The sequence below is a fragment of the Chamaea fasciata genome, unplaced genomic scaffold, assembly GCF_029207755.1.
Source record: "Chamaea fasciata isolate MVZ Bird 193981 ecotype frontalis unplaced genomic scaffold, bChaFas1.0.hap1 SCAF_1, whole genome shotgun sequence".
Taxonomy (NCBI): Eukaryota; Metazoa; Chordata; class Aves; order Passeriformes; family Sylviidae; genus Chamaea; species Chamaea fasciata.
Genome location: NW_027094086.1, coordinates 106,595,178 through 106,662,398, shown reverse-complemented (window position 1 = coordinate 106,662,398; position 67,221 = coordinate 106,595,178). Strand labels below are relative to the sequence as shown.

Sequence of the window (67,221 nt, the reverse complement as noted above, 5' to 3'; positions counted from 1 at the left end):
CCAAGGTTTCTTCCTCCTCAGGATTTCCACAACTAAGTCCCTAAGGTCTTGTGAAGAGCCCGTTTCTGGTCCTCCCTCCTCACTGGCACTACTACCTGGATTAGAATCATAGAATGATAGAAAATGCTGTGTTGGAAGGGCCCTATCAGGACCATTGAGTCCAGCTCCTGGCCCTGTACAGAACACCCTGAGAATCACACCATGTGCCCAAAGAGCATTGTCCAAACACTTCTTGAAATCAGACAAGGCTTGGTGCTGTGACCAATTCCCTGGGGAGCCTGTTCCAGTGCTCAACCCCCCTCTGGATGAACAGCCTTTTCCTGATAACCAACCTAAATCTCCCCTGGCTCAGCTTCATGATGTTTCCTCAAGTCCTGTCACTGATTATGAGAATTAGGAGATCAGTGTCTACCCCTCCTCTTCCCCTCATGGAGAAGCTGAGACTGCAGTGAGGTCTCCCCTCAGTCTCCTCCAGGCTCAACAGAACAAGTGACCTCAGCTGCTTCCCATACAGCTTTCCCTCAAGGCCCTTCACCATCCTCATTACTCTCCTTTGGATGCTCTCTAACAGCTTCATGTCTTTTCTATATTATGGTGCCCAAAACAGCACACAGGACTCAAGGTGAGTCCTTTGCTTGGCTGGGGATGCTGTCCCTGATGCCCCCCAGGTTGGCCCTCCTGGCTGCCGGGCCACTGCTGGCTCATGTTCAGCTTACTGTCAGCCAGGACCCCCAGAGCCCTTTCCGCAGCACTGCTTGCCAGCCTCTCATTCTCTGTGCACACAACTAGAGTTGCCCTGTCCCAGGTGCAGAATTTGGCACTTGCCCTTGTTAAATTTCATAGAGGAATAACTGAACCCCTTGTGCAAGAAGCAAAGGAAGCCAAAGAAGGCGAAGAAGTTTGCACCCACCCTGCAAAAGAAAGATTGCAATTGCACCTTTAAGTTTTTCTTACACTTCTCCTGTTGTAAGGTCCTTAATAAACACTGTCAATTTTCTGTCGTATCTCTGCTCTACTCTGTGGAATTGCCCTATCCTTGTCTTAAAGTCTCTGTAATTTTGGTACTAGTGGAATTGGATTCTTTTTTCCCTTGGGTTTAGCCCTTCTGTTTCTAAAAAGCTCTTCAAATATGGCTTGGCAGAAGGAGGAATTGAAACTCAAGACCAGGCATATGTCTTTACTCCTCAGAGATGGCAAGGCTATGGCAAACACATGCTTTGGACTTCAGCATTTCCATTAAAAGAGAATTATTCCCATTTCACTAGGGAGTTCAGCTGAGACAACCTGATCCTTTTGCAGATACTGTATTCATCCTTTTCAGTGTGTGATTCCATTTCTTTAATTGTGTCCACTTGAATACAAAATCCAAACCCATGAATATTAAAGAGGAAAATAAGTCCTTATGCTCATGATTTTTACTCAGTTTTCTACCAAAAAAGACGTTTGGATATGCAGATATGAATTTGTCTAATTATACAAAATGATTTTTTACTACATAGCCAGTTTCAACTTAATTCAACATTACGCTTTAAAATGGTAGAGTGGCTTTGTAATTTGATAGCTTCTGTATTAATGACAGTTTGTATCAGCACAATCCGAGGAAGGAAAAGGGGACAGAATGCTGAGACCTGAAGTGAAAGGCTGCAAATGTATGAAAATGATTGCCACAAAAGAAAATACATGCATCTTTATGCAAACATGCAATCTACATAGTTTTGCCCTGAGTAAGGTGTTAGGTGTGGCATGCCTGCCCGGTTCAGCAGCAGCAAGTCCTGAATAACTATTCAGTTACACAACTCTGGTGTGGAAAGAAAGCTCTAAGTGGGTGCAGACATCTGCTTTAATCCTTGCAAGGCTTCCTGAGCTTTATAAATTGGCTTTTGTGTAAATGAAAATCAGGCTGTGTATTTTCTGCCTGGTATGGTGTTGAGTGCATGTTCCAAAAGTATTTAAAGATTACTTCTTTGTTAAGATACAGAGCAAAATACTTGTTTTGTCTACCTGGAAGAAATTAGAAGTAGTACATGTAGATGCAAGCTAATTCTTTTCTTTTGTTCAGGCTCATTTATTGCAGACAACAGTAGTATTTGCTGAAAATAAAAGAGTAGAAAAAAAAAATTATCTTACCATTCATAATCCTAAAAGACATTTATGACTTGTCTGGATGCCATCCAACCAGTAAGTAGAAAACAAACAAACAAAACTACAGAGATAAAAACAAACCGGGGAAAAGCCTAATCAACTTAAGAACCATCTATAGATATCCGATGCAGGCCAGCACGCTTTCACTCCCCATGTGGATTTTCCACCTGAGGACCTGGTAGAAAATCTGGGAAAACATACCCGAGGCAGACTGTGTTGCATATTGTGAATGGGGAAAAAGAAAAGGCTATCGCTGCCTGAAAACGTCCGAGACATTCCAGTGAAATGGTGCAGCAGTGGTAGAAGAGGTTGCTGGGCAGAGAACGGAGTCACCACTGTTTGTTACAGGGGCTCGGGGTCAGAGGAGGAGGGCGGGCAGCGGGAGTTTAGGCAATACCAGAGGTGGCATGTGGAGCGCATGGAAAATACTACGTACACAAATCCCTCTTTTTCTCAGTTCTGGTTTTTCCCCCTCGCCGTTTGCTCTCCCGTCTGCCTCCTCCCGAAGGTGCAGCCGGCAGAGGGCACAGGGCGCCCGCGAGACGCGCGGCTGCGCTCCCCGCCGCAGACAGGGACGTGCTGCTTCTCCAGGTGTCCCTTGTCTCACAGGTGTGACCCAAAGACCATTGGTTTTCGGCTAGGAGCAAACAAACAGGAAATTTCCTGTGTCTGTGTACCTTCAGAGTAGGCAGAGTGTTAGGGCACGGGTGCCTGACAAGAAATGAAGGTGACTGCCCTCTTTTTTTTTTTTTTTTTCTTTTTTTTTTCTTATTTTTGGGTCATCTATCAACAAAAGCTATGATGTAGTTGCAGTGTATAATACAGTAAAGATTAGATAGTCATGTGAAGAAGTGTGTTAGGACCCCGCATGGCCAAGAAGTTCAGTGATAAGTGCATTTGTCAAAAGAAAGATCTGGTTCCTGGAAGCGGAAATGAGTTTCTAATTCAGACCAAATGATTTTCAGCTGGAAATAAAAAGAGGAAAGTATATCAGAAGTTGAAAATAAAAAGTTACTTGATAGGTAATAAAGCGTTTTAGTATTTCAGTTGAAACTGATGTAAATTAGTAAGTTGAGTCGTGATTAGCTTGAGTACACAGACAAATATTTTCAGTGAATACGACATTGTGCATTTACCCAAAATGCGTGGGTCTTTTTGTTTTTCATTTAAATCAGCCCTTTATACTCCTCCAAAATTGATTTTTACATTTTCACCTAATTCTGAATTCCTTTTCCCCTATTTTTCCAGTCCATCAGCCAACCAAAACCATCCACAAGCCCTTTTTTTTTAGAGTCCTAAAGGCTGTGTAAAGAGTAAAAAGTCACTTTGCCATTACTGTTTATTTTGGTTATGTAACTGGAATAAATTATATTAGAAATAAAATTATTTGCTGACATAACAACAACAGCAAAAGTTACTCTGTTTTCAGCCTCAAATATTAAAAAAGAAAAGAAAAAGTGTCCAAACAAGAATTATAAGGCAGTTTGTTTATAAGTATCCTGAATTTTGAAACATTTATTCCACCTTTGTTTCGTCCCACCTTTTTTATTTTTAATGGAAGGTGGGGTTCTCATGAAATTCTGTTTCATGTCCGTACTTTTAATAACAACACAAGTAAAAGTGCAAAAGAAAAATCAGAGAATGTCTTGGACAGGAAAAGATTGGTTTCCCTAATGCTGATCTGAAATGTTTTAGTCTTAAAATTAGATTATAGGGAATAGCCATCCCATATTAAAATTTAAAAACAGTCATACCTTATAGCTCTACGTGTGGATATCTGATACATGTGCGTCTGGGTGCAGCAAAAAGAACAACTAGTTTACAATGTCTTGTATATCTAAATATAGAAATCCAGTTAAAACAGCTGAAACCACACTTGTGTTAAATGTACGAGCTCCTTGCTGTGGTCCTTTCCATCACAGAGATGCACAGTACCTATAGGATCAAGTTTATGCCTGAACTTTTTCATGTTTAGGAATCATTGTTCTCTCTACTAGCAAAAGTGCAGACCATCACGTAACATTTTTGCAAAGGCTTCTTTTTTTTCTTTTTTTTTTAACTTGTCATTTCCTCACTAGCTTGAAATGTTTCATTCAAAAGCTAATTTTCAAAGTGACTTCACAGGGAGAAATCTATTTTAAGGCATTGGTTTAATTCAACATCAGTGAAGTGTGGAGAGAAACAAAAATGAAGTCATTGTTCCTTTTAAAATTATTTATGTCATATTCAATGGTGGGGGAAATTTTGCAGACCTCTCTTTCTTTTCTCAATTTTATTCCAACAGATTGGTGCACTTATTAATTCTTATGGCTTTCATTAGTTAAATGAAGATGATACACAGTTCTGTTTCCTTTTCTGGGGTCTTTTTCGTCTTCTCTAAATAATTTCTCCATCTGGATGCATGTTCAGCACTTGCCATGAATCCCAGATAAAGCAGAAATTCATTATTGCCATCCCATTTGTTGTCTTTCTGTGTTTGGATAACTGGTTTAAGCCACAGTCGAGCAACTTATTTTATGTGGACATAGTCCAGAACCAAAGCAGTAAACAGGAAATTAGCAGTGTATTCTAACACAAAAATTAGAATAAGCATTCATGTCTCCTGTGTTTAGGCATGCTTACACTGGTGCTTTTTAAAACTTTTTTCAGTTAGAATCTGGTACAGCTGAAATTTGGATGTATGATCTGGTTTTCCTTCAGGTTACGTGTTATGGAAACCTTCTTTCTAAGCTAGAGTTGTCTTTAACCATCCTGGAGTTTTGTTTACGGTCACATTGCATGTGTGACTTTTAGTATTCTTTTTTGTGGTTTGCAATTTCTCATGTGATTTTAGGTTTTAAAATGTCTGCCCTATTCTCATGTTATCATGCACTGCGTAGTCAGTGCAAAGTTCTGTGCTTGGCACATAGGGCAATTCATCTCAAAATTACATGTTATTTGCTTAATTTGGTATTTCTATTTACACTAACTCTAAATACCCACTTGGATCTTATGATCAGCTTCCAATTTATTTCTACTGTTGCATCCGGACTGTTGCTATTTACGTCTTTCTGGATTTTCCAGTGTGTCCATTCTGGTGAAAATATCCATCTCATTGCAGCTGCGCTGCGGATTCACATTTCCAGAATAATACAAGTGTTAAAAATATTCTAAGCCATAAGTTTTTGCGTGTGTGAAAGAGAGACTTGTGCATTGCAGGTCTCAGGTTCCAGGCTCTCTCTTAGGTCACTTGGGGAATCCACAGCCTTGGGCGGCTCTAGGCACAAGCTGACAGTGTGCTTCCTCAGCATCAAATACTCTGCGTGTTTGTATGCTTGTGGGCAAGGTGGGGATAAACCTGTCCCAAACCTGGTGCCTGCTTTGCTGCCTATAGCAATGTCCTGAAGAGGAAAACATTTTGCTCTTGCTGTTGGGGAAATTTTGCATGCAGAATGGCAGCAGCTGCTCAGGAGCAGGGTGGGAAATCCTGGCAGTGGTAAAAGCAGATCTGATGCTTCTCCATGTCATTTTACATTCTGATTTCTGAGCCCATCCCTCAAATTTTGGACAGCAAAATTCAGTTTTGCATATACTGTCATGATGGCGGCTCTGCCTTTGAGACAAATATATAGACTATACTTCTATAAGCAAGGCTAAAAAGAACTAAGCTCCAAAGGATAGGATCCACAAAAAAACCCCCACATCCAAAACTCCACAAAATAAGAAAAAAAGTAAATTAACCTCTTCAGCTCACATGAGTTCTCTTATTATTGAGTTAGTAAATGAAAAGGAAGTATCCACGTGCTCTCTAACAGTTTGGCCAAGGTTGAAAGAACAGAAGAACAAAGGCATGATATTATGGCATGGAGCAAAAGAGGCTTTAAAATAATTCAGGAACAAATGTTAAAATGTTTAGGCTGGTCTCTGAAAAAAAAAATAAACCTTTTAAAATTACAAACACTTTCTGAGAGCAAAGACTTTTAAAATTGCAAAGACTTTCTGCACAGGACTCAGAAATACAAGTCTTGCTAAAATTACTGTGAACTGAGCATCTACCTTTGTAATGGCTTTGAAATCTCAGCCTACAATATTCCTTGTTAGTCCTTTCCCTCATCAGGGATATAGGAAGGAAAACATTTTCTGTGACTGAAAACACAAGTAGTTGTCCGTCCAGAACTACTGGAAATCATGCCAAGTTTTCTTAAGTGCTAGATAGACTCTACAACACATACTAATTCATTTAAGAACAACTCAGAAGTGTTTAAAGCCTTGTAAAGGAAATTATGGAGGCACAAGTGTTAGGCTTTTCTATGTTCAGTCAAAAATGCACAAGATTCCTAGAGCTTTGTAAAACGAAGGAGCAAGGAAGGCCAAAGTCTTTAACCATCTGAAACAATCTAATCATCCTCTGGAAATGCACTGTTTGAGGTGACTATGTTAACTGAAAATGGAGAGATTAAATAAAGTCAGGCTGATAAATCCCCTGAGTACTACTAACTTATTTGTAATATCATTGGAGATGAGTAGTATGACTGGTGTCTCAAGTCTGAAAGCTATGACATTCAGAGGGAAGGTAATTGAAGCCTGCCACTCCAAACCCCTTGGTACATGTTCAGATATTATCCATGCAAATCTTACAGCCAACAATTTACATCAAGATAAAAAATAATTCCTCCTTCGGCTGCCTTGGGATTAATCCATGAGAGAGCACAGGAGGAAATAATAATTGATTTGTGATGATGTATCAACCACGTCTTTAAGATAAACAGAAATTGCTCTCTCCCACACTCATCTTTTACACCAGAGTGACCAGTGAGAACCACAGAGTTCTTGTTTCAGAAAATCATGTGGAATTTGCAATAGAAAAACCCCTGTTTGAAAGCAGTCCAATTTCAGTGACCCCCTATTAAGCACAGACTACCAGTTTAAGCATCACAATTTACTCCACCTCTGTGAGAACTCAAAGAGAGAGTGGTTTCTGATGACACAAAATATCTAAATGATTTAGTATTTATGCTTATAATTATCTATGCATTATCCATAGAAGCTGACTGGAAGACAGTGCAGACTAGAAGTAAAGACATCGTGAACTTCACCAATTCCATACAATTCCTTTCACATCATTTAAGATGCCTTGAGACAGACACCCAGGTTAAAAGCACAAAAATCATTCTAGTTTGACATGACAAAGCCATGTGAAAGCATTGCCTTTGAAAGAGACTTCTGACGCAGGTGACAGACACAGGTTTTTTGGCATGTACTTTGTTTCTTCTATGACTCTCTCAGAACAGCTGAGCAAACTTAAGCATCTAAATAGAGAAAACCCATAGCTGTTCAAGGAATTGTTATCACCTCCACCTTTTGGGGGTTTATTTATTCTAAATATCATCAATAACAGATTCAGTTGCAAGCATATTCCCTTTCTTAATTCATCTTACTCCTTCAGCTATTCTACAACTGTTGGTAATTTAAACAGACAAAGAGCTAGCTGGGTGCCCCTTGCATATCTGAAGGACGACCATTCAGCTCACAACCATTTCTGCAACCACCCTTCTCCAAACAAAGAACACAGACCTTTGAAGGGGGTACTCATGGAGTTTGTGAAAACATGACTCAAACCCAGGAAGTTCTCTAGGACAAAACACCCTAAAACCACTCAAAATTACTGCATGTATTCCTGCTAGGCTTCACAATGGGAATAAAACAATTCAAAGTCAACCAAGAGACAAAAAATTGTTGCTTGAGAAAGGTTGCTTTTAATTTATCAAATTAGTTATCAAATTTATCAAATGCAGTTCATGCAATGGACCTGTTTTCCATCTTAAAAAGTCTTAAAAATACTGGATTTTGATATGTGTGCCTGTCAAATTATGTTTTATATTAATAGAGCTAAAAATGCTACAATGGTAGTATTTATACTAATATGTAGTATTAGTGTATTAGTATATTAGTATATTAATATTAATTTAGTATTAATGTAGTATTAGTATGTTAATATATTAGTATATTAATAGAGCTAAAAATGCTACAATGATAGTATTTATATCTAATACTCTGTGCATTGGGAGAATTTATTATCCTACTCTTCAAAAAAACCTCTCTGTCTGCCTTTTCTGGTAGGCATCCCCATGGGTTTTTCTTGGTCCCTCTGGTTATTACTTTGGAGAATGAGGACCAACTTCTGTACTGCCTGCAAAGGTCCCTAAAGCCTCACTGACCAACCTTGATATCAATGACTAACTTTCATAAAGATCTTGAACATTAGACCACTGGCAGTTTAATTTTTAGTGTTATTTTTAGTGATTATTGTTAGTTTTTATATATTGAACTGTATGTGTATAATCTAAATATTTTATGTGTATTTGAAATGGTCTTGATTCAAAATATTTATGTTTATTGCTCTGTGTTTCAAGCATACCATTAAATCTTGCATTCATTGTGCTCCTACACAGGAAGTTTAGAAAATAACATTCTCTAATAATTTGTTTTCTTCACTGCTTATCTCCAAGATAGATAATTTGGATATAAATCTGGTTTCTAAATGCGATACACAAGGCAGCCTACAGTCATCATGACTACTCATCAGTCTCTTCAAAGTAACCCTACCAGGAGACAGTTCAGAATCTTCATTTTGTTTAATCCCCATTTCTCTTTGGAAAACAGCATATAAAGGCTCCAATTATAGAGGTGTTTACTGCACAGACAACTTGTTCCCAAAGGTCTTGATTCTCCAAAGCACGAGGAGTTTTGCTATTGCAGGGGCACGGTAAGGCTTAAGCACTGATTTAACTTTACACAAGCAAGGCTGCTGGTTTCAATGGGACCATTGGCATAACTGTGTCTTGAACCAGTGTACAGCCAATAGTTCTGATTCAGGAAAGTGCCAATGCACGTGCTTGGTGTTACTTGTAATCAAGAAAGCCCCCTTAGCCTGAGGTTAAGCAAAAGACTTTCACAGCACTGAATATCCATGAGAGAATGCAGGTGTTTTGCTACCAAGATGCCATAAAAATTTAATACAGAGACAAAAGACATCATATGAGTTACCAACTCAGCAATCTAACCTAATTTTCATACATTCCAAACATTAATGAGATACAGTAATGCATGGTTGCAATTTAGCATAGTTAGAGGTAGATTTGAATTACCTGAAGCAGTTCTCTCCTTGCTTACATTTGCAAAGCAAGACGATACTACTGCTGCTACTGTTCCTTGGAACCTCACAGCTCTTCCATCCCACTGAGCTTCTTTGCTAACCAGGGATCTTGTGACCCAGTTGCAAAAGACCCAGCAGCTGATCTCAATTTGGGGATGAGATAAACTGTGGGTGCATAACAAAAACTTTCAGAGCAACAGAGAATTTTGTCAGAAGCTGCTTTAAGGAATGGCTCAGGGAAGCTTGGAAGCACCTCAAGAGAGCATTTGATTGTTGTAAGGCAAGATTAGCTTTAATCACATCATTCTTGAGTAGTGCATGTTTAACCTGTTCTAACAGACCTTGAATGATAGGTACTGCTCCTTATGCTCTCTAAGTAATCCTGTATTGTGTGTCACACTATCTTTCCTCTTTGAATACCTTAGAGAGAGTCTCAGATAACTCTCTCTTGCTTTAATATATGCCATTATAATTGAAATAAAATCCTTTTAAATAAAAAGCCTGCAGCATTTATGGAGAGGAACTTACACCTGACTTTACATTCTTCACTTCTCCTGACTTAAGAGACCTAATGCTAGTCTCTTCTTATACTGTGTTTCCTCGGTCTGTACTTACTGTCTTGGGGATCCTGAGAACTGCATATTTCAGCCATTTATTTGGGTTCTGCTGGCAAACCCAGGTATTTTTTGAATATGATTGCAAAGCATTTTGAACAAGAAATAATTTGTGTCATTCCATGCAAACTACAGTTGTACTTAACTACAGTACAACTGTCCCTCCATATGAATCAAAGGTTTAGACCACCTTTTGTAGATGAGTAGCCCTAACAAATTTTGTGTACTCTCAGAAACATCTGTGACTGGTTCCACTGCCCTCAGCAACTTGGTTAGAGGAAAAAAAAAAACAGAAGCAGAAAGATTTGGCTAAATAAGAATGATATATCAAAACACCCAATATTTTAATGAAAGAAACTGAATATCCACACATTTGCACTTCTGTACAGTTTTTGTGATATATATATAATTTTAAGCTGTTTACAAATAACATTTAATGCTTCAAATATTACATAATGTTGATATTATATTTCTAGCAGAAATAAATATATTGCACTTAAAAAGAAACTTTTCATTAGATGTTGCTTCATAGTTTATGTTCACAACTTTTTTCTTCCATAAAAAGATTTCCCTCTACCCCCACCCCATACAAACAAACACACACTTCGGTACATGGTGAATGTGCTCAGGCAATGCATTATAAACAACAAAGTCAACACAGCAAACAGAAGAACTGTGGTACATTCTGGTAAAGAGGCTACATCCAGTTTTTTTACCTTCCTTATTTTTAAACCAAATCTTTCCTCATGTTTCTGAAGGTACAATTAAAAGAAAAAAAGAAGATTGTTTAAATGTGCTAAAGGTAAAATACAGCAAACTGTATTTTTTGTCCTTAAATTATCATAAAAAGTTACTTCAGAGCTTTTTTAATCCACTGCCTAGTTTTCTCTTAAAAAATAAAGAAAAAGAAGGTGTCATTTGATAATCTAGAGGTTACATGCAAGGACATTTGATTACAGAGTAATACATAAATCCTCTGGCCAGCAAGTAGGTGGTTAGTAAAGAAACCACATCTCCTGCAGCAGAAAATGCTCTGTAAAGAATAGTGAGAATAAAATCTCTCTAAAACCAAAATTTATCTTGCAGGGAGTGTCACCCCCTGCAGATGATGAGTATCTGCACTGTGGCCACAACTTCCTCAAGAGAAGAAGCTCTAAGTGTTACGCTGATCTCACTGTTGCTTTTACCCTTATCTCGGAGTAAATTACCACAATTTATATTGACTTACACTTTTGGAAATTATCCCAAGTCTTTGCAAAAATTTTCATTGATATTTCTGTTTCTGCATATTACACACATATAAAGAAGATTTACTACATAATCAAGTTGCCAACCCAAACACTTTTCACTTTAAAAAGGTTCATTTTCAAGCGCCAGTTAGTGTTTGCTGGATGTTGGAAATGGCAACACCTTCTTACATGTGCACATGTTTGATGCAGTGTTCCAGTCTTCATGGGTAAAACTGTCTGTGAGAAATTCTGCAATTGCATTATGAAGGTTGTGGTACCAAGCATGTTAGCTACCATACAACTTACCAACCTTGGACTCATGAAGGAAGCATTTCCATTAGGAACTCTACCTATTTGTTCTATGCTTGTTAATCAGTTTATACCCAGCAGGGTACGACTGAAACCCAGTGGCATTGATTTGCTATCTTTTACAGTTCCTCAGGCCATATAAAGCAATGCTGCAAACCGAAGAGAGAAATTAAAAATGGGAGGTTTTATGTTTAGATTCTCAGAGCTCCAAAAGTAGAAGAAAAATATTCAGACAAATACATCCAAATCAGTTTTGTTAATTTATGAGATGCTTTTGTTGGATTAAAGACTGGAGGGTATTGACGATCTGTGGATAAAATGGTAATTCAGGAAAAAACAGAAAAATACTTGGAACACTTCCAAGAAAACCTTATCATTCTCTTTGAAAACCATGTTCAGGCATGTTCTCTCTGCTCTTCTTAAAAAAGGGCAAACAGCTCTCCCCTGCAAAATAACCCCAAACCAAATCAAACAACATAAACCAGCTCCATTTTTCTGAGCCAAGAAGAAAGCTCATAAAGGTGAAGAGCACTTCTCATGGGATATAAAATGTGAATTGTATTTGGAAAATAAATTCTAGATTATATTTGGCATTCCTAGCCCATCTACCAACAACAGATGTTCTGTCCTGAAAGTGATACAATTTTGACAGCAGTACAGCAAGTCCTTAAATAAATTACTGGGTTGTTGTCAAAGTGGTGGAGATAATTTAAATTTTTTTCTTTATATTTTTTTAGAAAAAGTGATTTCACTCTTTAATCAATTAATAACAATTTGCATTCATTTTCTTCCAGTTGTGAGTTTGGTGCTAAAGCTGATTTGTACTTGGATTTTAATCTTTTCTGTACTGTTCCTATATTGTTGCTGTCATTTAAGTCACTATTCTTACTGTGAAACTTTATTTTTAGATAACAATGTGGAACAAAATCCTGCCCCCTTTACAGTCAATATATTTCCATTTGACTTCAGTTGGGCAGGAATTTTATTCCTGGAATCACTCCCATGTTTCCCTGGACCCACAGAAAGGTGAGAGGGACATGGAGCAGAAACATTGTGAGGTGGCAAGACCTCTTCATTGGACGTCCTGTGGCCTCTGTGAACTTAATCCCTTTAACCTCAAATCTGTGCAACAGGTTTTGTAGATAGGACTGTGAGAGCAAAAAAGAGGAAGTGAGGATTGGACATACCTATTAATCTCATTCCTGGGCAAATCTGTCACAAGCTGCCTTCATTCCTTTGCTTGGGACCTGCCTGTGATTCTGCATTAGTGGGGAACACAATGAGTTCCTTCTGCAAAGGAATTAAGCCATCAGAGAGCAGCACAAGGAGGGATGAGCCCACTGAGAGACTTGGTCTGACTGGAAAAATCAAGCTGTGGATTTTGACAGATAATTCTGCATCATCTGTAATGCAAAATTCATCGAAGAGAATTTGGATGAGAAGTTGGCTTTATCATGTTTTTATATTGAGTCCACCTTCTGCCATGTTATTTCAGCTATGAATCACACTTCATTTGTAGTGGAAAGCCCTTTTCTTTCATTTAATAATTTTTGTAAATGAAGTTGTCAAAATCCTGTTTCATTCTCCAGAAAGAGCCTGGAGAATTTTCTCTGAAACAGTATCAGGGGCATTTCTGCATGCCAAATATTGGTGTTCTCAGAGCAGGGACTGGGACTGGACTGAAAAGATTGTAGAGGTTATTTCTCTAAATTTGCTTCATGAAGTAAGGTCAGGTATGAGCATCCTTTATGTCACATTTTGACTATGACTTAATCAGCCCATCTATTTCAAAATTGTTTCTGGAGTCATGTAGAAGTTGCCTACTCGCTTGACCCTTTCCTGATGGAAGTATCAGCAGTAAAACTACTGGCTTGAATTCCGAACCTAACCATATCCCCTGCAACTCCAGATAAGTTAATGAAGCTGCAGAAGGAACGAGATAAAAGAAACAGCATTTCCCCACAGGCTTTAGTGCATGTCATCCCAGGGGCTTCATACCACTCTAACAGAAATCAAACAACTGAAGAGAAAACTTTCTTCCAAACCTCTTCTGTAATTATTGTTTCTGTAGAGTCATGTGTTCTTGAAGAATTACATTCTTGTAGGGTCAATATCACCTAATTTCCTGAAAAATAGGGGGTTTGTATCAAAACTATTTATAAGTAGGCACAATCTTGCAACATGCAGTTTTCCTGTGAATCTGATAGCCTACAGCAAAATCCAGTATTTGGGTACACCAAGAGAAATTTAGTGTCTGATTCTGAGCCATTTAAATACTGCAGATCTTGGCCTGTTATATTAATTTATGGAATTCCTTTTAGCAGGTCTGAATTATATATAAATTTTCATTTTTAATTACATAAAAAGCACAGGAGTTGCACATTGGCCAAGGTAATTTTTCATCATCAGGTCCAACAGTGATTAATGGGGAATTAGGGTGATATTCCTGACAACTTGGTTGAAAAGGTGATTGAAATGGCCAACTTGAGAAGATTTTGAATTCAGCTGCTAGAAAATACATAATGACGGTCTTTTTCTGTGGGATGCATGTGCCTTGCCTTGCACTTTTCAGAGATGGGAGTAGGTGACTCAGTGGACTGCACTCTGCTTTTTATCATATGACACCAACACAGAATGGTCAAAAGTAGAAGACAATAGTGAGAGATAAGTCTGTTTTGTCTTCCAGCTCTACAGAGATCTGTAATATATGAGATTATATATGCTAGTTCTTTTTTGTCAGTAGATGTGTTATCATCTATAGCTTGGCTGCAACTCAACACAGAAATTCTGTGTCAGCTTATCATTTACAGTGGAATCCCAGCTCTTGCCACACAGAAAACCAATATCACATTGGGACTTTTCCAGCAGTACAAAGGATTCATTCTAGCTCTCTGCAGACAAGGTCATTATTTTCTTATGGCTCTGTAGCTCCTCCATTGCATCAGACACACATACTAGAAAAAGGGAACAGTACTTTAGAATGAGAACCCCAAATACTAACTGAAAGCAAGTCAGACATTAATTTAAAAAAAAAAAATCTGTAAAATTCTGTACTGATATTTTCCCAAGGAAACTCTACCAATCTAGTTGGACATGAGAAAACTGGTAGTACAACCTTCATTTTCCTGGCCAAGGGGCTAGTATAGTAACAGCCATGACCAAACCCAACAAAATCAGAACAAGTGGAAAGATACACCAATGCCACTCATACCAGTCCATTAATTAGTTTGATCCAGAGAGTCTATAGACTGATCTAGCTTGAAACTGGGTTTACTTGGTACACATGTGCAGCTGGAAACAAGTCTTCAGTGGCACGCACAGTAGTAAACAAGCACTGCTTTAAAAATTGAAATCTTGGGTTTCTAAGTTTAGATAACAGATTTTTCCAAATCAAAATTTTTCTTCATTATACCTTAACCGACAGTTAAATTGCTCCTCCTTGGATATAGTACAAACTTCCTTTTAGACTGAAGGACAGAATACATTATTATTACTACAGTCCTGTAACACAGTTCTTTTTTTGGAACGGATAAGTGTTTTGTGAAAGAAACAAACAAAGAAAGAAAGACTTGTTAATAACGTTCTCTTTGTGATTATAGTAGCAACTAAGAAATACTGGTTTTGGTGAATATATGCCAGTCTTAAAAAGGACAGTGGTCTTCTCCACTTTGTCCTGTTTTCAGCAAATGAGTGCTGAGATAGCCTAAAACATGCTTAAAGTTATAGCAATACATTTTTCTGTTTAGACGCTCATCGGTCACAAGAAAAGATGAAGATGAGTAAGAGTATTGCCTTTTTTTAGAATTCATCTAGCATATGAAAAAAGACTTATAGACAATAAGTTTGTACACTGCTGCTTAAAGATAATCTCTTTCCACTAGGTATAATGCACCTTTGGAGCAAGCTGCATGCGACCAAAGATCCTGGGGACTTTGGAATCCTTTTTGGCTGTGTTACGCATAGATCTGTAAGCAGCTCCAAGCTGCATGCTCTCTTCTTGTGATCCCTCAAAAGAGGAATCTATATCCACAATGCATTTTCTTAGCTGGTTTATTATGAGTTCAGCACTCCTGCCACAGGCCTTTCAGGAAGGTCCCTTGTATTTTTCATAGCAAACTTGCACATTTCTCATGTTCCTCTTGTCTTACGTCACTCATACAAATGGTGTCATCACTGCGGAAGAGTGACGCAGTCCTTGGATAGCGGCATAAGGACCCTGCTGAAAATAATGGTGGTACCTTGGCATGTGGAAGGATGGGAAAGTGGGGCCGCTACCTTGCATGGAGCTGGCTATAGCAGAAGGTGTAAGAGGCATTCCCAGGCGGCTGTATGGAGGCAGAGATCCTTGGATCGGATGAGGAATGGGTGTAGCTATGGATGCAGTGCTGGTACCCAGGGCACTCAAAGATTGTGGATGCTGAAATCCTGGGAAACTGGTTGAAGAGGAAACCCAGGAACTGAGGGACAGGTTATCAGATGTTGTAAAGGCTGACCCTGCAAGCAAAGAGAAAGAATACCTAACATTGGCACTGTGACACACAAAGATGGTAAAGTAGCGAAAAGGGAGAAAATGAGTCCTTCACAGCAAGCCTGGTTTCAATGACCAGCTGTCATTAGAAACATTTCCCAAATACTTCTGTCTTTAAAATGTTATTTGTTGGTTGCTGTCCTTTATTGCTACATCTCTGACAAATTCCCATTTTCAGAAACTGGTTGCAGTGGTTTCAACAGTAAAATCAGGTTTGCACATTGAGCATTTTAGATACTAAACATGGAAGCACCTTGTAAAGTGCCACTAGTGGAAGCTGCCACTAAACACGGAAATATCTACTCTGACATGGAAGCTCACTGTATTACATCCTTGTTTTGAAGACATACTTGTAGAGTTTTACATCAGATCCTTAGTAGAACTGTTGTTTTGGGGTTTTTTTTCAAAAATTCCAGTGGCAAAAATGCAGAAAAATGTAATTTGCACTGCAAGTTTTCCTTTTTTTTTTAATCCCAGTGATGCCTATCAACATTACATCTTTCCAGTCAATCTGATTCTTTCTATAATATAGAACAAAGAAATCATAAATGTCAAAGGTATTTGTTGTTTTTCCAACTATGTACAGTACTCTAATAAACAACACTAGTGCTAATTCAGAGTAAGAGGTGCAGAACTTCCTCTGAAGGTAGTTATCTACTTTTGATCAAATGAAAGTGTTCTGTTTGTCATTTTGTTTTGGGTTTGTTTAATCTGAAAAGTCTCAAAAAACATTTCCACAAATCTTCCAGCTCTTTAAAATACTTTGTCCTGAAGATTGAGGAATCATTTTAAAAAAATGATTTCTTAAAATTAGAACTAATTACTTATTTCATGTTGACAGTAAAATTTTGGGGAAACAATAATTTGGATAATTTGAAACATGGTCATTTTCAAATAATCTCATGACTTCAGCTCTGTAGTTCTTGTAAGCATGTGATCATGATTTCTAGAAATGGGGAATACAAAATGCTACAAATTTTGTAGCATTTTAAAGAGCTATTCCTCTTTAAACAATAATTTAACTCTTGTCTCTTATGTATTTTCTTACTTGACCAACTTTCATACTTTAGAAAAAGGAATTTGTTGGCAATAGTATTTGACGAAATATAATTTCAATTCAGTATTGCAAAACATTCTGAGACAACAAATTTTGTAACAGGTACTAGTTTCATAAATCTGATTCTAGAAGGGAAGTTCATCCAAACTGTAGAATGAAAACATAGGAAGACTTCTATCCATCGAGGAAAACTTTCTGGAATTAAGTAAAGTGACCAATCATAGCCACATACTCAAACCAAAACTATAAGCAGAAACCAACAGAAATAAAAAGTGCACATTGTTGGGTTTTTTTCAGTCATAAATCTCTTGTGGGATATATTCTCAAATCATGAATTATTTTTCCTCTGCTTAATGAAACAAGTAAAACAGCCCAGTAACAGGAAAAAGAAATTGTGCAAATTTAGCAGTGGAAATAAAGTTGAACTAAATCCTGGTCCTACCACTGAACCAAATCCTAACTGCTGGGAAATGAGGATCCAGAGCCAAACTCTAAGGATGACACATTACTCACTGACCACAGCAAAACCCTTGAAAAATCAGAGGGTATCTGAGCATTACTGCACTTTGGGGAAAGGAGGGTGCAAATCTGGATTTGCCCAGGTTTGCATTTGGCTCTGTTCCAGGTGGCTACTATGAATCCTGTGTGTGGATGTAGGCACAGAGAAATTAAAGAGTTTCCATTGAATTTATGTATTTCCTATTTGTTAATTCCTTTGGAATTAGACATTTTGTACTGTAGGTTAGCTGCTTCCATCTTTAGATGATTGAAATTGCTGAGCAGAGAATGCTCTGAGAGAGTGCTGAAGTAATTACCGAGTCCATCACTGTTATTTATTTCTTTGTTTTATGCAGAATAAGGTGTGTGATTCTTTCATGAATAACTATGAAATGATTGTAGGGCTGGAACACTTCTCCTGTAAGGAAAGGCTTAGAGAATTTGAGTTGTGGATTCTTGAGAAGAGCAGACTTTTGGGACATCCAATTGTAGCCTGTCAGTGCTTAAGGCGGGTGTATGAGAAAGCTGGGAAAAATTTTTTTAGCATGATCTGTCACAACAGGAGTGTGGGCTTTAAACTGACAATGGATAGATTTAGACTAGATATAAGGAAGTAATTTTTTACTATGAGGGTGGTGAAACACTGGCACAGGTTGCCCAGAGAGGGGCCAGATATCCCATCCCAGGAAATATGCAAGGTCAAGTTGGATGGGGCTCTAAGCATCCTGGTCTAGTTGGAGATGTCCCTGCTCATGGAAGGGGGTTTGCACTACATGGCCTTTAAAGGTCCCTTCCAACACTAACTATTGAATGATTTTCATGAGGAACTTCCTCAAGCATCCTTTCCTGCTCCAACTGGTTTTGTCTCTAATTGCAGCTTAGTGTTTCAAAAAGTCTCACATACCACTTTTGGCACCACCGAGGGAATTAGCAGTTCTGAGGCAATCAAGGTCTCAAAGAGCTTATAACACACACCACCCAGCAATGCATATGTATTTGGCTCTCAACTTTTATCTTTATGGGGGAACATCCATAAGTTTTGCATGCAAGATAATTTTAAAATTCATCAGCAGAAATGAAAATATCTATGGACTTTCAATAAGAGCATTGTTTCTCTCCTTGTGTCTTGGATAGCTTTTCATTATTTAAGGACACTAGACCTAAAGAGAGAGCAAAGGCAGTACCAGTTACTCATGTGTAAGAGCAGTATGATTTACCTTCTGTGCATGTCTCTGGTTGCCCAGAGCGCTCACGTCCCATGCAGCATATGGCTCCCAGATTAGAAAAAGTTCTTTGCCATGATTCACAATTTTCCTCACTTACTCATTTGCCATATTGCAAGCAAATGCAGAACTGTACCCTTTTATTACACATAAAATTAATTGCAATGAAGTAGTATATCCCCAATGACACCTTTCTAAGGACTCTCTTTTAAAGAGATTTAATGGCCAGCTGTCATACTGAGGTTCACCTAGTTCATTTTGTCATTCCCAAGGGAGGACATCATACTAGGGAGAAATTTAATTCTTGAAGGGAAGGTGCTTTGCTCTGAGTACTTCCAGCAATGGAAAAATTAATACTGTCTTCAATGATAACTGGCCTAGGATCTAAGTTGACATGAAGCAAGGTAATTCCCCAGAACTATGTGAAAGGATGACATCCTACCAGGTGAAGAGTTGCTTCAGAAACTCCATAATCTAAGGACCTGCTCTTAGAATAAATGTGTAAAAACAAGCCCACCTAATCACATTTTGCTGAAGAGCAACTCATGGTTAAAAATAAGTGTGTTTTCCCTGCACAAGTCCAAAGAGCTCATGACCAGAAATAATGCTCTTATCTTAGCAACACTGTACGAAGTTAGAGGACAAGACAAGGGCACTGCCAGTCGGAAGACAGATAGAACTGCTTTACCTCAAGTGGCTGTGGCATATCAGGCAGGTCACAAAGTCAACATGCAAAGTATAATGCAACACAGGTTTATGCTAGTCAGCAATCCTGCAGGAAGGGTTTGAGATCTATTTGAGGTGGTAAATTATGAGAGATGCAATTTCTCCAGTAAGTATCCCCACAAAGAACATGTCCGTCTTGCTACTACTTTTGCTACTGCTAACACAGACAAATTGTTTGATAAAGCATTTGGGGCTAATTGCTTCAGCAGGAACATCACCTTTAAGAGACTAACAGATAAAAATTAAACATCATTTTTTCAGGGAGCTACCAAATTTTCTTCATGAGAAGGCAAAGTGGGTTCACCACAGGCTGGTTGAAGATGGTTAGAACTAAGTCCTCAGTTCACAGAAGGCTGGAGGGGCAGCAAATGGCACATCTACATGGCACCTTACAAGTAGTGTGGAGCCTAGCTAGTAAGTCCTGCCAAGAGATAGGGAGAGTTCACTTGTTCTCAGCACTACAGTAATGAAGTTTTCTGGTTTGAATACATCTTGAAGAGGAAGCAGAACTGGTTCTCTTCTGATGGCAAAGATTATATGGTCGTCTCTGAATTGAACCGCCCACACCAGTGCCATGGGCATATCAGATGTCCCAAAGAGCCGAAAGATAACGAGTATTCTTCTTCATTATATGACTTCATGGCAGAGACACATACCAGAGAAATGCTTTAGAGTACTACAGTGCTGCCTGTGGTCCTGCTTTTCTCAAGCATAACTGAGTTTTACATAACATTTTACATGATGAGTACGTTTTCCTACCTCTGCTTTGTGTTGCCTGGCTGTCATCTCCAAGCTCGTCTTCTCCTCCATAGGTCCGAATGGGGGATCGGGCATAGGAATGCTTTTGGATAAGGCTCTCCACACTTTCTCTGTAAAAGGGAACAACCTAATGTACCAATGCCATCCTAAGCAGCATCCTAATTCATTAAAGTAAATACAATGCCTTTTCCTGTCCAGATCACAGCTTTCTCACACAGGCTCTCCAAAGTTACTTAGCAAAAGGCTTACCTCATAGCATGACATTTTTTTAACATTGTGGATCACCTCTTACCAGCTTCTTCAGCAGAGTGAACTTCCTACTGTGTTTCCTGGATGTGGTCTCAGACAGTGAATATCAGACCAGAACTCTTCATAAATTTGAAAATGCAAACTCTGCAGTTATTTGTGCTAAGTATGGGTTCAGAGAGACACCTGTGGTCCAGCTCCTTTCAAACAAGTTTTTGCATTGCACATGACCGCCTCATTTGCTCTCTTGCCTTTTTCTGAAAGCAGGGGCAAGGATAGGCATGTCCAGAGACAACTCAGCTCTGACTATGCTCTCTCAGCATCACAGTCGAGGGCAGTTCGTAGCAGGAAGTCTGCAGATACTACCCATCTCATGCCACGTCTATTCTGGGAGGTTAGATGTGTCTGCCAGGCCCCTGCCTCACTGGTAGCACAAAACACTGAAGTCATCCAAACCGTTTTTAAATAGAAGGAAGGTATATCTGCACGATAAGCCTTAGTAGTTTGTAAGGAAGATCCAACCTTACACATTCCAAGCGCATTTCCATGTAAGTAGGTGGCATTATACCAAAGATGAAAACGACCTAGGCACATTTCCAAAATGGCTTTGACCTTCTGTTCCTGTTTAAGAAATCTAAATAGCAATAGTTATTTAAATCGGCTACTTGATGAACGTTTTGTCTGAATTTACCATTTGTCCATTCATACTTGCTAATGCCCTTTGCTTAGAGAGTGTGCCTGTTCCAGAAATTCCAAGGAAAAATATTTTTCAAGTAACATGATAAATCACAATGGCACATGTTTTCCTTTCCTACAGAAAGTCCATTATGGCCATTTTGTCCTTGCTCTATCACTGGCATCATTACTTATGCTAGTCTCCTCAGAAAAAAATAAATAAAAAGAGGATCTTATCAAAGTGATTTACTTGTGTCAGGATTGGAAGTGGACTGAAAGCAATGGCAGTTCCTACATAGAGGATGATATAATTGGATTACTGCCTTTTAAGTGATTGAAAACAGTAGGCATATCGGGGCTATCTCGAAGAAGATTTTCCAAAGAAAAAGACAGATGGCATTGTTTACATTATGTGCTGAATACCTCTTGAAACATTAGGCTTTCTTCTGAAGCAGAATGTGAAATGCAAAGAATTTTACTTGACCAAAAGGACTATTTCATGAGTACAGCATAACAGAATAACAAATTACACCAATGTTTTCGGAGTGATTTAGATATGGCTATATATATATATATATAAACATATTCATAATCAAAGAATTACTAGTCTATCAAGGTCTGAAAAATAAATTTAATACAGGTGATTGTCTGTATTGTCTCTATTGACTTTATTTCTAGTAAGGGTCTGCTTATAACAGCAGAGATTACAGCGTGTAATAATATCCTGATGCAACAGAAAAAGTACAGGCTGTAGTTTTAGCTCAGTGGGCCAATTTCACCTCTAAAACATTGGATCCAATGGCAGCTTGGGGATAAACTCACCCCAATAAATTTACATTTGAATTACCTACAGGGATTTAAAGCTAAATCAAATGCCCACAATTATTGCAGACTAAATTCTTTCCAGATGGGTTTGTATGCTAGACAGAGAACTCTATTATTCTATATGCTTGTCTTCTTTTAAAGGAAAAAGAGAGATGACTTCTTAGTGAACCCTGAATCTGCAAAGTTTGAAACCAGGGAACTATGTGGTAGGTTTATTTATTTATTTTATGATGTAGTGTTGCAGATAGTATGCAAAAGGTTTTGGAAGATTAATCTCATTCATCGGCACAAGAGGCAAAGGTTTTTGTGGCAGAGGGAATATGGAAACTTGGATCAGGGAAAGCAACTAATCTCACAGAAACACTTCCTTTTGTGCAGCTGAGATTTAATATTCAAAACTGTATGAGCTTATCTTGACTAACCACGTTGGCTGCTTATGCTATAATCACAAAACACCTACTGAATTTTCATTTTAGAGGTTGAGACCGTGGCTCTCATGATGAGCCCAAAGCATTGAGATTCCCACCAGAATTTAGGCACCTGCCCCCACAGTCTTCAGGTGGCCCCTGTTCTTTGCACGTACAACACATGCTGCATATCAACCTGCAAACAGACCTACAAAACGCAAAAGGCTGAGTGCACCTAAGTGTGCAAAAGGAAACGGGAAAAAAAAAAAAAAAAAAAAAAGAAATGGTGCATTTTCTCCACTCATAAAGCATATTTCTGAGTTATCCTCCAAGCACTGTTCCTCCCACTTAGAAAAACAAGAGCAGAAGTCTGCACTTAGATTTCTTTCCTTCCCCTCATGTTTCGAAGGAAAAGAGTGTGGTGGCTTCTGCACCATGCTGCAATATTCCATCCTCAGAGAATATCACTTGGAGTCTGGATAGAGAAGACAGCAGTTGCAACTCATTAAATATATAAAAACATTTGGAGTTTCTCACATGGGTTGGAAAGAGGAGACTAACCTCTTCCACCCTTTAAAGACAAAGGTGCCTTAGGACTTACTCCAATGCAGATATGTAGGAGGAAGCAAAACTTTAACAACAAGACTTAAATGCTTGTGAAATCTAGTTCAAAATTCAGGAACAAAGCTGGCAATCTGGAACACAGATTCCTTCTTATATCTTTGTTTCCACTGGGTTCAAAAGGACTTAAATCTCAAAATCTTTCAGAAAATTCTCATAATGGAAGTATGAACCTTTTAGGTTATCCCAAATATGGTGCTCTGGAGAGTGGATTAATGAAATGCATTTTTTCAAGTCCCAAACACGAACGCTACTAAAAGAGAAATACATTATTACCTCTGGCTTTATAGTTCTGTATGCTACATCAGATATTTCAATGTGGTTCAAAGGATTTATGGAAATAATTTTATGAATTACTGAATGATAAATTAATATTTGCCACTTTATGATTCTATGCTCAGTTTCAAAAAATAGCAAGTGAAGAGTGTGGTGGAGGTCTTTTTAAAGCTGTCTTTGCATATTTTTCAGCACTGTTCCACAGCAAACAGTAAGAACCAAGTGACTTCCAGTTACTCAGTACCCAACTTCTGTCCTTCTGTTTCGTTGTCATCAGAGACTTGCTATCTAATACTGGGACCTAACAATTTTTACCTTTTAATGTGTCTTAGAACTCCACAGTTTCTTCTACTAGCAAGAAATTAACATTAAACTTCTGAGAGAGATCACAAGCTGCCAATTGAATAAAGGAAAGATGTCTTCTTTCTGCCAGATATTTTTGTGTGGTCTACCAAGAAGTTTCAGTCTTCCACTCTGTTCTTCAACTCACAGATATCTTGGAAATACTCAGAGGAGGGGGAAAAGCATGCACATATACACAATATATTACTATGATTAAGCTGTGCAATGTGTACAACTGGATAATGGTAGGAGATGACAGGCTGGAGAAGAGCAAGTTAGGGACTGAAGCTGCTTAAGAAAAAGGATCCATGTGCCAAATGGAAAGGAAAAAACTAAGCTCGTATTGGCAAGCACACCTACAGAGAAGATGCTGAGGAAGGACAAATATGAAGAGAGATAATAGGAAAAGGAGCTCAGGCTGATCCCAATAATCTGCATTCCAGCAGAAGCACACTTTGAGCCCAGCCCTGTCAATAAACGTTATTATGAATGAAGCACTTGTCTCCTTTTTCAAAGAAATAAAACAGCAAAATTTGAACCTGAAATCAAAGCATGTGAAAGCCTGAGACAATTCATCCATTAGAAAGGGTTTAGGGTGCATGGGGAACACCTTACTGTTCTGCAGGTTCTAACCTCTTGATTAAACATTGCACTCTTGCCTCTGCTGGCAACCAATTCCAAAACTAAACTTCTGGCTAGGGATGCTTTATGTCATACAGTTCCAAGCTGAGTCTTCGGCCTTGTTTAGCTAACAGTGCCCTGTATGTACAGAGTAGCCTCAGAGGACCAAAAGAAGATGGGAAAATCCTGCTGTAACTGACAAATGTTTCACTAACACACTGCAGACCAAACCCAAGATGTGCCATGGATTTGAGCTAGGAGAGGGCAGAAAACAGAGTCAGCTTGGTAAGTAGCTGAGGCTCTGTGTGAGGGTGCTCACTTTCTTTTGCTGTCAACCCAGATTATAAAAATTCAAGAAATTATGAAGTCCAAGATTACCCTGAGCAGGATCTTTAATCAAGATGAAAGAACTGAGCATCCTTCTGGGTGGGAGCAGGCATCTCTGATGTCATTTTTTCTGCTCCTTTTGCTATTACTCTACTTCAGCTGTGTGTGCACAGTAGCCCGGTGATCACCAAGACCCTGATTCTGAATTTGGCAGGAAGGAGATGGAGACGGGAAGCCCACCTTTTCCCTTTGGGACAAGACTGCTTAAGACAATATATTTACCATTGGTGAAGATGTCAGAGGAGCTGATTCAGAAGTAGCTTGCTGGAACCAGGGCATCCAGCATCTATCTTAGGTCTATACTATGGCTACAAAGAGGATGAGGTTCGATGCAAGGGTCAGCCATCCCTTACAGTGGGAGCCAGGTTCAAGCTTCTTTGAAGGCAACACCCTAAAGTCAAACTGCGGTGAGAAAGAGCAAATGGCTGAGCCAGGCACTCTGAACTTATGCCTTCTGCACAATTTACTGTTTCAGGAATGGCTACAAGAGGTAAAAAATTCAGAGCAGAGCTGAGAAGCCTCTTAGTATTAACCTCTTTTTTTAATCCCTTACTATTCAAGTGCTAGGTATGCAGAAAGGATATTCCCCGAATTTGCTCCCTGTTCCTGGTGTCATGTTTGGGTTTTTTTACTTTTTTTTTTCTTGTTCTTTGCAAGGAAAGGCAATGTCAAATAAAAATAAAAAAAAAATAAAAATAAAAAAAAAAAAAAAAGGAAAATAATAAAATAGTAAAACTGACAATTTTGTTTTGCTTGGCCATTCAGTCCAACACAAAGAAAAATACAGAACAGGATATAAAGTGTATGAATTATCAGTTTGCAGCCTGAATGACTTCTTTAGTTCTGCATTTCAAAGGTTTCCTTTTTTTGTAACTGCCAGTTAGTATGTTTGGAAGAAAGCCCAGATAAGAGAAGATGTCAGAAGTGAGGTGAGGTGAAGACAGATGGAATAAATGGGCTGAGAAGGCACAAAAATAAACTTGTCGGAAGTCGCACTGTAGTAAGTAGAACTTTTTTTAGGGGAAAAGATGACTAATTTGTCCAAGACACAAGTGCTAAAAACAAGTCTGTAAAAAAAAAAAAAAAAACCCCACCAGAAACAACCCCAAAAAACCCCAAACAAAAAACCTCAACCAACAAAAAAAACTCCCCCCCAACAAAACAATAAAAACCACTCACCTCCTGAAAAGCCCAAACAACATAGCAGGAAGAGCAAATACATTTCTGTAACAGCAGCTACGAGTGAACAACTTATGCTGTCAGGCTACAGTGGCTCATGTGACCTAGCCCAAAAGCTAATCCACAGCCCCAAAACCCTTCCACACAAAGTCAAAACTCCTGGGCAGATGTTGAATGGATGCATTACTGCAAGAACATATACAAGAGAGAAGGGAAATGAGTCTTAAATTATGAAAAATCTAGGGTTTGATGACTTTAAAAGAACAAGTGCACCTCCACAATGATGTTTAATGTCACCCTCTACGTAAACATCCAGCACTTGTAATATGCATGGATGTAACAAAGCCTAGCTGAACCATGGCATAGGAAAAGTAATTACATTTATGAAGAGGGGGCATGAAGTCATCAATATACTCATCCTACTTCTCTCAATTGCAAATAAGAATGAGAAAACTATCTTACATAGCCAGCCCCATGGAGCTCCACTTCACCCAGTGGAGCAACCATTTATTTCTGACTGTAACCAAATGATGAGGGTTGAGTACAGAGAAGTCCTGTGAAATTGTAGGGGGAAATCCCTGGAAAACTTTCTCTGGAATAGAAACCATATGTAATTTGACATCATTCCCACCTGTTTTGCACACACTACACCTGCATGAGGTGGGTGGAAACAACTAGAATAATATTTTTATACCATTTTGCACAAGTAAGAAGATAGATAACAAAAAACCTAAGTGGAAAATGAGCCAGAGTATGAGTGCTTAAAAACTTGGGAACTAAAGAGAATTTAAGTGGCACAGTGGTCTTTCTGCTGGGTGAAAAGGAACAGTTGCCTGCCTAACAACAAGCAGAGTCAGATGAACCAGATTTGAAGGGAATAATTCAGGTGTTTAAACATAGGCAGGTAGTACTTTCAAGATTTGCTAAGGCATCCAAGCCACCTGCAGTGTTCTGGAAGGGATGATGCAGAAAATCAGACAATCCACCCATCCATCTGGAGCAGCAGCTGAAGACTGGAGTAATCTCAGCAACACCTGGAATGGCACTAGACACCAGGTGTTTAGATGCCAGAGTCCTTGGTATTTCTCCCTAAATTCAGGACTTCTTTTCTTCTCTGAACCTAAACACCAGAGATGATATCTCATGGCTGGTTGCTGACATTCACAGACTGACAATTGTGAGAATAAAAGATCAGCTGGCAGTTTGTTGGAGAGCTGTGACAAAGCCCTACCTAACCATGGATGTGGAGGTAGGTCATAGAGAATGTATACATATCTGGCTGTTGGTAGGGGGCTTTCAAGAGTCTGGGAAGTTCTTGTAGACCAGCAGTAAGCAATAAGAATGGGGGAGAAGGCAGCTCTGTGGGGTGGGCAGGGAAGGGATGGGACAGAGGACAGCTGTGCTCAGCCCATCACTGAGCATGTGGTTTTGACTGATCCTTCAGCAGGGAAGTGCCCCTATCCAGGCATTAGCATGAACTTTGCTTACAGCCTTGTAAGCCAGCATGATGTATTTTCACATCTCAGAGATGAAGCTCCTCAGGGGAAAATCTGGAATTTTATTACCATGCAAATTCTGTTGGGATGCTGCTCTCTAACTTCCCCATCCCCCCCATCCTTCCCTTCTCTGCCTAAAAATTACTTGGGTGTGCAACCATACTTTTCCATATTTCCTCTTGGAGTATCTCAGAAGCATTACTGGACTTGTGCAGATGGGTATATTCAGTTTACTTTCTCCTTGATAGTTAAAAATCCACACCCCATACTTGCCTATCACATACTTGGCTCCTGCTCTTGAAATTACCACCTTTTTCACTGGATTTTTTGAATGGTATGTAATAATGATGGTTTTATTTATCTATTTTTTTTAACAGGCTAATTATTCACAAAAACTCAAAAGATAAATTCAGGCTCAAGATGAAAAAAAAAATCATTCATTGGGTTCTGCCCCTGCATCCTTTATGCGTCTGGCAGCTTTATCTTCAGCAAAAATGCCTCATTACTTGATTTGGCATCCCATAGTCAACACCACAGTATGCTAAGTTCCACATTCTAGTAATTGCTGCTAAATGTTCAATTTTTTCATTTACAACCACTGTGGGAGCCTTTTTATAGTAGAGGAGACGTAAATACCATGTAAAAAGATCAAAAGGTGAGTCAGAAACTTATCTAAATCACAGTAGCCCCAGATAAAGTCTACCCCATTGCTATAAATAGGTTACAAGCAGTGTAAGGAAAGGGTTGATTGTGAAAGGAACCTTGCATCCTACAAAATATTCAGCATATACCAAACTCACCAAAGATTTTTTTTTCAATAGTTAAAAGGCTTGCGTATAGCAACGAGTACAAGGAAGCCATTCTGTTGTATTTAGACAGGAACAAAAGAAAGCACAGGGCATTTCAAAAGTTTTGCTGTTGCCTACCTTCTCTGCTGCTGTGCAAATTTCACTATCCTTACATGTATTATTTCAACTCCAACACATACAATGCCAACAGATTTAATCCTAAAGGCATTTGCAGCTTGAATTTCTTACATAAGGATCGTAAATCTAGAATGGGAAGCCTGAAATCGTTAAAGTCACATATTTATAAAATCATATTCAATTAGTTTAAAAAAGTGCAATTTCTGTCATCATGTCATAAAAAGATGTGTTTTTCTCTCAGATCTACTATAAAGAAAAGCTCCCTATATTGTTACAGATAGAGGCTGTTTTCAATCAGTTACAAGAAGCAATCCAATTACTGGGTGGTTTAGTGCAGTAACTGACTCCAGACTAATTTAATTTCTTTAGGTCTCTAAAGATCAATTGATCTGATTTGTTTCCCTCCCCAAAGGCTGTTTAGGAAAAAGCAGGCTTAAATACTTGGAAATGAAATACAAAGCTCTGTGTGCTTTCACACTACTTAGGTCATTTGGAAAAGCTGGAACTCAGGATAAATGAGTGCTGTCTTGGCCCCAACATCACAGGATGCTTTACAGGAGGCCATTAGGATTGCCACGCCACGCTGCAGATTACACATGCACGTGCTGAGTGCACACTTGCTGAGGGAGCAGCACAGGGAAAGTATTTTCACAGCTTCTTGAGAACTGTTTAATTTTCAAGAGCTGTGCAAGTGTGCTTTGGCCTTCACAGTCTTTTCCCTGAAAAATGAGTGTTTTTCTCCAGCAGTGATCTTGAAGTTTCCAATTAGACTGAGCAAGAGTCATGATGTACTATTCAAGATTCACCTATTTGCAATTAATGTTGCAATGGACATCAAATAAGAAATTCTTCCTGTTGTCATATCTCACTTTGCTATTTCCTTTGCTTTGTTTTGGATTTCTTTAAGTGATTTTGCTGGTGGTAAGATGAAATGTATAGAACCAGTGGGCACTTAGAGAATGGTGTCCTCATCTGCCTGAGTATTTAAATGGCAGAACCGAATAAACCCTCTGATATTTCTGCACAGTTTGTATAACCCAGGCAATTCTCAAATGATCTCTTACCAGCCCACTTGCATGTTACACTTTTATTATCTCATGACTTGATGTGTTGGGCAGCAGGTTTTGAATTTTTAAATATTATTGTAATAATAATCAGGGCTAAGCTTTCTAATTTAAGTCAAAATCAGACTTAACCCAAACCTGGGCTCTGAAATCCAGAGTTTTAATGTAAGTTTAATATTTTTCACATTCTGTTTCTTGTATTTATTGTAGGCTTCATCTTTGTCTGCCTTATCTTTCATGGCAACATTTGTGCCTGGGCTTGGCTGCCTGTCTCAGGCTCTATTCTTACACTTATCAATAAACAAAAGGGCACTGCAGCTTATGCTCAGCATTTCTGACTCCATGCCATGTTCTGTTATAATAAGATGTCCTCTGAAAAAATTCCCTTCATATCCAGCACCATGATAGTCTGTTCATCTGCACAGAGGTAACTAAGTTTTTCTCCCAGCTTATCTGTTTAGACTCTTTCCACCCTTGCAAAGCTGTGTTGTTAGATATCTCCTGTCTGTAAAACAAGGAAACCTCTTCTGACAGGTCCTTCCTTCACTATTTATTGCATACTAAACCTGAGTTTTGGATGTTGTTTACCTCAGTACCCTGTCAATAGAGGAGACCATGCTATTTTATTAAATTTGCCTCTTTTTTTGTTTGTTTGCTTTCATTTTTAATGAAGGCTTTCACTTAAGAAACAATTTTCAACAACTTTGCAAGTGTGCACTGCAGTCTACATGCTTTCTTTCCCCAAATTACTGTTCTTTTACCCATTTACTCAACAGAACACTTATGACCCAGTCACTAGTAAGGTGTAAAGGATACCACTATTTCCCATCCCTGGACCTGCTTAGATAGATGTACTTTTGAACTGCTGTAAAGACTTTCTCCAGCTCTGTGGCTATGACTTCATTGAGCAGCTTGTCCCCTGTATGCACCTGTGAAAAATGATTCACAGATACATCTGGATATCTCCACATAGGAGCCTGGAGGGTTTTGGCCTCTCCTAACTTTCTTTCATGACTATGTGCTCATAGGAAAAATTGGATGTGCTATATCCATCTCCATCGAGTTCTCTTCCAGCTTAAAGGACACAAGCAGCTTAATTTGCTTCATTTGCCAAGTTATTTGACACGATATCATAAAAATGTGACGTGCTGGAAAGCTACCAAGAGATTGAAGTTTATTTCCTAACTCAGCTGTGGGTTAATGCTTCTGTCCCTATGGCAGCAGTTGCTTGTAATGAGCTGTACACACACAATGCAGTTTCCAGATAAAGTTTTCCCCTGATGCAGCTTGTAATACAACTTTGGTGAAACAAAAATGGCATCTTTGTTGTCAGAGTGGGAGTTATGGGAGTCATCCTGATGGCAGTAATTGCCAATTTGGTGTCTGGGACTGCTGAAGTGAATTTTGGGAGCTCTCCTCTCTCTTTTCCACTGTGTTGAGCAGTGGGGAGCTGTAAAGATGTTTTTCACAGGACCACTGCCCTTGTTTCCCATTGACCCAATTCACAGCTCTCAACAGGATTAAATGGCATGATAAGAAAAAAGCTTTTCATTCTGAAGTTGTAAAACTGACCCTCTTCCGCCTTCAAGAAGCCCCCTGAGAAAAACTAATATACTGGCCCCAACTGGAACAGATGTCAAAATTCAAAACAGCTCTTTCTTCATAAAGTTTATAAGTATTTTTAAAGCATGTGGAGGAGTCTTACTATATGCAGCAAGATAATGTTAAAATGCACAGGTTCTCAGGAGTTGAAAGGATGCTTTTCCTACAAACTCTCTCTTCTCTTTATCTTATCTGCATGGAAAGTAAACAGAAAGTCCCCATTACCTCTCGATATCAGTGAGTCTGGAAGAGTCACGGAATCCTTTAGCAAAAGGGTTGCTGTCAATTTTCAGTTTGGTTATCTGGGAACACAGAAAAGAGCAACATGACACGAATACAGTGTTAGGGTGCTGCAGCCTACAAAGTGTTAACCAATCCATCCCCCGTGACTTCACTGCGAATTTTATCTGCGTGCCCTGGGCGTGTGCGCTGCTCCTGAGACACTGAAAAGCTGAGGGGGCAAATCAGGGTGCACTGCAAATATGGCAGTGGAAAGACCAAAGGGTACAGCAGGCTCAGCCTTCCTGTGGCCCGGAGCAGGAGGAACCCAGCCACGGACTGCATTGCAGCTTCCAAATACTTTACCAGCATCAATCAGGTTGTCTTTTTCCACAAGCAGCACAAATCACCCTGCTAGCAGCTGAGCCTTCTTGGTGGAGCTGAACATCAACCAGCCCAAGCAACCTGAAGCCATGGCTTCACTTCACCTTTTGTTTTACTGGGATGGAAATGTTTTCAGCCAGGCCTACCAGTCACCACATAAGGGCAGTTTAACTGGTTTTGTATGAAGAGACACTGAGGAAGGAAAGGAAGAATGTGGGGAGAACTCAGATTTAAAGTGACAAGGGTCTGGATTGAAGTAGTGACCCAACTGAAACCATCACAGTCTTGAAAAACCACAGATCATGAATAAAAACTTTCCTCCCTTCTTCAAAGGTAGTTATAAACCTGCCCAGTCATTCAGTCAGCCTTTCCATTTTGATTAAGCAACCCATTAACCAGGAATCCCTCCTGCCCCAAAACATCTACACTCCCTTTTGTGGTGAAACTTTTCAGGCATACGGTGGCTTTCGATATGTTTTTTGAGGACCAGAAAAAAAAAGTACACCATTATTCTTGTGAAATCTTCTATCTATCCAACCAATTTAGATTTGGTGAATAAAACCTGAGACATCATTGTAATATTTGGATTTTCTACCCATACTTCTTCCAAGAGCTAAAAATAAAATTGTAAATGGGAGTTAGAGCTTGATGAGAGAAAACACAGGACCTATCCTGCAGGGCAGTGAATGCCACCAACTGTAGCTTAAGCCCATGAAAATCAGCGGCTCTGAGCATTTCATATTAAGGGGCTTTGTCAGCCTGACTTCCCCCCCAAAAAAATAAACAACCAAACAAAAAACCAAACAAACAAACAAACAAAAAAAAAAAATCAAACAAAAAAAACACAAAAAACCCCCCCAGTATTGAAGAGGCTACAACCTCATTTTTAATAACTGGGCCTCAAGACTCAGGAAAAGAAAATGGGATCTTTTCCAAATTCTCAAACAATGAAACACTCTCATCAAAAAAATATATTTAAAAATGGGGTGGCTTCTCCCCCAAAATAAAAAATAATAAAGAGGACAAATATATATTTATGTAAAATATAAAAAAATAAAGAGGATGACTGGACTCAACTTTTAATTCTGAGAAAGAGGTCTTCTGAGGATAACAAAGAGAGGAAGAGACTGACAAAGGGAAATTCAGAGTTTTTAATTATGGCCTGCCAGTGGTCAAACACTATGGACCTGAGTGCTGGTGGAGGGTTTGAGGCTGTCTCATCTCTCAGGGACAACTGGTGGAAACAACCTTGAAGCCTTGTCACAAGGACCTTGAAACAGCTCAGAAAGTTAGTTATAGGCTCATTCTACTTCCAAGACATCCATAAGCCTTCAGCTCATGGTGATGTTGTGGGGCGGCAAGTTAGTGCCTCACATCCAGTGAAGATTTTTATGGCAGCATTTTGAAAACCACCTTGAAAAAAGACAAGCTCTAACTAGTTCCATTGACTGAGATCACTGACACACCCAGCCAACTGCACTACAGAACAATAAGGATGTCTATTCATCTCTCGAGCATATTTTCACCAATCAAACTTCCATCTTCATGATATTAAAGTTTTGGTATGACATCACAGGAGAAACTTTTTGTATCCACCAAAGCCAGATGAGACTCACAATCATTTATGGCCATATTTTTCCTGAGAGACTGTCTCACAAACAATCAGAGAACATCTGCTAGAAAGCATTTTAAAATGAAATCTGACCTACAATTCAACTCTGTGGCAGTGGTTTGACTGTTTAAATAAATGCATGCCCTTTAAATCTTAAATTATGAGATAGTTTGTTGAAAGTGTAATGTATTTAGCTTTTATCTAATAACCTCCAGAAATGTAATCAATCCCTCCTTAAAACAGTTCTGAAAGAAATGGCAAAAATGAAAAAAGGCTCCATTTTCATTAGTCATAAATAAAATGACAACATCAACCTCTAGGGGTTCCGGAGATGTTCCATTGAGAAATTTTCCAGGACTCAATGTATGTGCTTTGGGAAGGTTACTTTAGAAACATCTCTAGTGTAAATATCATCGGTAGACACAAATCCATCCTACAGAAATAAATTCTGGATTTAGCTGATTTTGTGCCTGTTACTGTTTTGCTGGTTTCTAAAGAAAGTTACATAGAAAAACCTAACTGCCTGTCTAAACATTATTTTCTTGAGATTTCCAGGTGCTAAGTGTGTTTTCTACAGCATTCAGATACAAATCTAAGTCTAAATCAATACATTAAAGCCTTAAAACAGGATGTGGGGTCTGTCATAGGGACTGACTTAATATTACTAATATTATCTTCAGAGCTTCCTATGCATTAATGCATCCTATGCATTAGTTTAATTTTATTCATAGCATTTCAAAATTGCTTTTGCTTCGTATTAGGAAATGCCTACTTCTTTAAATAATCGAGCAGGTACATGAACTCTGTGATGCTGACTGGCCACGTATTTGTACGGTGCCTATATTTTTCTTAACTTGAGAGAACTAAGGAATAAAATAGGTGGGTTTTTTTTGAAGTACCGTAGTCAGTAAGCTCTTAAAGCATACTCTGAATCACACTGAAGGCAACAATATATTTCCACTGACTTAAATATTAAAGCCCAATCCACCATCAAGCAGAGCCTCTGTTCTCCGATTGTTTATAGACTTCCTAAAATTACTCATTAGCAATCCATTGTTATGATCTTCTCATTTTGTATATATTATTCACTGGCATGCAAATTGAAATTCAAACATCTGGATGTAATCTGGGCAGCCTCTGAAAAGCATATCTCTGAGTGACTTTCCTTACGTTTGAGCCTTACAGCTTAATTAGTCAACTTTTTAAGCCTGTGAAATCATCATGTGCAAACCAGAATCTCTCTCAGCTCATAGCTTGTGGCATGAAAGATCACTGCAAATAAGAACAGTTCTTTAATGAGCTATAATTAGAAAATGACTAAACGTTAATAGGCAAGCAGCTTTTTATAGACAGAGGGGAAGACAAAAGAAAGCCTCTTACTTGCCATTTTTACTCTCATGAATAATCCTTACTGCTCTTTGAAGTCTGTACTACTACTGTATATTCAGGAAATACTCATGAATGTGAATAAGATTGGCATGGAAAGATAGGTTTGGGCAGAAATTTTCCTAGTTTAGATTGGGCAGAAGGGAATTTTCAGCAGGGTGGGATCCAGTTACATCTGTGGAAATTAGCAACACTACTCACCAATTGATTCTGGTAGGCAGTAACAGCAGTAAAAACTGTCTCTGGAAAGATGAATGTTCTGAACTCTTCTGATTTCAGATTTAGCAAAGAAGCTGTGTGATCCTTCTTCTTAATGATGTGGACCCTTGGCTGGTACTTGTGCATGGAGTTCAAAATGATCTGCAAGGAAGAATGACAGAGCACTGTCCTGAGAGGAAGGCTGACAGGGCCCTCAAAGGCTATAAAACCATGGGGCGGTGGGGTGGGGGAGATCTAATTAACACTGAAGGGGAAGCATCTGAAATCTAACCAGCCAGGGGCTTGTTTTCAGAGCAAACTCTCCAGGTCCTTTGGGCAGCTCCAGGAAATGGAGGTGGAAAAGCAGGCATCCCAGGAGCGAATCTCCTCTCACTCCTGCGCCACTGGTGAGCATGCATTTCTTGAGGTGTAAATACCTGTTCCTACAGGTGAGGTGTTTTACGTATAGAATTAGTCACTGGTAGAGTGTGCCCAGGCTGGCAGGTGTGAATTTGTAACTCCTGAAAACTAATGGCCGAGAGTCCCCGCTTGCAGAAATGCTCAGGTGCAGAATGAAAACAGTCACAAACCCTCAGGGAAAAAAAATGGAAAAAATTAGACCCATTCAAAAACCTACCAGCAGCAGCACAAACTGTCTGACCAAAAGTAAAACTCCACGTAGCCTTTCCCTGTAGCAACCCTTTAAAACAAACTCCTTCAGAGGCGCTCTTCACCGCAGACTACCAAAAATGCAAGCAAGGAGGGAAACCAGTACGGAACCCCCAAATGACTGGGTTTTGCTATTCTATCCTCATTAATAATTGTTTACGAGCTCCCAAAACAATTCTAAACCTAAGGTACCAACCAACCAATTTCAACATTCAAGAGTCCCCCTTGCTTCAGTTACCACTGGCTGGAGGCCTGTTTGGCGGCCTCTAACCACAGTATTACAATATAAGAATTAAATACAGAGCTCAGCTCACACCAGCCCTTGTTTTGGATATAATCACAGTCACAAGACAAAATTGGCAATGGTGTGGGTGGTTCTATTTTGCAGGGGCCATAACGACATTACAGGCAGCTCTGTACATCTGGAATAGCTAATGTGCATTCCTCAGGAAGCGCTAACTTCAGCTGAAACATAGCAGGAGCAGTGCAGTATTTCATGCTAAGTCAATGAGAAAGGTTGCACATTGCATTGGAGTGGAGGGCTTAGAGACAGCTCTATCATGGCTACAATTTCCATCAGTGTTTTTCTTTACTGCTCCTTCGGGGCCAAATATTGCCAAGACTCACACTTTGGGGGGAGGCACACAGCAACAAGAAAGACAGTACAATGACAGTGAACCATCATCCTGAAAGTGTTGCATGTTTGCTTTAACCAGCTCAGGTCCTTTTTCAAAGCACTTCACCATTTTATATAGGAACATACACAACGGCCATGGACCTTGCTTTTAATATCCTTAGCATGTTTCCCTCTCTTTGAAAAATTTTGTCTTGCCATCCTAGTTACTTGGAGTGCCCTAAGCAGATGGAAAAGACGTTCTAATGCAGGGTGTGTGGATGGTGATAGGCTCACTGAGGGGTTGGCCCACAGACCTTGGTGCTTTCCATTGCCTTTCATGGCCATGACATCCACACCAAGGCATTACATCTGAGAAGCAGTCAGGTGGAAGGAGGAAATCACCACGCATGCCCCTTCCTTTCACTCCTCACTGAATGCGAATTGTGATAAAAGGAACTACATTTCTCAAAGAAGACCATATAATCCCTTATAAAAAATTTCCAAAAAAATAGAGTGCACATAGATAACCTCCCTCCCTCCCATGGTACTCTACATTTCTCACTCCCACCAGAGGTAAGTCTGGTCATTCATGTACTAAACAAGTACTGAATGCAGCCAGGAGATCACAAAAAGACCCATGACCAAGGTAAACATCACCATTTCCTTCATGTGAGGGTCTGTATGTGTAATTCTCCACCTGAACCCCCACACAAGCTGCTGATGACACACAAAGACACTCCTTAACATCCATGCAACCTCTTATGTTAGGATCATATAAAAATAGCCCAAAGGAGTTAGATCCAGAGGGTGTTCCTCACAGAGTAGCCTCCAAGGGTGGCCTCAAAGTCCAAGCAGTCCCCTCCTGCATGGTATAGCTATCAGAAAACCCCTTGTGCCAGCTCAGTGACAGTCCTGCTGGCATGTCCCAAGAGATACATCAGGTGCCCACATATTCATGGCAGCCCCCCTGCACACACTTGGTGGCAGCCACAGGGTCCCAACCACCCCACTTTGTGCTGACAGCCTGAGTCAGGAAAGATGACCTGGATACCTCCTTATAGGATCCTGATTGCTGTAAGGTCAGGCAGGTTTGTAGGCATCTGGCTCCCACTGGCTACAGACCAGACACCAGAGACAATCTGGATGCCAGCTGCAAAATTCCAAGATGGTTTTGAATTCAGAAACTTTACTGTGAATGCCACTTCCATATCCACCAAATTATAGCATTACCATGTAAAGTTTTCTTTTTGGAAGCACAGAGATTCCTAACTTCTGGCTGGTTGACTAAAAAACTTGGGCATAACTCCTTGTGGCTATTCCACACCCCCTGCTTTCACAGTTATTTATTAAACATGTTCACAGCTTTGAGGATTTTTTTGCATAGATTCATGTGTTTGAGTAAATGCCAAAAAACCAGTTACAATAATGTATACACTCATGGCTCACCTCAATATAAACCAGAAATGATGGCACTCCAATGAAGGCCAATGAAAAGTCCTAAAGAAAGCACTCTGTGTAAAAAACATTACTAAAAACCTCAGGGGAAAATGTCACATTCATAAATATTTCACAGTCAGAAAAATCATAATTACTTGCTTGGCTGTAAAATTCTAGAGACAAGAGCCATTTCCTTCCTTTGGTAAGGATATCTGAAAGTGTTTCCATGGAGTGAGCTGTATGTCATGTACACAGAGATAAGACTTCTGCCTGAGGCTTGGGGAGAATATGTGCATAACTCTGGAGTTACACATGCTGCTGAAGGTACACGATCAGAAATGTTTGCCAACTCCAAAAGCCTTGGAATAAGAGAAAACAAACATATGCTAGAACAAACAAATGCCTCTCTACTCTATAGATTCCTTTTCAGGAAGTGAACCACTCTACAAATAAACCACAATTACCTTAACACCCAAAACTGCATTCTGGACGGTGAAGAAAGCAAGCAACTAGAACAAACTGGAATCAGGTTGGATCCATTTTCCCTATCTGTAACTAGTATTTAAAGGCATTTTTTTGGGTCATCCAATCTTCCTCAGGAACCAATACGGCTTATCAAACAGTGAAGACTGGCTCTTTCAGCCTGAAAGGAGAGATTTCAGGCAGTGCTTCAATTCTCTTCTTGTCTTCATAGACAGGAATTTGGAAATGCCATGGACCATAGCACAGGAGACCCTCCTTAAAGGCTCCAGGGGACTGATTTCTTCCTTAATTCTACTGATCATCCAATGATGGCATTTGCATAGCTTCAGTAAGGCAGCACATAAAACCTGACATCCTAATTTGGAACATAAACCCTCACAAAATATTAAAAAGAGAGTGCTCTGTGAAGAGGTAACACCTGTCACTCAAATCTCAACACAGGATCAAGGTTTCAGGGCTTATTCTTAAGTGAACACGTAAAACTTTCCATTGTCGTTGGCTGTCCAGAGCCTTTGTGTAAAGAATGGGATCAATCTCTGCTTCTCCGGAAATTAATGGGAAGGCTGCATCTCAAACGCTACGGATCATTTTCTCCTGCTGCCTGTATTTGAGACGATTACATCTTCTTGCTCTGCCACATGTCTCTGTTCCCGACAGCTTCTCAGACCTACTTCTTCTTCCTACTCCTCTGGGCTTCTGGGAACTGCAGCTCTCCTAACTAGCTTGCAATATACTGCTGCAAGCCCTTTATTAGAGGCACACATGGCCCCTGTTATGATGAAAAATGCTTCTTTTTAAGTGCTCACGTACACTGCTCTATCATCACTCGGTGATAGAGCCCACAAATCTTCAGCTTTGCCCTTCTACAGATTATGAAATAAAAGGGAAGAAAAAGAAAAACCATGTTCCACTAGTCCTGAAGGGAACAACGGTGGGAACTGGGTTCAAGAACAATATACTCACAGATGGATCTCTACAAAAGAACAACACAGAGGCATCTATCTGGGCTTTCTTTTGTTTATTTGTTTGGGGTTTTAATATATTCTTGATGCTGTTATTTCCAGGATGTATTTTAAATTATCATGGCTGTGGTTCAATTCTCAGTTCTTGAAATGAGTGAAAATTCTCTTTTGGGTGAGAAACAATTGCATAGAACACAGCTGAGACAAATGGCCACTGTCTCCCACAATCCAGGCCATAAATACCACGCCAGGGAAGGGATTTCTGATACATTGTATTCTGCAATTTTTCAGCTGAAAGAATTAGTTACCCCTACACACACTTTAGAATTCAAAATCATTCCTCCCTTCCCAATGCCTCATGTATTAACACTGCCTTTATGCTCGTTCTTCTGAACTGACCTGCCCTGTTCTCAGCCAACCAATTCTTTCAAATCTGTCCCCTTGCTCCTTCTCTCTTCCCTGAGAGAATCACCAAACCCAGAGGCAACGATTTTAGCTCTTTCTTTGCAATTTGGAAGCACTACCTAGTCGTCCCTGCACTTTACAGGCAGTTTTAGGGAGAGGACAGGACAGATGATACCTATTGTAAGCACCTACCATTAGGCAGTCAGAAAACTAAAGGAGTTGTCCCCATTGATGGTGCATAGCAGGAACCCATGGCAAGCAGCTCTGAATCCTGTTTACCATCTTCCAGCCTCAAGACTTGTGACAACGAACTGGCACCAATGAGAGCTGGGACCTGTCTCCTTCAGAGGACCAAGCCCACCCTGTGGCACCTTGACTTGCAGTTAGCCTACAGTTATTCCAAGGGCAATTGAGGCACACTTACGTTTTATAATTATATAGACCATGCTTTGGTGTCAGGTCAGTATTTTCTTTTGACTCTGAGCGCATGCTGCATTGAGTCTGGAAGTAAAAGAGCACTTATTGACAGACCCAACCCTAACAGGTGGCCTGAAGTGACCTGTTGGGAGCTTCCAAGCACACATATAAAAACACGTGGGTTTGGCACGTGCTGGCAATGGCACATGGCAGAGCAGACTGCCAGGTCACAGCAAAATGCAAGCAGAAGCACAACAAAAGGCTCATCTGCCTTCCTTCTATGCCTTGCTTTGATGCTCACCTCCACCCTGAACTTGCCCGTGATGGATGTTTTGCCTCTAATGGAAGTGGGAATATGATTTGAACCATTGATCCAGGCTCTACCTTATGAAATATTACAGAAAATCCTGACTTTGAAAGTCGCCTGTTCCTCAACAACAAAGGAACCCAAAAGGACCCTTAAACATGTTAAACCAAACACATTCAAGCTTCAACATCTTCCACCACTGTGGTATGAAGGGTTTGAAGGGCTGGCTAAAAGAGGTGTAACATGGGGGCCATGCCAGCGTTTCCCCATGGCAGTCTCTCTCCCATTTAGCCCTGTGGCACAAGCAAGCAATTCCTTAGTGATTTGTTTTCCCTTTCCCACCCGTAGAGCTACTCACATGGCCATGCTGATCCAGCTCGTTGTTGGTGAGTTTGACTTTTTCGAAGGACACCATCTGCTTCAGCAGTTGCTCTCCTGTGAATGGGGAGTCAGGGTGCACATACAACCTAAAAAACACAGGGAAAGTGCCTGCTGAAAATAAAATCTCACCTCTGGGCTTGTGTGTGGGCACCACCTCTGTATGAAATTAAAATGCACATATCATTTTGCTTTCAGGATATGCAGTGGTTTCACGGGCATGGACTTCCTGAGAGCTTAGGGTAAAACAAATCTGCTGCTAGAACATGATACCATGTCCCCCAAATTAATGAATTCCCAAAATAAAGCTATTCATGAAGGACAGTAAAGCAGATGACTTAATTAATTCACTGGAACATAACTGAGAATCCTGGGTCTGAGTGCTAGACTGCTCCTTAACCATACCTATTATTTTATCCCGCTATCTAAAATGGAGACATTAACATTCCCTGTTGTGTCTTTTCCCAAATGAAAAATTGATCATGTCTTTCCCCACAGCTGTACTAACAAGCACTTAAAATAACAATGACTACAACTCCAAGAGAAAAAACATGGTGTCATTACAGAGATAATGGGGGAATGCAGATAAAAGTGCATTTTTCTTTATATGTAACATTAAGCCGTGATAATGATTTTAACCTGCACTCGATCACACATTTGCTGTGGTGACGTCTGTTTATAAGAGGTTGAAGGCTGCAGTCCAGCACAGTGGTCTGACATGAAAAATTAGTTGCAGTTTTGCTATTAACAGTCCTACACTTGGGAAATTAAACAGAAGAAAAGGAAGCAAGAAGACATGCAGATACAGTGATATATATATATTATGACTACACTAATTACAAATGCCATGCTATTTAAGAGCAATGATTTTATAGGAATAATGTATTGCTGAAAATTATTAACTCAACTGTTCTTTTGTGATGGCAAATTGACTAGACTTTCAGCTAGTGCAAACCAGCCCTGTTTTACTGCTGCCTGCATTGGTTGTCACTCACTGAGGGCCTGACTCTCATTTTGGGTGATGTCCTTGGCCACACAAATGACTTTCTTCCATTAGGTGGGTGGGGCAGCACTGAGCTGCCAGGTTTGGAAGATAAATATTTGTCCTCGTTGTTGAGCTACGATTTTAGAATGGAAAAACCACTAAATGGTGGGGCGTAACTCTCCAATAGAGCACGCTGATCCCTAATCAAGGAATGCCCATACTAAAGACACTGGGGAGAGCAGCCCTGTTGCTCAAAGAGGGAGGAGATTTGATCCTGTATTCTGTTTTTGCCAGCAGAATCCCTAAGACACAGTGAAACTAACATTTTACCAGCACAGCTCGCCTCAGATGTACAGGATGTTTTCCTTACATTGATCCAAAGCACAACTTGGCTGCTCTAGCTATGTCTATGGGAGGGATGATGCTGAGCCAGGATTTCTGTCACAATAAAATATTCCTAGCATGCAGGCATCCTCACTGCTATCGGCTCTGCTGATTCCACTGCAAAGCTCATAAAAAATGATGATGCATCTGAAATCCCAAGACCTGGAATCATGTTATGTCAAAAGAATCTTAGCTCTCGTGAAAACTAACTCTGCCTTCCTCTAAAGAACTGAGAAAATTTAAATATTTAGAGCTATGAATTACGGAAGGCAAAACAAAATGAGTCCCAAACATGCCCTGCAACTTTTAACTTTTCAGCCAGTCTTGGGGTTTGGTTTTTTGGCAGTTTGTTTGTTTGTTTGGGGTTTGTTTTGTTTTTCGAGCCTGATGCCTAATTTTGGATTTCTGGATAGCTAAAAGTGTTTACTGTGATCACAGAGTCAGACTCAGTAAAGTTTGGCTAATTGGGACCAAGAAGCCAAAGTATTTCAAATATGTGTGGGGAATGAGTAAAGACCTCCCTGTGCTGAAAAGCTGAGCGCAGTTGTTTTACACCATTGATGGTTAATGCCTGGCACTGCTTTAAAACTACCAAGTACCTGTAAGCAGAGTGCTAAGAGGAAAGTCACTGAAGGATGGGCACCAGAATGTCAGCTACTAAAAAGCAGTAATAGACCTTACTTTTCTTTACCCATTTGCTACAGCCCAACAATCTCACTGCAACACAGGGTTCCACCTGGTGATCTACACCTATTTCCCACACTTCTCCCACAGCCCAAGCTGGCACACCTCAGGGAAGAGGGCGGAACACTAGACAGAGCCATTTCTGAAGCAGAAGTGGTTGGCAAGACCACGAGTGCGGACGAGAAAACAGGTCAGTGAGATAAACATGCACATTCCAGCACGGCACACGAGGCTCTCCCAGAAGTTTGCCTGGGATCTGCTGCCTAAGGCCAGCCAGATGTGAGGGGCTCCTCGCTTCGATTCACAAAGTATTTAGGAGCCATATTTGGGTGTGAATTTGCTCTGCAGTATATAATGTTTCAGGATATATGCAAGGTTTGGGTACTGCTTCTTTTTTGTGTATTTTGGAATGCAACACCGCACTCTCTCTATTTAGTTTAACAGATGGTCTGGTGCCACAAGCCCTCTGCATGCTACTTTTATTTACCATAATGTCTCAAATAATTTTCAAAATATAATACCTTTTAAAGGTTTCCTGCCTAGAGTTCTCCGTAAGTTTGCAAACACTGAGTTCATTAAACAAATTATTTTAGACAAATACAGTTTAAAAAAAAAATAGTGACAATTTTTGAGTGAAAGAAATGAGGCAAAGGAAGAAGATCAAATAAAGGTACATGCTGAAACTTACTGAACTGATGTCTCACACAGTTCTAACGATGTGGAAGACAAACACAAAATATCACATAGGAACTCTATCCCCAGATACCACTTTAGAAGATTTACACAATACTTTCTGAAAAGTATTTTTATTTAAATGATCATTGCAACATAAATTTGTTCATTGCAACATAAGCTTGTCTTCAACATTGACAGCAGGAAGACAAGGATAAAACTGGTTTTAATAGAAAGTTCCCTGAAGGGCTAATCTTTCAAACAGAATCACAGAATACTTATTAATTTGAAAAAAAAAAAATCCAAAAAACCCCTGCAAAACTGTCATAATGTTGAAAGTTACTTTTATAATGGAAAGAGTGAAACCATCAGACTGGTTGAATCCTGCAAAGTCTTACACCCAGGCACAATGCAACTCCTGAATTATAACCCTGATGCCCCTGTTCCAGGCAGACGCAGGCAGGCAATGGTGTGTGTGGGGAGTAAGTACCTTGTTACCAGTGCCCACACACACCTCTCACTGACACTCCTCAGGCAGGGAGAGCTAAAACCCTGTATTTGGAGGACAAGAAATCATAACTTCGTTAAGGGTTTCTGTTACTGAAGCGGGACCAAAGTCGTTTCAAGATGGGAGGAGAAGTACTTTTAATCTGTTCAAGACTGAGGCCTCCTACCCAAAAAGATAACACTCTAGAAGAAGCACTGGTAATGCAAACACTGGCAAACTGAACGTCTTGAAATCCTTTTTCTCACCAAAAAGAAGTATAAGGAGGACAAAGTGCATAAATGTATATGTAAGTACCGTCCAAAAAAAGGAAAAAGCTATCTCTGCCTGTGCTCTGATCATCAGTCTGTTAAACTAAGCATCCTGGAAATGAAGCAGGAAAGCTGTACATGTACACATGGGGGCAAAGCATCCTGAAAATGGAACTGCACAGATATGCATTTGCACAAAGGGGCACTGATCTGCTGAGGACTTCCAAAAGTTATCACAGTGCAATAAAAATAACTATTAAATTTCAAGAAGGTTTTATCCAATAATCAGTAGGGCAATTTCTAATTATTCCGGTCTCTTGTCTTATGTTCTTGTATTTCCTTGTTAAACGAGTCTATGCCAGAGAGAGTGTGAATTAGAAATCTATTTAAAGGTATCCCAAACGGGGCATGAACAGAAAAATAAGAAGGGGGAAACCCTGCCTTAAAACTATTTCTGTTCTTCTGTTATTTCTTCTTTTGATGCTGCCTCCTTTGGACCAGGACCTATGTTTTTTCTTTGGGTTTTGATCAGTACCCATTACAATACGTCAAATGAAGCCCTCAGACGTTAACCACACTGCAAGAAGGAGTTTTTGGCCATGAAAACAAAGCAGACATAACTCCTAGGTTGCTGTCTTTAATCACAGCTTCTCTGCTTGCGCTTTTTGTTTGTTTACTTCTCTGAACAGCCTTCCAGAGATCACTAGTCACCAAGATATCAATTCAAGAATTTATATAAGGAAATCGCACAGAATTTGGTGCCTATACTCACACACCAAAAAGATTTGTTTCCATTCCTTGTGTTTCACTTATAATTTCTGCCTCTGTAATAAGCAAGTTCTTAACCCCGGGCTAAGCCACCTGGAGCAGATCTGTGTTCCTGCGCGGAGCCCTCCGCAAAAAGTTTCTTTGAAGCCGGAGAGGCATCCGCGTTATTCCCATATCTCCGGCTCTGACTCAGCAAAGCCTCTCGACATGTGCTGCAGTCTTACTGGGCTTGGGGACTGAAGTAGGTACAGAAGTGCTGGGCTGAATACGATGAAGTGTGGGTCTCCCCTGAAGTGCCCTCCCACCGCACAGCCCAACGCTGCAGCCTCAGCTGCCTCAGTGCTTAAAGGAATCTGCCATTAATTACATTAATGGAATGACTTTAGAAATTAAATCTCTAAAGCATTTGTTTCTGTAGAGAAAGAGGAATCTATTTTAGAGAACTTATTTTACAGAGGGTTTTTTTCCTGATGTCTCAGAATATGTCATGATTTCTTAACAAAAAGGAAAGTAACGGTCCCGAGAAACTGGTCTGTACTTTGCCTACTGCCTAAGAGATGATTAAAATCAGGAATAAAGTCATTGGATAGCAAATGCTGGATATGTTACAGAAATAATATAATTTCAAGCATAAACAGCAGTGAGCTGAAATTTATTTCAGCTTTGGCTTGGCTGGTGGTGCCTGGATTGCTTTAAATTATGAGGTCAAATATTGGGGGGCAAATCCAAGAGACAGATCAAATTTTTTTTTTGTAGTTTTCTTACCTGAATCATGACAAACTTCAATTTTAAAAATTAAGAAACAAATAATATATATAAAAGAACTCTTAAACCAAATTCTGCAAGTCTTGGAATATTCAGTATGAAGCAAACCTCAAGCAGAGATCTGAGGCCAGATTCTACAACACAAAAATTTTAATCAGAGTTTTGTAACCAACTTTGTTGAACATGGACTCAAAATCTCAGAGCATTATTTGCAAACAGAATGGAAAGATTGATACAAGAAATTTCTTGAAGGAAAAAAAAAAAAGTAAAGAGAAATGAAAGATCAGCTGTGAAATCTACAAACCTTGCAGGGAGAGGAGGGTCAGCTTTTCCAGCCACTAACCAGGAAGACCTGTGGTAGGCATATCTATATCTTTTATTGTCCACAGGAACTATATCCATCAACACAATATACTTGGCCTCAGGATCCACTCCCGAGAAGGAAACCCTGATCGTAGGAAACATTCTCCTGAAAAAAAAAAAAAAAAAGGCAAATCAGAAATAGTTGGGCAGAGAACAGAAATAAGAGGGCATCTGAAAAGCTGCTAAAAGTAAGAACTATATTTAAATCCCCTGAAAAAACTTAAAGCATCTATTTATTTTTGCTTCCACATGATGAGAGTAAAATCTTGTGTCTCTGATAAGGAGACAAAAAGCAGCTTGAAATCGAAATGATATTTGAGAAGCAAAAATAAAAATATGGTAAAAGTGAAAAAGTAAAGGAGAAATACACTATTTGCCTGTTAGTTAAAAGTACACAACGATTTCAGCAAATAGTTGTAGCTAAAAGTAGCTAACGTACATAGATATTTAGACACTTGGACTTTCTTTTAATTATTTATTTTTTTACAGGATCCATACTACTGTAAGGGAAATATTCCAGAAATAATTTCCGTTGTTATTCTCACATATTTTAGATGAGTGTTTTCTTAAGCGTGCTCACAATATTTTTGAATGGAATTTTCAAAACTAAAACACTTCTTTTCTGTACTAAACTTTTGACAAAACGCAATTTTAAAATGTAAGGTTGTCTTGTAGACCAGAAATAAAGTTAAATCGTTTTTGACAGTTGAAAATTTTGAACTACAAATTTCATGTTTTATACCTATTTTTTTTTAAAAAAAAAACCCCAAACATATAACGATAGAGCTCACTAGTTAGAAAAAGAATCTTCAGGCAACCACGTTAATAAAAACTAACTTGGGGGATTAAAAAAACTCGAAAAGGCATTTGGCTCCTCCGGACTGCGTTTGACTGACCCAAACCCCATAGGCTTTACTGAAGAAACGACATAGTTTGAGGCAAGAAGAAAGCCTGGAATTCTTTTGCGCATTTTTGCAACCGAGAGAAAAGAACAAACCAAACCAAGCTCTGACAGAATCACTCCATCACGACCCCGCGTTTCCCTCGGTCTGTACCAACCTAGCACCTCAAAATCACTGCGGGATTTTAGTCACAGACCTGATTATTAGGGAAATAACAATTCTTCTCTGCCGCCAGAACGCCCCGGGTGGATTTCAGCCGGTCCCGCCGCCCCGCACCTCGCTGCCGGCCCCGGCCGCTTCTCCCTCTGCCCCAGCGGGGCTCCGCGCACCGCGCAGCGCCGGGCTGGGCCCGCCGAGGGGATGCGGCAAATATGGGGCTTCATCCTCCTCCTCCTCCCCTTAACACAGCCGTGCTGTTCTCCCGATTAAAAAACAAACAAACAAAAAAAAAAACCCCACACACACAAAAACAAAAAAAAACCACCCAAAACTGCGGGGTTTCCGTAACTCTGTCTTTTTTTCGCCGTCCAAACCCGCTTTTCGGAAGATGCCCAGAGGGAAACCCCGCGGCTGCGCAGCCTTACCTCCCGGATTTGGTGATGATCATCTCGGTACCCAGTTCATGAAACTTGTCCCAGAGCTCCTTGGTCTCTAGGCTGCAGGAGATTTTGGCCATCTCCTCGCTGGGGATGATGGGGGTGGTGGGGATGAGGGGCTCGGTGCACAGGGAAGAAGGGCTGCTGCTAAAATCCCCGTGAGGGTCCAGGCTGGATAAATCACTCAAAGGCTGGGCGCAGGAGGATTTCTCAACGAATTGTTCTGCAGGGTTTGAGGAAAGAGAGAGAGAAAGAGAGACAGAGAGTGGGGATTCATCCAGGACAACGAGACCACCGAGACAAGCCATTTAAACAATATATATGTATATATTAAAAGGCATATATCGTTCAACTGCCCCTGCTCTGCCCCAGCAGACCCGGCCGATTATTTAGGCGTCCGCTCCTCATCTGAGGGCAGCGGTGGTGATTTTCGGAGATGAGCTCCGGGAAGATCCGGGAGCGGCGCCTCTCCCCAGAGGCGCCCCGGGAGAGACGCTCGGGGGGCGGCGGGAGCAGCACGGCCCCGGCCTCGCCGTCGCCCGGCTGTGACCCGCTCCGCGGGGCACGGCGGGGCAGAGCCAGCCCTGCGCTCCGCGGCCCCGCTAACCGAGGGGTTCCACGGAAAGGTCACTAATTCTCATTAAAACGGGAGCGTTGGGCGCCGAGGGGCTGCTGAGGGCCAGGGTCACGCTGGGGGAGCACGGGCGGCTGCTCCTAGATTGCGCCGCTGGCAGAGAACGCAACGCAGAAGGAGCTCGAGCGCGGCCGCGCAAGCTCCGCGCTCCCTTCGCGGGGAGACGAACCCCAAATACTAATTAAACAGCGGACACGGGCTCACCCTCCCGGAAAGCTGGGTCTGCCTTTCTCCCAGCCGGTTTGCTGACACTGAACCCGCTCCTTTGGAGAAACAGGCTCCGGGGGAGCTGCGTGCGGCCGCGCAACATACGCGGGTGCAGTAGCTGCTGCTGACGCTGGCCGCCCGCCGCGCCGGGCTCCCGCCGCCCACCCCCGCAGGCCCCGGGAGGCTTCGGGCGCTTCAGCAGCTCCGTTGGGAGTTTCCGCCGCGGGCGAGTCCAGGAGGGAGCAGGGCTGCGAAGGCTCTGCCCGGCCCCGTGATGCGGCACCGGGATGCGGTGATGGATCCACCGCCCGGCGCCAAAGAAGGGGAGGAACACGAACGCGCTCTGCCCCTCCGGGGAAAGGTTTAGCCTAAAGCTGCAGTTAATCAAAACCGAGTCCTAGGCAGTCGTTTCCCTTCGATTTTTAGTTGAACGACATGAGGGAAGGGGTTAAAACATTGAAAAGTTAAATTAAATAAGCGTTTTCATGAAAAAAAAAAAAAAAAAAAAAAAAGGAAAACCAAAAAACCCCGAACCAACTCCACCAACACTAAGTTTAACACAAACTCATGTAAATGCGCCGACCAGGAATGCTGCAACATTCCCGGCCTACATTAGAGCCCAGACTTAAAACTGAAGTTCACAATGAATCCCTAGCCTATGTGAAATCTTTTGAGACGGTTGATTAGGTGCAGCAGACACTGAGGAGCTGCCTTTTCTAAATTCTTTTAAGATTGAGTGTAATCCTGTTCATCGGCGCCCTGAAAGCTTAACACATATTTTGGTAGTTTTCTGCGAACTCCTGGATACACGCAACGATGACAAACAGCAGAAACTTGGAGGGGGGAAGGAGGGGAAGATGTTAATGTTTTTAAAAGCTTTTAGGATTCTGAATAGAGGCAACCGAATAGAAGTGAAATCGCTTACCCGAAAATCGCATGCCCTCATAAAAAAACCTCCCTGTCTGTGTAGAGCAAAACAGCCTGTACGAGCCTACATCGAGGAAGTGTGGAGTGAAGGGATTTTCAGCTCTACGCACAAGTTTTACTACCCCTTGTAAGCCTAGGCACGACAGCGGAGAGCCTCTAATTTGACTTCAGAACCAGGGTTGATTTGCAATAAGTATTTAAGAGATTCATTTCATGTCAGCGAAGAGAAATTGAGCTACCTTAGAGTGTGGGATTATTCTACAAATGGCGAAGCTGGATGAATAAGAGGCATAACTGGAAGTGGAGGAATTTAGGAAACTCTTTATGCTATAAACAGCCTCGCCTAAAAACGACCGTGGGTGATGGAGGCTGAGGTGGTGCTGCTTTCCACCCCGCGGGGAAACCTTCGGGCAGGGGGGACGCGCCGCTGCCCGGCCCGGCTGCAGGAGCGCTGAGAAGGGTGAGCCGGGGTGGACAGGGACAGACGGACGGACGGGAGCTCCGCACCCCGCGGACACCGGCGGTCACCCCCGTCCCCACTCACCCAGAGGCTTGATGGTGCTCTCGGGGGACTCCTTGTCCTTGGAGCTGCCGCTCGACATGAGGGCGGCGATGGAGAAGGCGTTGGCCCGGGACGAGAGCTGCGGCTTGGGGGGCGGCGTGTACTCCATGGCCACTGTGCGGGGACGCGGCTCGGTGCGGCGCTGCCCGGACGGGGCGGGCGGGAGGACCGGCCGGGGGTGGCGGAGCCGGGATACCGGGAGCACTCTGCTCCCGGCGCCGCGCGGTCCCCCGCCTTAACGCGGGGCCGCGGAGATCCTATCGGCCGGCGGCCAATCGGCGCCGGGACACGTCAAGGGCCCCGGCCCGGCCCGGCCCGGCCGCGGGGGAGGGGGCGGAGGCGGGCAGCAGCAGCAGCAGGAGGAGGGACGGACGGAGGGAGGGGAGGGCTCTACCCGCCCGCAGGGTGGGGAGGGGGCGGCCGGCCGTCGGGACGGTTCCCCGCGGCCGCTCCCCTTTCGGGCACCCCAGCCTCGCTCCCCGCCGGGGACCCCGCTGCTGTTCGGAGGGCGCCCTCCGCTCCTCTGAGCCCCGGGGGCGAGAGGCGGGGGGCAGGCCGTGTGGCCGGAGATGCTCCCGAGAAGGTCCCTAGGCTATTCGCTTTGCCGAGGCAAGAGACGGCGGAGAGGCACTTGAAAGGATGAAATGTAATTGTGGATTTTTCTGGTGCGTGTGTGTGAGTGTCAATTTTCTCTTTTACATTCAAATATTAAAAGACCGCAGCTTTCAAAGCAACCGTTTTTGTCGTTGTGTGCCTTCTGTTGGGACAGAATGTTCCTTATTAGGCTGATCGTGCCCTTGGTTTTTCTGCACCGCCTCCCAAACATTGTCATCCCGGTGAGACATACTCGCCCCCACCGACTCCAGGTGAGACCAGACCCTTACAGCATTCCCTTCTCAGCCAAACTAGTGCGTGGGCCGCTGGTCGCACAGATTTCTTCAAATCTGTTTCATCGGCTGCGCCGACATAGATGATATTGATCAAGCACGGAAGAGAGAAAGAGAAAAGAAAAGAAAGTCGGGACGGGCTGATGGTACCAACGAGTAGTTTATTCCGAGGTGGTGATTTAAGTTGCTCACCAGTATTCTTTCACACATGCAATATAAACACACTCAGATGAATAAATTAAATAAAGAAAAGCGGAGCTTTTAATTAAATTCCTTTAAATAAAAATATCACTGAAAATATTTACTCCCTAGAACGACTCTCAAGAGGACGTGCAACTTTTGTCACTGAAGTTCCACCTTTGAAACCTAGAACAGAATTCAAGGACTCTTGTTGTGCAGACTCGTGCCAGGAGCCATACATACCCAGTGTCGCTCCCGTTCCTACTACACTTAATCAATTATTATGGAAAAATAATTATTTGGGTCACCCTTTCCAGCCAGGGGAAGACGAAAGAGTGCTTTATCGCTTTGAGATCAGCGAGAACCAACTGCAGCGTGCCCTTTTGTTAGCTGAATTTCCTAACAGATTGAATATCTATCGCAAACGGGACGCGCATGTTTAGAAGTGCCTAAAGCGTCTGGCAGAGGATTTCGGCATGGCCCACAGCGATCTGGGGGCCCGGTCTCGCCTCAGGCTTTAGCGGGAGGAAAGGGGCGAAAGGGAAGAGCTCAGCCAGCCCCGCGGCCGGGTGGCCGGGAGGGTCTGCTCACCGAGCATCGCTTCTTGCTTCACACAGGGAAACAGAGACGAGGGGTTCTGCCGACATCAATCTTAAAAATAAATAAATAAATAAATAAATAAATAAATAAATAAATAAAAAGCAAAAGCTTCCCCAACACTTCAGCACTTCATCCCGAGGGACATCCCGCCAACTACGGGTCCGGTTTCCCTGCGGGACAGCCCCGCTCCTGGGACCCCCTCCCGGCGTGCTGGGGGCGGCGGGACGGGGGTCCCGAGCTCCCGGCCCTGCACTCCCTTGGCCCTACCTGGAAAGCAGGGTCCGGCCTGCCTGAAAAGAAAGACAAAGGAGGGTACAAACAGCCGGGGAAGTTATCCTCATCACCTTTCTTCTGGTGGTAACAGGGATTCCTAGGTCTTCTTTGGTTTCCTACCTACTGTATGCTCCGCGCAAGTAAGGAGAATTAAACTCACGTTCCAGTCAAAGTAATAGCGCAGATCCTACATAAACAATCAAACAAAAACCAAACAAAAATCCCCTCAAACCAACCAACAAACCAACCAACCCAAAACCCCGAAAAACAACCTCTCTTTTTCCCTTGCTTATTTCCGTCTCCTGGCACTGAGGTCGTAACATACCTGTCCCTGGCAGGGGCTGCCCCTGGTCCATCGGGGCTGAGGGGAGAGGGGCGGTGGGTGGCCGTGGATATTTCTGTGCGTCCGTCTGGGAAACACCGGATCAGCCCCGGCAGCTGAGGTTGCTCCAGACCGATTTCTGCTCTCCCTCTCCGCGGGATTTCCAGTCCCACGGGGCGAAGGGTCATTGCCTTGGCCCGGGGGAGGAGGACTCGGCCGCGGCGGGGGAAGCGCTGCTCGGTGAGCGGGGCACGGCGCACCCGGGCGCGGAGGGGAGTGGAGCGTCGGGCGAGGGGGAACAGAGGCCGCGGCGCTGGGACGGGGCTGCAGGTCACCTCCGGGCAGGAGGTTTCCCCCTGGGAGAGGAACTGGCTTTGGGGGCTTGCGGGTCTCTGCTCGTACCTCGGAGATAAAAAAACCGGAACGGAAAGAAACCAGGAGCTTCGTTTTGTTTTATTTTATTTTAAACGCGTCCGTCCACACGGGATGACTTTCTCTTTTGTTTGGTTAAGCCATGCAATTTTTCGCTCTATCCCACGATAATCTATATTTTTTTAGGGTTTTTCTTCCTCGCTCCGCCTCCGATAAGGAAATGAGCCTTGTCTAGACGCCCAGAGCACCCCCTCCTTCCTCGTGGGCAGTGAATGGGTCTCAGCTCCGGCCGCCTAATCCTCGCTACGGCTCCCTCCCCCGCCAGGGCCGAACTGGGGAGACACAGGGATCAAGCAACCCGAGTGCGGAAAGGGTGAGAGAAAGCCCGGCTTCCCTGGGCTGCTTTGCCGTCCCTGCCCATGGCCCTCTCCGGAGACGGGCCGGCGTCCAGAGACCAGGGAGTGGCGGGGGAACACACCACTACCTCAACGCTCTTGATGCCTCTGCTTTCCCAACCAAGTGGATGTGTTTAAGAACGTCCGCGCGCTCTTCCCAGGGGATGCGGACCGGAGCTGCCGGTCCCCGCCACACCCAGGCACAGAGCGGCTGTCACCACTGTACCGACCCCCTCCCGAGAGCAGAGTTACCGACCCTGCTGCTCCCCAGCAGGGCGGTTGCCTCGTTTGAACCCGTTTCAGTTAAATCCTTCATTATTGGTTATCCGCATATGAAGAACACGCAATCTGCACTTTGCAGTTTGTTTTTAATCTAGCAAATACATGTGTTTGTCGCTGGTGTCAGCCTGCTGTGGAAGAGACATTTCATTAGGCTTAATTATTCTTTAAGAATACTTTTTTCCCCCCGCCTTCCTTTGCCTAAAAAGTTCCTTACTCTCTTGTGCACCAGCAAAAAATATCGTGCGGTAATCGCTGCACACCTCATCGCTCTCATTCTGTTCCCAGCTTTAATCAGGATTAAGTCTCAATTTCGCTGTCAGGTTTCGAACAGGGAGCTTGCAGCCCGCCTCCAAAACCCGTCTCTGATCCCTGAAAAGCCAAGGACAAAACTCGATCCCGTGAAAAACATGAGCACCGCTTCTTCCCGGCCCTTTCCTCACCCAGACAGAAACCAAGACAGGAACGACACACGAGGGACAGAAAAACCCGTAGAAACCCGCCGAGCAGTCTAGGGTCCAGAGGGATGGTTTCAGGTGCGCCTTCGCTAGTGTGGACAGGAACTCCGACGCTGCGCGTTTCTGCGCGGCCGCGCAGGCCCGCCGGCGGGCGGGGTGTGCGGAGGGGCGCGCACACCGGGCGGGGAACCACGCTCAGGTTTTAAGCAGCTCTTTCGCCCAGCGATGAGGGGCCGTTGCCCTTTAACTTTATTTTGTTCCCGCAAAAGCCCCCACGCCGCACACTTCACGCCGCAGAGACAAACCTGTGCTGTGGTATCCGCGGGGTTGCGCCCCGAAAACGAGCCCGACACCGAGCCCAGCTGACACCCGCCCTTCTCCCGGCTGTCCCTTGGGATAACCTGGCATTCTCATCCCATCCCTCCTCCTCCGGACGCGAAGGAACCTCCGTCTCCCCTCCGGATCCGTAGCCTGTGAGGAGGGCAAGGACCAGGTTTCCCTTTAATTAGGAGCCTAGGGGTGTGGAGCGCCGCTGCCGAGACCCTCCCTGCCGCCGCCCTGCCCTGACCGCTCCGGTGCTGCCCGGAGTGTGTGTCTGACCCTCCAGCCCGCACCCCCTCTCCAAGATAACTTACTGCACTGCTTTGGGATTCAGTCTACTCCTGCCTCGGGACGGAAGAGTTAAAATCTTTTGCTCTTTTGACTTTTCACCCTTGTAGAAGAAAACAGTTTGTCCAGCATAACGAATGGTGTTTATTCGCTCGGGCAGGGTCTCCGGCTCGCCCATTCTCGCCTTGCGAGCGCACCGCTACTTTACAAAGCCATGGTTACCTCGCTACCCGGGTCTGGCTTTAGCTTTGCTCCCCTGCAACCTCACGAGATTATCAGCCCTGCTTTCAGGAGCTTTTTTGTCCTCTGCTGCATGTTATTCTATTGCTCTGTCCAGCGGATTCTCCCTCTCTTTGCGCTCCCCGATTTGGGAGCAGCCCCCGCTCCCACCGCTGTTGCTACGGCGGGGACATCGCTCCCCTGCCGCCGCTCCACGCTCTCCCCTTCCCGGAAAGAGCCGCGCCAGCAAGGCAGAAGCCCAGGTACCCGAGATCCAATTTCACAACAAAAACATCTCAATGTCACCTACAGCGAGAAGGTGGCTTATTGGAACAAAATGCGAGGCATTTTAAACCTATTAGGCATCTCCCAGATGCAAATCCAATGGTGGAAAGAGAAAGGCTCTATTAAGACCCGAGGGCTGACAATTAGATTATAGTCCAATTGCCAGTGGATAATGTGCTAAAAGCTTTCCCATTTAGTGTAACTCCTCGCTGAAAATTATTCACACTTTGCAGGCTGCCGCGCTCCTGAACGGGAGACGTCTTTGTCCGCGAAGAGCGCGAGCAGCCGAGTACGGCTCAACACAGACACACGGACGCACGGACAGATGCACACGCAGGAGGTCTCGCAGCCAGGAGGATCATTAAACACATCCTTCCCGACCCAGAGCTGTGTGGCAAATGTGTGGTACAAGCTGACGAGCGCACTCACAGCCGCTGCCGAGGCACCAGGATAAGGGCATCCACAGGCGTACAAGCACCTATTCCAACGTGCCATACTCCGTATCTATGGCTTGGTTTGTGTATTGCATAACCTGGAAGATCATCTAGTTCTCATGCATCGCCGCATCAGCTGGACACAATTAGATTTTAATGTCCCTTCACGTGTAGAAAACATACTATTTCCCGCATAAACGTAAAGTTTATATTTAATGACAGCCATGACATTTTTATTAAAAATAAATATCCGAGTTTGGCTACTCCACAGATTATTTTTTTTGGGTTTAAATCTGTCCCTGAAAGCTGACGAAATTTTCACTGAGGGCTTGAACTCCTAACGCTCTGCAGCTATGATATGAAGCACCACCAAGCAATACACGACTTCGGATGTGACCATTTAATTCCAATATTGTAAAATCTTTGTCACGGGGTGAGCGGGTTCGCAGCCACCGGTGCCGTGCCTGCCCCGGGGGGCGTGGGGACTGTAAGCGTCCCTCCCCGCGGCGGGGACAGGCTCTTGCACTCCCGGGAAGACGATGCTGACGGCGGCAGGGCAGCACCACATCCCAGGAGAGTCTGTCCTGGACCCGAGGGCGGTGGAGGGCAAGGTTGGGCAAGGTTGGGCAAGATGGGCTAGGCAGAGGCAGCAGGGCCTTCCTGACTCTATTCATTGAGGGAACTTCTGTCTCCTTTCATGTCACACATACCAAAAATCATGAACCATTGTGGTTTTTTAAAGGTGTATTCATATAAATAATTAACACACATTTGTCTTGCTCATCTTTCCCAACATCACCTGAAAACTAAAGCAAAACAAGTAATCACCAAAAACACCCAGAACTGCCAGGACCTATGCAATGCACACCAGGCTTGAAGGGACCAAGCTCCAGCTTTGGGTTTTGGGGCTTAAGTCAGTAGTCAGAAGTGTGATGAAAAGCCACGTCTCTGATGCTCTATTTTTGTACAACCGTTTTATGCTTAATTCCAAATCAAAGTCATTAGGAGCATTTCCACCTGTTTTACAGAGTTAGAGGAAATAGAATTAACTGGCAGAAAGGCTGGCATGTTAGAGAGAAAGATAAGTTTAGAAAAGCTCCTTCACTGGTCTTAAAAAGACAACAGAGAACACAGAATTGTCTGTCCAGCTTCTTCATTGGAGAGAACTACATTTCAATGGCTTGGAACAGAATCTGTTTGTCTGGTTTCTTCATACAAAAAGTATTATTAATTTCTTTATTCACAAAGCATTTCAGAGCACTTCAAGATTTTATAAATCAAAAAATGTGACTTGTTTACTTAGCAGATGGGAATATTATTCAAGATGAACAAAATGTACTTGTGTGTACACTTTTCTATACACATACATACATCTGCAGTACCATACACTTAAGCTTGCCCAGTGGTGCTTTTCTTAGTTGCCTTCCATGAAACAATACAAGAAACCCACGGTCTGCCACAGCACAAGATTTACTGTAAGCTGAAACCACTGCTTTGGACAAAAAATTAAGTGGAAAACAAGACTTTTTTATTTCAGTGCTCATTTTCAAAACATAAAAAATCATGCCAATGATATGGAAGCAGTTTGCTGGAGCTTCGGAAAAATCTCTTCTAGTTCCTGACTTTTGAAGTCTCACTGGAGTTAAGATATCCTGACAGGCATGTGTATGTCTGTCTATTTGTCCGTCCTTGAGATAGGGCAGAGCAGCTTCTTGACTTTCACATTGATGATGGAATCCAAGATGCACTTCCTGGCAGACTGCAAGGACATGATGGCTCTCTCTCCTTTGATCAGGTACACTGGTCCACCTGAAATTTTGGGTCTGCAGTCTGCAGGGAAGCTGTCATTCACACTGTTTGTTGGTTAAAGAAAATCTGTACCTAGTGCGTGACTTGATTGTGCAGTGGAACAGCTTGGAAAATGTTCCTCAAGCTCCTGAAACAATATTTATTTCATCTTTTTTCCCTTGTATCTGTGACAGATATTTTAAGTGAACCTCTTTTATTTTCATTTTCTTTCAGACCTGTATGCCTTTTTCCTCTTTTCATATTTTATTTTCATTAAAAAGTAATAAATCAGAACTTTTGAACTTTATTAAGCAAGCAAGATTTAAACAGCTAATTTATTTGCTGTTTGTTGAAAATTGCCTGTTTAAGAAATACTAATAAACAATAAATTGGCAATTCAGAAGCATTTAGAACAATTTCAGCTAAATAAAAATAGTCTCAAAGAGCATTTTTTGGTTAAAAAAATCATCAGACTTTACATAGCACTAACGATGATCATGTGCACATTTATGAGAAAGGGCAAATTCTTCTCTTGCCCGTTACAGCCCTTGGATTGGTAGGAGAGTTTCAGAGTTGCCTGTAATGGTAATATGAAAATAGGAATAGTGGGAAGTGCTGGGAAGAATAGAAACCTCAACAACTAAGTAAAAGATTTCTGGCAAACATTAAAACTTTTTTTTTTTTTTTTAATAGAAGAGTCTGGATTTGGGTCACCAGTTCTAGATATCTTGGGTGTTACTTCATCTAGATTTACAGTTCCTTGCAATTTTTTTTGTTGTGTCCGAAGTTCTGTCCCAAAATATCCAAAGCTAAGGACCTAAAATTAGAGACTGCCTTTGAAACTGCTGATCTCTGCATATTTTCCCTCTGTGAGCATGCAGCAGTAGAATACGCCCAAAGAAAAGGAGTAAAGAAAACGAGTTTTGCTTTGAGGGCCAGTGGTAGAAAGCATTAAAGGCAGCTATCAGCCACTTCCCAAAAACTTCAGCAGCGGTGCTTTTTCCATTTTTGCTCAGTGATGTATCTGTAGTTTGCATGCACCTCTCCTGGTAGGTGCAAAGAAAAATGGTAGTTAAAAAAAAAAAAAAAGGAAAATTAAAAGATTGAAAACAAGGAGGAGTAAGGTGAAGGTGGAACAAAGAAGGTTTCATTTCTGGCCTAGTGAGCTTGGAAAGTGAGAAGAAGCACTGTGGTTTACAACTCTCCCAGCTCATGCGGGGCTTGTAACAGAGCTTGTGATACGGTCTGGGAGAAGCACTGCTGTCAGTAAAAAGCTGCTCCAGCAGCCTTCTGCTGCCTGAAGTCTCACAGCCATGATCACAGAAACCCAGTGGGTGAAGAGAGGGTCCTGCTGCTGGACACATCAGGCACTGCTAACACCAGATATTTCTGGCTTATTTCCCCATGGTAAGGATGGAGGGTGAAGCATTCCCACACCGTGGCATGGTGAAAGGCATTGCTTTTGCTTATTTTAACAGGATGGGGAACAGGACTGGGGGTGTTCTGGCTTAAAAAGGATTTTTTTTTTTAAGCCTGCAGTTTTGAAAGCATTCGGGATTAGGGCTTGAAAAACATTTCAGTACCCATAACATACCGCTGATTTATCTGGCAACAGCTAAGCTCGCAGAGAGAAACTAAGCTTATTTGAAATAATGTGGTCGTAAATAATGCTGGGGGAAAACAGTTCACTAGTTTGTGTAACTCCCAGCATACACTTTGCTGGAAGGCTGACACCGAGAGGGTTTTCATTTCAGCAGCGTGAAGACAACCCCACAAAGTAAGCACTTCCTGCCCTGCCTGCACGGGTTTGCAGGAGAAGCCAGCTTGCTTCCATTAGTTATTTCAAAGTGAGGAAACCAATCAACCTGGAATTTGCACCATAAAAAGTGGCTACAAGCCAAGTAGGTTGCCATCAGCTTTCAGGTGATCAGAGGTGAAATTATGGCCTCTTTAAAGTTAACAGTTTATTTAGCATGGATCAGAGAAGAGCTTGAAGCAATATTTCAGTTCAACCTTACCAGCAATTTTGGGCTGGTTTTAGAGCTTAACTTATTGTTGACCATAGTACAGTATTCATGAATGATCTTAAAACCTTCACCAGTAACAAGTGCTGTAATGAAATACAAATCAATTAGGCTTCTGGGTGACAGAGAAACTAGCATTGCCCCATGACAAACATGAGATTACAACAGCTTATATTTAATATAAGTGAGTGTGTAGTTTTTGCTCATGAAGAACCTTTATGGTCTTGTAGTGCTCAAATCTGGCAGTTTAAAATATAGCTAGACAAGAGTATTGGTATTATTAGTATTATAAGACAATGCGTTGACCTCAAACATTCTTGCAGGATACAAAGTTGGGCTGGGTTTTTCGACATACAACCACCAACATACATGACCTTTCGACAGGAAAGGTTAACAAAATTTTACAGAATTGTTACTGCTGTTACTATGAAACAGAAATGAAACTTAACTAGTCAGGTAATACTTTGCTGCTTGTGCTGAAGAAATAACCAAAAAATACAATCATATAGTTCATAAATGGGTGTAAGTTATATACATTAGATAAAAACAAGGGGAATTTAAAAAGTGTGAGAACAGCTCCTTTCCAACAAAAAAGAGACAACACTTACTATCTACCATGTATCTTTTTTTTTTTCCATAGCAGAAAAATCAGTTTTCCTGGACTTTTATTTAGATGATCTTTGGTTACACAAGGACTGAACTACCTTTGCATTCCAGTGTGCTCTTTTTAGCCCAGCATAAGGGATGAAAATGGGGAGCTTTCAAAACAGAAAGATAATCATTTACATTGGAAAAGACCTCCAAAATCATCAAGTCCAACTGATGAAGTGACTGATCACCACCTTGGCAACTAAACCATAGCACTGTGTCCCATTTTCAGTCATTTCTTAAACGCGTTCAGGGATGGTGACTCCACTCCCTCGCAGTCCATTCCAATGCTTGACAACCCCATCCAGGGAAAATATTCCTCCTGCTGCCCAAACGGAACCTCTTCTGATGCAGCTTGATGCTATGTTCTCTTGTCCTGTCACTGGCTGCCTGGGAGGAGAGGCTGACCCCCACCTTGCTACAACCTCCTGTCAGACAGTTGGAGACCGTGATAAAATTACCCACGAGCCTCCACTTATCTCATATGATTTACTCTCTGTAGATTCTGCACCAGCTTTGTTGCCCTTCTCTGGACATGCTCCAGCACCTCAGTGTTTTTCCTTGTAGTGGAAGGCCCAGAACTGGACACAATACTCAAGGTGTGGCCTCACCAGTGGTGAGTACAGAGGGAAAATCACTTCTCTGGTCACACTGTCTCTTATAGACGCCAGGATAACGGGGCACTCTGTTGGCTCATGTTCAGCTGGCTGTTGACCAACACCCCCAGTTCCTTTTCTGCTGGGCAGCTTTCCAGCCGCTCCTCCCCAGGTTTGTAGTGCTGCATGGGGTTTTTTTGTGAACTAAGTGCAGGACCCAGCACTTTGCATTGTGGAGCCTCAGCCCACAATGCATTTAGATCCCTCTGCAGAATCTTCCCACCCTCCAGCAGATCAACACTCCTGCCCAACTTAGTGTTATCTGTGATCTTACTGAAGGTGCACTCAACCCCCTTGCCCAGATCATCAATAGAGATATTAAACATGACTGGCCCCAATACTGGACCTTAGGGAAAAAATATTTGTCAAATAAAAAACCACATTTAATTAACTGAAACTTTTTTCTAATAATGGAAATTATTATTTAAAACAGGTTAAAATAGGATATTTCAAGTTAAGAAATATGTTTTACTTTGTCACTTATTGGCAGATTAAGGATTTGATCAAGAGCTTACATCTCACACAAGCTGAAATGAGTGGGTTCTCTTTAAAAGTCTATGGCATCGCCCCTTTTCATATACCTCAGTTCACATCCCACTTTCTGCTACAGAAACTCTAGAGCAAGTATAGAGTACAGAAACCTGTCATGCATCTTTCAATTTCAAAGACAGCAATCAAAATACAGGACAAGAATTTTAATTTTTTTTTTCTTTCTAACACCAGGAATGCTTTGGGTGCCAGTGCCAAGACAAACCTTGTCTCTCAGGTTTGAAACACATGTGGAAAGTGATATTCACCTTCATATAGTGTACTAAATACTAAAACTATTAACTGTGATTAGCGTGGATCCCCTAAAAAGGCCTAGAATAAATGAGAATTGAAGAGAAAATTCCCTTTAGCCTACTAGAATAAATTATGTGGATTTACTAAGCAGATAATAAAACCAAAGCTGGCACCATAAAAGAAAGATAATGGTGTACAGTAAGGCTATAGGAGGGATAAGAGGGGGAAAGTTGGGACATAATTTAGTGAGCAGTTTAAAACAGTTGTTTTATGTCAAAAACCAAGGCTAATTTTGGCAAAATAAAAAGACGTATAGGCATATCGGATATTTGGTACTGGAAAAAAAACCTAAGACCAAAGGTTTAAGAGTGAGAGAGAAAGAATTTAGTGCTAAGCCCCACGAATGGAAATGTTAGGAAAAGCACAAGCTAAACTTTTACAGCTGTAATGACAGCCTTGTACCTCAGGTGATGCCTCCACCCTTCCTTGGCAATTGATCTTGACCAGTACAATGTGGTAACTAGAACACAAGGTCAGAATTAACTGGTCTTAGACTCTAGCCCACAACTGCAACTGCTCTACATTTCTGCTTTGCCTTGCCCAAACCCAAGGGGAGTGATACAACCTGCTGCAGAAAAGGCACCAGAGTCTACTGATTTAAAGCACCACCTAGAGAGATGATGTCAGTACTGCCTATAAAACAGGACACTTGGGAAGGCACCTTGATTTGTAGACTCTGAGCTTTCACAGAGAAAATAGAGTCTATTTTTAAATCTGACCTTTCTACCCACCAACAGCTAATGACACAATCATATTCAATTATGTCAGTTTTCAGAGAGGTTTTGAAGTATTTTTGTTAGCAAAGCAGCCAATACTTGAACCCTTTATTTTCTCAGTTCAGTTTCAAAGGGTTGCCTGCCTTTTGCACTGATGTGTTCCTAGGGATTGGGAAGAGCACTTCGATGTTTAACATGCACTCACGTTTCCAGTGAAAGAAAGACTGCATGAAATCTGTCACTTAATATCTGAAACCTGCATGGTTTCCTTTTCTTCAGTTTGACAGGGGAGATTATGCCCACAAATAAACATTCCCAATAGTATATTTGGGCTCTTACCACTTGGCATCTGTCAAGCAACTTGCCATCAGCTTTCTAAAATTGACAGTTTCAGTAGATTTCTGCTAAATGTTGAAAAATAGTTTTGCTGACCTCTTCTTTGTTGAAGATTCAGACACCAGCTGAGGCAGCTGTCCAGTCTGCAGTATGATATAGGAGAAGAGGAATTAACCCAACAGCAATTGAATTTGGAAATGTCTTTAGAGAAACTACCGACTGCTGCAGAAAAAGGAGTATTACTTAGTTCTGCTGTCACTAAAATGGATGACATCTGCTAATCTACAGTGACTGATCTTTCTCTAATGTGTGACCTGAGCACTGGAGAGCTGAATGGGTGCAGACCAGTCACAAGCACAACATAATGGTCACCATCATCTTTGCTGGTCTTCTCCACTGAAAACTGAGTATATACAGTTTTGAATAACATTTTAACCTTGTTATTTCTTATCTATTTCTGGACCTTGCTCTTTTTCCTTAAAATGTGTGTCTGTTGGGCTTTCCATGGTGGCGATGGTGGACTTACAGGAGGAGCATGCACTTTTCCAATCAATGGTGGTGTAGATGGTAGCGATGGTGGGACTGGAGATGCAGCCACTTAGCAGAGAGTGGGATCTCAAATGTATCCATGTCACTTATCCTGGTTTTGTTCTGTTAACGCAAATGTGCATTCTTAAAATGCACCATGTTGAAATCCAGAGAACGAACTGTCATGGAAACGAGAGGGTTTTCAAGGAAAATGGAGAACCAAAATGAATGAACTTTTAAGTACATCTGAAACATGTAAGGGATAGATGCATGAGCTACAGAGGTAGAGAAGGAAGGTTGTGCATTAGGGAAAGAGAGGAAGTGAAAACCATCTTTTCTTTTTCCTGTCTTTTTTCAACAAAAGAATTTTCAGTTTATTCACCCACTGCCTAAGTCATCTGAATGCTATCTCATGTCATCACTGGCAGCCTACAGTCCTTGACATCTGTAACTCACTTTGGTTCTCATTTTACTTTAGATTTTTTTTTCTTTTAAATAAAAGCAGTTTTTGCTGTGAAATGCCAGCTCTTTTTCAGAGCACATAAATGTTGATGTAAAGCTGAACATTGTCACATTCAGCCCCAGACCCAGAGGAGTTAATAAACAGTGATCATTCTGCAGTGTTCTACCTGTGGTGTGTCACTGCTATACATTCTTAAGCTGCTATTTAGATGGATCTTTGCTAACACACTGTTGTTGCTGAACTTAGCCCAGATACCCACAGGAAACAGGCCGTGCACCATCTAGCAAAGGCGGGGTCATTTCATCAGTTAACCATATTCCTGAACTTAGTTCTTGATATCTTAAAATAACCTTCCCTCAAAGCCATAAATCAGGGGGGAAGGATTGTAATCAACTTTTCCAGCCATACTCAGAATGAATTATGTTAATAGACTGTTTATAACCTGGTCACATCATCTTTGTTGGCTCATTCTACTGACAACAGGAGCTGCAGTTCCTTGCTGGGCTCTTCACCTTGGTCCTTCAATGTGCCTGTTTATTAACAGGTAGTGGAGACATGAAACCTCCTTATCACCATCTGTCTCTAGTAAAGAAGAGGCAGGCCTGGCCAAAGCACCGGTACTTTGAATCTCCTGGGGGGAAGGAAGGGACATGAGAGGCATAACAGAGCTGATGAAACTTTGAGGACACTGGTGCAGGCTTTTCCTGTGAAAGGAAAGACTTCATAGCTGGCTCTGCATATGGAACCCAGATTTGTCCAAAGCTGGGTTCCCTTCTTAAGAAGAAAGACAGAAAACAGATTTACTATCTGTTCAGCAGATTTGATATTAATGTGCCCCACTGATACCAAATAGCTTAAGACATGTCTAGGTGAGGTCCTTTTAGAAGGCTTGCAGTGAAGCTCCTAACAAGCTTGTTTAGTCATCCACATGCTGGGGACTGGAAAAGGTATAAACAGCTATATTTGAGATAGTAGCACATGCAAAACAACTAAAGTTAATTTTTTCTCCTCTGGTATAATTTGAATTTACCTTTTTTTTTATTGTTGTTCGATTGGTTTGGGGTTTTGTTGGTTGGTTTGTTTTTATTATCAGGAGCTTATGACAAATGAAACCTATGTAATCAAAGCAAGGAAGAGCATGTCAGAGCTCACAAAACTCCATGTGTGGGGGAACCAGACCAGTTGCTGAGGCTCAAGGAGCAAGATTGCTGGTACATCTACCCCATGCTCAGTTTTCTGGGAACCAGGCTATTCCTCTGTGATGCAGTGGAGCAACACTATGTGCAAATTTAGGTACAGTTTCTCTGTTGCATGTATTGAAGGGGTCATAAAGAATTATTTTGATTAGTAGTAGAAAGTAGTGGAACCTGTGTAGGCTGGTCATCCATGAATTTATGCCTTGTGATAAAATTTGCTATGTCAATAATTTTCTAATAAGAGAATCAAGCCATGCTGTAATTCTTCCATGAATGGAAGTATGAAGAGAATTCTGGCCTCATATATTAGTCTGTCTATAGTCACAAAACAAATAGACATTGAAATCTGTTGACATCCTATGCTTGTTTCCAAATTAAACTGAAATTACCCAAGTAGTTCAGAAGTTCTGTTGGAGAAGGAGTGGGATAGGCAGAATTGTTTCAACCTTGTTTCCTTAAGGAGAATGGTTTTGAGAAACAGGCAACAAACACAGCTCCCTCATGGTAACTTCACAACAATGAACCATATCTGTTTTGTGTTACATAAACAAAGTCACTGCTTTGGGGTCAAAAACCCTGTGAGAGACATTAAGACATCTTGCAAACTGTGTGTTCAATCTTGAAGATGAAGATGCTGCAGGTAAATCAGTAGATTAGATCTCCCTCAATTAAAGGAGAGTGACAGTAAATAGCACAGCATCCACGTCAGGTGAGCACAGGAAGAAACAAAGAAGCAAAAGATCCATCAGACATGCCAAGGGGAAAATATCCTGGCTGTTACTTTGCCATTGTTTCATATCCTACACTTCTGGGGAGCAGACCAAGCAGTGTTAAACACACAATACTTCAGGAACTTTCCCTGCTTTTGCAGCTTGACCCACATCTGGTTTAAAAAGGAAAAAAAAAAAAAAGATAACAAAAAACTGGTATATGTGGGAATATTTTGCCCTTGGCAGCAGTGAAGAAACCCATATAAATTATCTAATATGTCGACAGATTGTTAGCAGCAGACGTGACCCCGGTTGGGTGGGTACTGCCTCTATGCAGAAGTACAGTGGTATGGAGAGGAACATAACAAGAACCAGGCTGAGCTGCTGCATGGCTCACATGGAGAAGGGCTTTCTTTGCAGTCACTGCGATGTGTCAAGGAAGTGGAGCCTTTTGTGAGTCAGCAGCAGCAGAATTGCTAACGCTCCCTCAGAGGGACACTGCCGAAATGGCTAACAGACCTGAACCAGAGCTGTAAAGGATGAAAAAGACACTATTGAAAAAGCACTATGAAAAAGACATCTGAAACCTTCCCATGTGAGAGATGGGAAGCCTTTACTTACTCTCTGGTTTTTAATGGGGCTTTAGAGCATTTGGGAACCAAATCTGCTGTTTCTTTTCCTCCTCACAGAAGTCCTCAGAGCTTTGCAGAGCAGCAAATGCCGTAATACACTAAGTAAGGAAAATGAGCAGATAAGCAAAGACTGCTTTGGAAAACTATCCTGTTAATTAAAATACTACTTGCAGGGCTGGGGGAACTGCAGATAAAACACCAGGGAACTAGTTACCAGTTCATCATATGACAGATGTCTTTGATAAGTAACATACTACTGTCCTGCTGCTCTTTCCCTTCCCCCCCAGCTCTTCCCCATGGCTAAATATATGAAAAACTTGACAATATGGCCATTTCTGTATATTTGTGCTGTAATGGCAGTGGATTTTGGCAGAGTTCTTTGCTGCTGGTTCATCAGTGGCCCCCACGCCTAGTGCTGTGCAGTACATTGCACTGCTGAAGTACCAGCTGCTAGAAGCAGCATGAAGGAAAGACAATCAGAGCTGTAAGTTCAACAAACATTGGGTACTGCCTATACATTTTCTACATTTCAAACAATGTTTCACCAAGCACAGGAAGTCAATGATGTTTCACCAAGTCAACAGTGCACCATGCAAAATTGCAAAATTTCAGGGCAATGTACACACAATTCTTCTTTTAGTGATCCAGTAATGCATATTCACAGAGAGATATCTGTATTAGATAGCTCACACCATTGAACTCTGTTGGAAGCAAAAATCAGCTTTATGGCTGAGCAATAGCATTAGGCCAGTATTTGTATAATAGGGGCAGCAAGATAAATACTATTTATGAGCCACAAATACTTTTACAAGGAAAGATCACAAAACACTTTTCTTCTTACTACTTGTACAAATACCTTTTCTTTTTTAATACAGCAAGGTTCTTTCTTATGTGTGAGTGTAACAGAAATATGTAGCACTAAGGCTAGCTAAATCAAATGCTGATGTTTTGTTGAGTATATAGAAATACTAATAAATTTGAGTATATGCAAATACTGTACCCTCTAGAAAGCAACAATGCAGAAGCAGGAAAGCATGCCCAGGAAATCCGTGAGAGCAGGACTTCGTGTTTCCACCACTCACAGACTAGAGTGAAATTCAGCTGAGCTGGAACCACACAGGTGGTCAGCAAAACTAGCAGAAAACTCTGTCTATCAATATTCTTCCCTTTCTGGGGAACTGGAAAGGGATTTGTGGCTAAATGTTTCATTTGTTTGTTTTGTAAAAGCACCTGCTCATCCTCTCCAGGTAAGCTGCAAAAACCAGAGGACAAAGCAGGCAGCCTGTGTGAACACACCATGCCAAGGATAAGGGAAGATAACAAAAAGGGTCGTGAACAAAACAGCTAAGTATTCCCACAGCACTGTTCAGAGAAAGTGTGCCACCAAGTGTCTATTCAAATGCAAGCTGCTAAAAGCAACAAGTATCTGATTTCAGTTAATTAATACATGGAGCATCTGCATGAACAAAGCAGAGAGCACTTTTAAAACACTTTTTAAATACTGAGATGCAGCTTTCCTGGCAGGCATGTGGCATTGCTTCTGAATCAGTGTGTCAGAGGAATTGACACGCACACCCTGGTACACGAAGTAGCAAAGAATTGAATTACAGAGTCTCAGGTCCTGGGCGCTCCTGCTTAGGCACAGTAGTGTTCCTCATGAGCCCACACTTAGCTCAAGCTGGGGTTGCCCATGCTTCTGCATCAATAACAATAACTAACGATGAAAAGGCCTTCTATCACACTTTTCAGTGGGACAGCTCAAGTTCTTTGCAAGTAAGTATATGATCATGATAGATAGGACAG

The 67,221-nt window shown here is 41.8% G+C and overlaps 1 protein-coding gene across 2 annotated transcripts; it reads right to left on the bottom strand.

Annotated features, from left to right (window-relative positions):
* Window positions 1-10,214: 10,214 nt before the first annotated feature.
* On the bottom strand, window positions 10,215-49,758 carry TBX20 (T-box transcription factor 20). 2 transcript variants are annotated; one of them, XM_066192356.1, is made up of 8 exons: window positions 49,548-49,758; window positions 47,224-47,458; window positions 45,679-45,843; window positions 40,341-40,449; window positions 34,690-34,848; window positions 31,113-31,189; window positions 20,221-20,330; window positions 10,215-15,923 (listed from the first exon to the last, which is right to left on the bottom strand). In XM_066192356.1, the coding sequence occupies exons 1-8, from the start codon at window positions 49,672-49,674 to the stop codon at window positions 15,583-15,585; spliced, it is 1,323 nt and encodes a 440-aa protein (XP_066048453.1). In that variant the 5' UTR covers window positions 49,675-49,758; the 3' UTR covers window positions 10,215-15,582. The 2 variants fall into 2 exon arrangements, with proteins under 2 accessions (XP_066048453.1, XP_066048462.1); XM_066192365.1 differs by lacking the exons at window positions 10,215-15,923; window positions 20,221-20,330 and adding an exon at window positions 26,875-26,919.
* Between the last annotated feature and the right edge of the window lie 17,463 nt (window positions 49,759-67,221).

Excerpts from the sequence above, each read along its gene's own strand:
- TBX20 (XM_066192356.1), bottom strand. The coding sequence starts at position 49,674 with ATGGAGTACACGCCGCCCCCCAAGCCGCAGCTCTCGTCCCGGGCCAAC. Across the intron at positions 47,459-49,547 it reads GAGCACCATCAAGCCTCTGG|AACAATTCGTTGAGAAATCC; the intron begins GTGAGTGGGGAC and ends CAAACCCTGCAG. Across the intron at positions 20,331-31,112 it reads AGACTCACTGATATCGAGAG|AGAAAGTGTGGAGAGCCTTA; the intron begins GTAATGGGGACT and ends TCCCTTTTACAG.